This window comes from Punica granatum, chromosome 8 (assembly GCF_007655135.1).
Source record: "Punica granatum isolate Tunisia-2019 chromosome 8, ASM765513v2, whole genome shotgun sequence".
NCBI lineage: Eukaryota > Viridiplantae > Streptophyta > Magnoliopsida > Myrtales > Lythraceae > Punica > Punica granatum.
In genome coordinates, this window is record NC_045134.1 from 19,543,355 (window position 1) to 19,607,446 (window position 64,092).

Consider the following 64,092-nt stretch of genomic DNA (forward strand, 5'->3'; position numbering starts at 1 on the left):
AATCGACTGTATGAGTAGTAAATAACCGTTACCTACCTGAGTCCAACTTTTCAAAACCTCCACGAGGACCACGGCCAGCTTATATCACCAAAGAACACCAAACTCCTTTTCGATCTTCTTGTTCTAAACTCGAAAAGAAAATAAACTTCACTGAACATAGAATTGATCTGCCCTGGTCATTCTCACTTGAATGTTTGCTCTGAAATCAGAAAATCCCGCCCTACAATCGCTTCATTTCCCGCTTTCGATCTTAAGAAGCTTAACAGAGGTAGATAGACACGTCAGAAAGCCATGTCATATGGAGAAATAATATTATAAGTCACGTCAGACGATTCCGTCTGATTTTTCACGGAACGTGGACGGAAGGTCATCTCTGATGTAAATTTTAACTGCCAGGGTTATGTTTGATGTAAAAAATGGGTCGATGGTCATTTGAGCCAAATTTCATCTCTCGAGGTTATTTTTGCTAATTCTCTCTGGTCTCTAAGTAAACCACCTCCTCCTGCTCTCCCGGGATTGCCTTCCACTGACCCATCCGTGTTCATAGTGTGGAAAACCTTTGGTGGGGTGTTCCATTTGATATGGAATAGGAGTTTTGTCGGTTATAGAACCCCAAAATTCCGTAGTAAGTTCGTTGGTGTGGGAATGAACGCTTACAGAGAGCCCATTGCAAGAAGATCAAATTGTTTCGGTTTTTCCATAGGTTTCAAATGGTAATTGGGAAAATTACTTTCCAGGAAATGCCTAGGGTTGATAAATGGGACGATGAACAATTAAATCTAAGACATTCCATGAATGGAATGGAGAAGGTAGCTCGCTTGGATGAAGGCATATTGGCGCTTTCCGAAAAATCACGAGCTAGAGGACACTCTCTCATAATGTGTTGGATTGTCTGTTCCCGGCAATAACATATGGGGCAACCTGAATCGACCGGTATGCCTGTGGCAGCAAGTTTGGCACGAATTGCCAATTTTTCATGACAGCATAACCGGATGAAGTGTTGTATTTTCCGGATAGCTAAGCATTTATATATCCAAGACCAGTTTCCTGTAGGGGGAGGGAATTGGATCGACCGGTATGCCTATGGCGAATCCAGAAGCATTTCCATAAAATTCAATATTTCAAAAATTCTGTAAAGGCTCAAAATCTACTTTTCTTATTAAAAAAAAAATGCGAAGCCCAGGACCCCCTGGTGGGTCGGTAACAACAGCCCATGGAAATTGGAAAATACGCAACCCGGGTCCACCACAACCCATTCATGCACCCGGTTCACGCAGTTGCGGTTTTCCTCCTCCTCGTTCATGACGCGATGGCCCGATCAGCCAGATCATGCCACGTGGCGAATCCGGAAGCCACCGCGCCACATACCTCCGATATTACGCGAAGCATCGAGACCTTTCCCCTCCCTTCGACCCAAAGGAATAAACTTAGCGGAATCAAATCGAAAATCCCTAATCCGATTGAAACGGCAACGTTCCCCTCTCATTCTGATCATCCTCAAGGCCTTCCTTCTCCGATCCCCAAACCCCGCGGTATCGTCGGCCGGCCGACCGATTCCTCTCCTCCGATGTGGAACCAGCCTTTCGGGAAGAACGGCGATGTCGAGTCGGGGGCGAGGCCCTTGTACCCGATGATGCTGGAGAGCCCGGAGCTCCGGTGGGGCTTCATCCGCAAGGTATACTCCATCGTCGCCCTCCAGCTGCTCCTCACCATCGCCGTTGCCGCCGTCGTCGTGACCGTGCGCCCCATCGCCACCTTCTTCGTCACCACCACCGCTGGCTTGGCCCTCTACATCGTCCTCATCATCATCCCCTTCATTAGTACGTTTCTGTTGTTTTTTCTCGAAAGTGCTATTTTCCTTGTTCTCCTGTTGAAAGAAACCGAAAGCGGTTAAAAATCGAGAAATTCTGTTCTTTCTTTTCCGAAATTGGAGTGGAAAATTGTCACTGAGGGGATCATTTTTAATCTTCTTTTGATATTTCGTGCGAAAACCGATTGGTAAAGGGGCATCTGCCGATAATGTAGCAAGTTATGAAGGAAAATCTGGATATTGTAGCTTCAGGTTTTGAATTCTATGAGGAACTATGTTACCATAATAAATCGGAAATGAATGAAACCCTCCATTGGTAATTGTATAGCCGAGCTTGTTCCTGTAGAACAAAACCGAGAAATTCCATATAGGGAAAATCTTTATGGTTCGGTTAATTTGTCTGATTGGATCTTTGGGATGATGGTGTTAATTTGTCTCATTGCAGTATTGTGCCCGTTGTATTACTATCACCAACGGCATCCCGTTAATTACCTTCTCCTGGGGATTTTCACTGTTACTCTCGCTTTCGCCATCGGATTAACTTGTGCTTTTACAAGTGGTAAGTTCTGCATCTTTTAGAATTTTCGTTGAAACATTACAGATGTGTGTAATTTGATTGAATCATTTGACAATTGGGATTGGTAAAAGGAAATTGACCTCTTGATGGTCGATGTAATTTTTCATTGCTTTTCTACAAGAAAATAATGTGAAATCTCTATTACTCAGCAGATGCGGTAGTTTCATCAAGAAAATTGTTAAATTGATCTTTATGCTGGTGTTTGATTTTGCTTTCGTCACCTTAAGATATAGTTTCATGTGTTCTTTTATAGATTTATTAGTCTTGGGTAATGATGTCAAGTGATTGTGCTTAAAGCTCATGGGGAGTGTGTTTTGCTTGGTGACAGGAAAAGTTATCCTGGAAGCAGTTATCTTGACGGCCGCGGTAGTTGTTGGCCTCACTCTCTACACATTCTGGGCTGCGAAAAGAGGACAGGACTTCAATTTCCTTGGACCCTTCTTGTTCGGTGCTCTCATTGTGCTCATGGTGTTTGCATTGATCCAGGTACGTGTGGATGAAATGCTTGATGACCTTGAATCATCTGTTTTAATCAATTTGACTCTTGATCTTACTTTCATTCTGTCATGGCGAGTGCAGATCCTCTTCCCCCTAGGAAAGATCTCCGTGATGATCTATGGGTGCTTGGCAGCCATCATTTTCTGCGGATACATCGTATATGACACAGACAACCTCATCAAGCGCTTCACATACGACGAATATATATGGGCTGCTGTGTCATTGTACCTCGATATTGTCAACCTGTTCCTAGCTTTGCTGACTGTCTTCAGGGCTGCTGATAGCTAAGTGGATCTTTCTTTTTCATTTGCGTAATTAGGAAGTGTCGTATCTGTGAACTCCAAAGATACTTGTGATTGGTACATACTACGTAGTGAGTCTCCACAATTGGATGCATTTTGATTGGATAGAGGAGAGGGGTCAGAAGTTCTTTTGTATATTCCTCTAGTTTGGACTTCCATAAGCAATTGTACTATCATTTTGATGGTAATGAATGGATTTTGGGGGTCCAAAGCTTGAACTCTTATTACAGTTTATGATTTATAGTTGTTAAATGATGAGGAATGCGTACAAGTTACAATGAGTCTGCTGCTTGTGGATTGAGTTCGAAGGAGTCGCAGTTTCAGTGTAGATGGAGAGAACTCTGATGAATGAGTTACGTCTTTTGCTTGCTTTCGGAATAGTTTTTGGCTCTTGCAGTCCATTGTCTCAATTGAATCTGCAACGATCCTCATCATTTTAGTTGGTTTATGCTCTTTTCCAGGTTCTTTTCCGCCGACTCACAAGTGAGACGTTTGTTTTGCGTCATTTTCTTTATGTGGTGAGCTTTTTGCTTAGTGAAGTTGAAAACCTCTGCGTTCATTTTTACACCACGTAAGGCCACCTTTCCTTATCGCCAAAGGTGGGATTCTTTTTCTTCCGTTGTTTTCCTTTTTTGTGTAATGGTCAAGTGGTGTCCTGTCAACCAATTGGTACCTCGGCCGCTCCATGATTGTGGGCGTGGGCAGGGCGAGGGTCGCGCTTCGTGTAGAGTCTTTATGAGATACAGATTATATGTTTCTAAGGGGAGCTGGATGTTAAATAGTTTCAGGGGCTAATGATCAACCCTGCTTTCCTTTCATTCTATAATTTTGTCTTATTCTAATTTTATTTGCTGATGCGGCAGTCGGACCTGTACAATTATTTGTTACAATTAACGCCGCGTGCGAATAGTTTGTCATCTCAGCGTCAAATGTTTTCAAATAGTAATTTGGGAAATGCATATTTAATAGGAAGGTATTTCTTCGTTGTAGTTATTCATAACAAGTTAACAACACTTATTATTTAGGATATGAAGGAACTGTGTAAAAGGACCCAACATCTGCAGTCAATTTTTTTTTTTGGTAAATGGTGATCTGCAGTCAATTTCAAATCTATGTCAAATTTGTTGCAAGAACATATGTATAATTTGCAAATGTTTGCTATTTATAATAATAGTATAGGGTAAATGCATTAAAAGGCACAATGTTTGCGAGTTAAATATCAATCTTGTCCCTGAGATAGATGACTTGCAGCAAACGAGTCCCTTGCAAGAAATTTACATCAAATTAGTCATCTGTAATATTAAATTCGTCCTCTGTAATATCAAATTTGTGCTCTCTTACATCAAATTGGTTCTTTATCACATCAATTTGGTCTATTATGACATCAATTTAATCATCTGTCACATCAAATCAATCCCTCCGTCGCTCTGTCCGGTCAACCGTTAGCCTTGGATGGAAAACAGTGTTTGCAGCTATTTGATCCTACTAACACATTTTCATGCATTTTCTCTTAAAATTAAATTTGTGGGTTTTTAAATTAAAAAATTGCCTTATTTCCTTTTGTCCATTTGTGCATTTGTCTTCTCTCTCTTTACTTCCCTCTCTTAAATTTGTTTCTCGCTCATAACTCCCTCTCTCTCCCACTCTATCTGACTCCCTCCAAAATTGTTCTTCTTCTCTGAGCGAGGCGGGAAATTCTCTTGGAGAGCAACATTGGTTTCGCTTGAGGCAGGAGCCGTGGTTGTCCCAATCATGGACTCAGATTCCAGATTCATCTGTGAGCCAAGGTATTTCTCTTAGTATTTGTCACTTTCTCTCAGAAGCTACTGTTTTGATTGATATTTGAGTGAAGGTTGAGATTTTTTTTTGGGAGCAACATCAGTTTCGCTAGAGGAACGAGCAGTGATTGTCCTGATCATAGACTCAGATCCCAAATTCATTCACAAGCCGATATATTTCTCACAATATCTTTCACTTTCTCTCGGGAGCTATTGTTTTTAGTGATATTTAAGTGAAAGTTGAGATCCTTTATGTGATCGTGACAGTGTGTGTTACCCTCATTTGGTTACTGGTCTCTCTATGTGCACTTTGTCATTTAGGGTTGTAAACTGTAGTTTAGTTTTCTATGATCTACATGGGAGAGGGAATGTTTAGGACGTGATGTGATTATGCATCATGATGGGAGGTTTGTTAGGGACTCTATGTTGAGATATGATGGTGGTGTGGTCGAAGTGAAGAAGAACCGAGATATTGATAGGTTCACTGTAGAAGAGATTGAAGGAATGGTTGGTTATAAATTTAAAAGAAAACCTAGTGCTTGCTATGATCAAAATCTCATCTTGAGGCTCCGATTGAACCTCTTGATGATAATGATGATGCAAGAATGCTGTTTAATATATTTGCTGAAGTCGATGAGCCCGCGAGAGAGGTACACTTGTACTTTTAGCATTTGCCAATAAATGTGGTAAAAGAAGCTACTTTAGAGGAGGTTAGACAGCTTGAGAGTGCAACAAGAAGGTCATCATGAAGAGTATGTTATGGAGAACACTTCAAATGATGACACTACAGAGGATAACACTTACAAGATAGGCGTGAAGCAAAAAAGTAGAATGGAAAGGATGATTATGTTGAGTTCTTGGCATCCACTAACTCTGGACTTGATGAGTTCCATGAGGGAAGAAGAAGAGGTGAAGGTGAAGGTGGCGAAAGAGTACAAGCAACAACACTCTGGTTAAAGAGCGAAGAAAAAGTGCATGGTGAGAATTACTTATTCAATATCCAAAAGCAACCCCAAACCCATAAGAGAAGGATATAAGACCAAAGGAAGATTCAAGGATATGACTGCTGCTGAGAGAGAAAATGTTTGCTAGAAAAATTCTTGAGATGGATGGAACTAGTGCAGCGGGACCATCCACAACTGTTGCTGCTACTGCACATAGTACAACCCAGGAAGTCCTTGCCAGTGAAGATGATCAGATAAATGAGGGCTAAGAAATAGATGAGTTGAAGCCAGTCCATGAGAAAGATTCAGATGATGAGAGCAGATATCCAACTTTCAATACTGATGATACTGAGTAGGTTGATATGACTGTAGGGATGAAATTTCAGAGTTTGGAGATATTCAAGAATGCTGCGAGTGATTTGAATAACTCAATTGGGATGGAAGTTGAGTGTGTGAAAAATGATAGTGAGATGGTGAAGGTAGTGTGCTGAGAGGGACAAGGACAATAAGGGCAAGGGCAAGAAGAATGATAATGATTCTACTGCAGGATGTCCTTAAGCCGTACTGTGCTTAGAAAACAAGGTCCTCAATATCTTTTAGGGGAAAACTTTTATTCCTCAATACACATGTGCTAAAATGTTGACTAACATGCTAACAACAAGGGAATGGATAATTTTGAAGCCGGTCCCAACTGTCAGGACTCAACCAAACTTAAATGGGAAAGCAGCATATGATTTTATGATTCATCACTACGGAGTAAAGATGAATGATGTCATGATGTTTAGGGCTTTGAAATTGGCTCGCCAAATATTGGAAGGGGAAGAGAAAGAGTAATATGCAAAGTTGCGTGATTATGCTAATGAATTGTTGACGGGGAATCTAGGTTCAACTATAGCCTTGCAATGCACACCTTATACTCATGAGTTCAATAAGATGTATACCTGCTTGGATGCTTGCAAATAGGGGTTTATGGCAGGGTGTAGACCCTTGATTGGGTTGAATGATTGCTTCCTCGAGGGATAATAGGAGACAGTTGCTAACCGCTGTGAGTCAGGATGGTAACAACTCTTTCTATGTGATAGCATCCGCCATTGTAGAGGTTGAAAATAAAGACAATTGGAGATGGTTTTGGGAAAACCTAGTGAATGATGTGGGAGATCCAGTAGAGAAAAGATAACGCTTTCATCTTTGACATGCAAAAGGTAACATTTCGTACCATTATTGCATGTATGCATGAAAATTAACCTTGAATTAGCTGTTTACATCAAATATGCCCTTGATTGAATCATTCGGTACATTAAGTAGTACTTCAAATGTGTAAAAGTACGTCAAATACATTCTTTCCCACTCTAACTGGATAGCATCATTTCAAATGTAAGGTCTGAAGGGTGCAGTTGTACGGACCCGAATGTGGACTCTTGTCGGGGCCCGCATTGCGCGCTTTTGGATCGCGCGGCTTGGGAGTGTCCACCTTCCCGTGGGGACGCGTGACGGACACGCGTGAGAGAAGGAGTCGCCACTTATCATTTTACGACCCGAAGGTCGAGGGCGGATAAGTTACCCGGGTCTAGGGGTATGGAACACCTAGTTTGTCGTTAAGGTATTGATATGTGCGGAACCGGAAAATCCGTGTTCGGGGGTTCATGTTACGTGCGGGCCTATATCCCGCACGCCCTTTCGGTACTCTAATTTGCTAGGCTTGCATGTTTTATGATTTACCTCATGAATTAAGCTGCACTCGGCTCGCACGTTTTGACACCGGAGATTCGGTGAATTAAACGATGTCGGTTGAGAAGCCGAGAGAGAAGTAAACCCGTATGTCGGGGAGTTGGTTCACAATCTTGCGTTACAGTTCATCGAACCATGGAGGTTGAATCCCAGCGTGAACCAAAAACCGTGAGATCTTGGATTTACTTGTGTCTGGGCAAGCATTAGACCGATTCGATTAATTCGACTCTCGGACCGTTCGCTCACCGACTGAAATTCTTACAGAACAAATGTACAAAATAAAAGTCCTTACAATGCTCTCGAAAACAATAAATAAAAATTACAAATGGCCGAATTCCAGTCGACTCTCGTTCGGTTATTATTCCGCTCTAACTCACCGTGAGTTTAGGGAAAAGACCGAAGAACTGAAATTCAATGCACGCTCTCACTAAATAGGGCGTTGGACCATGTGAGTGTTGATTAGGGCGTTGGACCCTGTGATCGATGATTAGGGCGTTGAACCCTAATATTATTCGGCCTAGGGATCAGGCTCGACCAGCATGGCAAACAGGTGCGGAAAGATAACACGCAACAGGTAAATAACAGACAAGGTGCTTGTTATTATCGAGTGTACGTGTTTTAACAAGTTGTTAATCCGGGGTATTTTGGCATGCAAATCCTACCCTAGACAAGCAAGCACGTGCCAATGTTTTAGCATTCGGCTTTGTTTTGAGAACTTGACAAAAAGAGTCAAATCTCATGTGTGTGGATTGCTTTTACAATTGTTCTGTATTGTGACACTGAATTTCCACTGAATTAGCCAAACTAGTGTTTTGACTCTAGATTTGGAATCTAGAATTCCTCCTAACCATTATCTACTGTTTGGTTAGGTCGAGTGAAAGGTTAATCAGCATTTTGCATGTTTTCTGACAGAGATAACCGTTCTAGTTACCCGAGTCTATGTTAGGATGACAGAAACTCATCAGTTAGATAAGAAAAGGCTATGCAGATGAACCTGCACCTGAACAGGTAGCCCATTCTTATCCCGTACTGTAGTGTTTTTGTCATGCTAACCCTAAGGGTGTCGCTGAATTGTGAAAAGACGATTTTTCCCTTTATTTGAAAATTGTTTTCAAAAAAGGGGAAACATCGCACTGCGGGCCACCTCGACCTGTAGCCGGTGTCGACCAATTCCCTGGATCGTCCAGGGTTGTGCAAGAACCCCGAAAAAGCCAAAGAACCGGTCAATCTGCCCGGAAGTGATCTAGAAAGATCTTCTGTATCCTGACCTAAGTTACCTGGAATCAGGTAAAAACTCAAGTTGAGACACAGAAGCCCTTTTCAGACGTCCATGCTACATGGACCGCGCATTTCGGGTTTTGAAATTGATAAGTTTGAAAAGGGCACCAACGTCATTTGACAACTCATCGACGCGAGTTATCAATTAATGGTCAATTCGTGTAAACCTTATCAGTGTGAAGTGGGTTTAATCATGTGAGCATCCCGATTAACCCGTTTGTGGAATTAATGCTTAAGGGTTGTGCCGAATGCATTAATTGTAAAAACAATTCGTGACTCGGCGACCAAGACGGGTCAAGAAAGACCGAGGATGATTCGGCCAACGATGGCCGAAACACCCTTTGGTCCTAATAGGCCCGAAAGGGTCTCCGAATTGCGAATCCATGCATATTTTGGTTTGGAAAGACATTTCATGTGAAATTCTCGATGTAATTGAACTTGCAAATTACACGAAATCCGAGAACGGATTTAAAACGGGAAGAGGAAGCCTCATGGAACTCGAATAACTCCATGAGACTCTCGGCCTATTCTCCTTGGAGAAAGCCGAGAGGTCTCATGGCTTGTATTTGGTTTCACGAGTTTTCCCCGTCTTGTTTTGAATCGTTTCTCGCTTGCTCAAACATCAAACATGTTAAATAACACGATTAAACGAAAGTCGGTATTATCATGATTTTAAATAACACATTCAAACATGCAAACATGCACAAACATATTATTTAAGGAATCGATAAAGCAATACCGACTTCATGGATGTGAGAAAAACAATAAAACTCAGGAAACAATTTAAATCGGGGCAAAGGAATCCGGTATTGACCCAAAAAGGTCAAGAATGCTCTAGGTTACCTCATGGAGAGGTTAACCCGAATGATCTCGGCTTTTCCGGGTCGGGATAGTTTCCTCGACTTCGATTTAAATATTTCCCGACATACTAGCACGTTAAACGATGATAAACATGCATGGTGTAATAAGGAAATTGCATAATTAAAATCATGCTTAAAACCCCTTAAAACTCCATAAACACAACAATAATGTAAAAGTCCTAACTCCTCTAAGTCGGGAATGGTCATACCTAGTCCCGAGATGCGGGATGGTACCTTCAAGAGTCGGGTTGGACCGTTGATGGGTCAGGTTTGGGCTGTTTTCCGTTGAACAGACCCGAATGGCACCAAACAGACCCGAATGGAATGGTGGACAGACCCGACTGGCACAAGTCGAGTCGGACGTCGCCACGGAGGCTCCCGATGGAATTTTGAGGCAAGGTCGGCGGCCTTGGATAACCAAGGGACCCCTCTAGGTGACCGTGGTGGTCGTTTGTTCCCAGAGTTGTCGGGTCGACCCGTACAGTCCTACAAAAATCACCCAAAACAGAGCACGTCTGGAATTTCGGACCCGACTGGCACAAGTCGGGTCGGATGTCGCCACGGAGGCTCCCGACTGCTAACTCACCTCCGGAGGTGGCTGTGGTGGTCGTTTTCCGAAAAGAGTCATGGATCGACCCGATCTGCAAGAAAACCGTACAAACAGTCAGAAATTTCGACCCGACTGGGCAGTCGGGCTGTTTCTTCTTCCTGGGGTTAAACCGACGGGTTTTTCTTGGATTTCTTGACTCCTTGACACCCTAGGGTTGTGTGGGGAGGTGTTTGATGGGTTTTGGTAGCTCAAACCGACTTGGAAAGGCTTGAAACCCGGTTTGACATTTTTGACCCGAGAAGGACCAAATCTATCCCGATTTTGTTCAAGGCTGGTTCTATGGCTTAGAGGCTTCAAACTTAAAATCTAAGCTCCGAAATGGATAAAGGGGGTCAAAAACATGTGGGATATGAAGTTTGGTGAAGTTTGGATTTAAGTCGGGATGGATTCCGACTTAAGTCTTGAGTGTTTTGCTTGGTTTTTGGGTGGTTCTTGCTTGCTGCGATTTTTGCTGAACTCCTCGAGAGTTTGAGAGCTTTTGTTTGAGTGAGAAATGCTAGAGAGAGAGTGCTTGAAGGTGTATGATTAAGTTAATGACATTTGGACAATATATAGGAAAGCTTAAGTGCAAGATTAGTGAAAAAAAGTGCAATTAGGGCCATGGATTAGTGGAATCCGAATTTTTTAATCAAGATAAGGATGAAGACTTCTTCCATTGCATTGATGAGGAAGATCCAAATGCATTGATGGAGATGGAGTTGATGGCTTGAGTGTTGAATAGAAAGACTAAAGATATTTTGGTGCAAGTGTGCAAGAGAGGAAGAGGATAAGGCCGAATTGTTTGGGGCAAAGGGGTGATTGCTCTTGGGCAGCCCGTGGACCCCACGGCTCGTGAGGAGAAACCGGGAGAAAGCTCGGGTTTCGATTGGTCGCGCATTCGAAGTTCGTGGTTCGAATTGAACGTCGAATTGTCGATATACGCGAGAAAACGGAGTTAATGAGCCCGAGATTGACATTTTTCATGGAGAAATGTCCCAGATGTGTGTGAGACTCGGAAGCCGATTTTGCTCATTGCAGATGACCAGAGCGAAGTTGTCCGCTTCTGACAGCATATCTTGTGTCTGTGTCTCACGTTGGTCATTTTGACATAAATTGTCAAACAACGTGAACAATTATCCCTTAAGCCAGTAATGCTAACGTGAGGCCGAAGACGTACTAGGAGGCCGAAACTAGATTTCTCAGAATGATTTCTGAGTTGCTTGGGCACTCCGGAGATTACTGTAATCTCTGTTTGTCGAGATCAGACCTCCAAGGACTTGAAAAGTGTATCTGAGACCTCTAAAGCATTGCTCGGGAGGTCTAGATGAGTCGTGTGATTTATTCCAACGATTCCACGTTGAGCCCTGAGAAGGCTAGCATGGTGTAGGATAGACACCCGGCGTCAAGTTTCTGTAAAAAGGACCTCCGGATATGCATTTCCACTGAAAATGGCCATTTCCGCTCCTCGGAGGTTACTCGGGAAACTGATAAGCGTTTTGCTGTCTGTTTTGCCCAATTGTGAATGTCCGCTAGAGTTTTTAGGGCAATGCGGTATGAACTTCATTTGTCGTAATTCCATCAGACCAGTCTCCGGCTATGCTCTTCTGAAGAAGGGTATGCTTGTTTTGCCGCTCGGAAATCATTTGAAGTGTCTGTGTGACTTCCAAGAGACAATCTGAAGCATTGTTCATGCTCTGTGTGTTGGTGGAGCATGCCGAATATGACATTTGGAATTAACTTTTCTCCAGGAAACCGGCATTTTTGGACTTCCACCGAAAAGTTGTCTGTATACAGAAAGTTGTTCTGTATAGAGCAGATGATTTGCAAAATGCCTTTGGAGACACTTTTCATCTGCTTGCCATTGAAGTGGATTTTTGAAGTCCAATATTGGCTATCTTCCGACGATTGAGCGAAACTATCGGAAAATAGTACCGTCCGTGTGATATACTGAAAATGCCGATTTTGGACATTGTTGAGCTCTCTGGTCGCTCTGTTGCCTTTTGGTGACTCCTGGAGTCTTTCTGTCATATGCATGTGTCATTTGCCCGATTTCGCCGACTTGAGGATGAATAGTGATTTTCTGCTTTGTTAAGCCGTTTTTCTGTACTCTACTCAAGTCATAGCTTGGATCATTGCTGATAATGTAATTTGAATCGGTGAGCCAAAATGGGGTGCTGACAACAGTGCAGTTAGTCTGTTCTGGTGCATTATAGTTATTATGTTGCAGAAATATTAGGGCTAACTTCATCAACAAATGGAAGGCCCCAAACTTCCTGAGAACATTTTGGGAGTGTGCTAAATCAACCACAAAGCAACACTTATGATGAAGCCATTAAGGTGGTTGAGAGCTGGGGTAAAGATGATGCACAATGGTTGAAGGACATCTCTGCAGATAAGTGAATAAGGTCAGCATTTGATACCTTCATAAAGAATCAGGTAGTCACTTGCAACTTGTGTGAGCAGTTCAATAGGGGCAATTCTCAAATATAGAAGTAAGCCAATAATTACATTACTCGAAGGTATGAGGATGTATATTACAAATAAGGTGGTGAAGGCACAGACTATAATTGCTAAGAGCCTAGGTCCCTTCTGCAAACAAGTACAATCTAAGTTGGACATATTGAAGCATAAGTCAATATATTGAATTCCTCACTAGGCAGGGGATCCTAATAGGGCAAAGCTTGAGGTAACCTGCCTTCCCTATTCATAATGTGCCGTTGACTTAGACAAGAGTAACTGCTCATGTTGATCTTGGCACTTATCTGACATTCCTTGCGAGCATGCCATTGCCGGCATGGACCAAAATGGTTAGAAGCCTGAACAATTTGTCAACAATTGGCTCATCAAGGAGACTATTCTGTTGATATACTCTCACTACATCAACCTTATGCTGGTGAGGCATTTTGAGAGAGAACCGGCTACTACTTGATCCAACCTTCCATTAAAAAAAGAAAACAAGGCAAACAAAAAACCAAGAGAAACAAGGCACCAGAAGAAAGTTCTTATTCTCACAGGGTGAAGAGGAAGCTTGGTCCCCTAGGTGCTTAAGGTGTAAACAAGGTGGACATAAAAAGTCCAGTTGCAAGGCTAACATATCTTCTTCATTAGCTGCAGCCGAGAAACCAATGGCATCTGATGTGCCATATCATGGGCCAAATGATATACTAGTTAAAGATGTTGGTAATCAGGAAGCTTAGGAGGGATAATTTGGTCCAAATGTAATGAACATGTCAGACAACTCTGTCCAACCTCAGTCATCGCAGCTCTCTCAAACTAACTATAGAACCACATAGGTATAATTTTTGGTGATGACACAAATGAGAGGTTTTTACATAATCCTAATGCCACGGAGAGGTTTGCCTCAACTAATGCGCTTGTGGAATGCAACTCAACTTTCCAGGTGGAATTGCATTCAGACCAACTCAGTTAAGACTTGTCATGAGGCCCCCTCCCGAGCCCTAGGTGGTACTGCATTCAGACCAACTCAGTTAAGACTTGTCATGAGGGCCCCTACCACTGCCCCTATCACAATGGGAACCATCCAAGGTGCTAGGGATGCAACTGCTCAGAGGTTTGCAACCACCATGAACCCAAAAACACCAAGGCCTCCTACATGAACCTAGAAAATGATGCTAAAAGTGTGGCTGATAGGTGAGGGGATGGATTTTGGATGTCTTCTGGTTGATATTGAAGCCGAATTTTATATTCAGTTTGGATGAATGTTGGATGGATTTTGGATGGTTTTGACTGGATTTTGGATGGTGTTTGGGTAGATTTTGGATGGAAAGAAAGGAAGTTGATGGATGACTTTTGCTATTTTTCACAAGGAAGTTGAAGAAAGAAGGTTGATGGATGGCTTTTGCTGTTTTTCACTAGGGAGTCCATTCATTTTGTAAATTCCTTATTGCTATTTTTCACAAGGAAGTTGAAGAAAGAAGGTTGATGGATGGCTTTTGCTGTTTTTCACTAGGGAGTCCATTCATTTTGTAAATTCCTTAACTACGTGACTTTACAAGATGAATGATGTCATCTCCTCGTGTCACACACATTAGGTATGATCCATTTTGTAATTGTGGTGATTGGTTCCCACTTAAGTAATTGCAATGACTTTTACATGTTATTTAATTATGGGATAATTGCGCCATATAGCCTAACGTTTGAATGAATTTTTAGTTCTAGCCCAAACTTGATTTTTTACCTGAGATATCCCAACGTTGATGTGTTGGTTTCACATCTAGCCCAACGCTAACTTTCCGTCCAAAATTGACGGAATTGCACACGTGGCACGTTAATTTTATAACGTTGCTTACATGTGTTACAAAATTAATGTGCCAAGTGTGCAATTCTGTCAATTTTGGACGGAAAGTTACGTCGGGCTAGATGTGAAACCAACACGTCAACGTTGGGATATCTCAGGTAAAAAATCAAGTTTGGGCTAGAACTAAAAATTCATTCAAATGTTAGGCTATATGGCGCAATTAACCCTTTAATTATTACTCTAGCCATTTGTCCTTTTCCATTTGTTTACTCATTTTGGAATTGCTCAATATGATGTCAAATTGTACTAAAGATTGCAAAAATAACTCAAAAGGATTTCATTACTAACAAAATATGAGTTACATTACATGCAAATCACCTTCATCAACACTACTTTCTAAGAACAAGTCTAATAAAGGTCAATACTAACAATGGCACCAATATTGCACATAAAATTTCCAGGTTCTTAATTATTTCTTCATACTTGAGAACCTTCTTCTTTAGCTTCCAAATTAGTGACCCATTAGCATCTGTTGGTGTAGCCTCCGTGCACTATGGATCAATATCCACAGCCACATCACAGAGGTCATCCAACCATTGGAAGTATCCACAATTCATTGTTTTGTTCTTCAACAATTACAATCATAAAAATTCATGATTTAAAATACATAATTAGTATACCAAGTCATGTCATGTTAAACAAATGAACATCCAAATCTATAGAAAGTCATAGGTGCCTAAAAGAAAGGGAACCTAAGAAATTGCCTGCCATTGTTTATGTGGGTCCGAGAAATGAGTACCAAAGTCTTCCTCCCACAACCACAAAGCCATTGAGAATTGTTTGCCTGATCTTGCATGGACGCATAGCTGCTTTTGTTCGATTCCACAGTAGACCTCCTCTGGAATCGATCGCTTGAACCATGTTGCGTCTGTATGCTTCTAGATTAGCCAAAAGGAGGGAAAAATTGAAAGATCAAAAGATCAACAAGCGGGTTAACTTCGATATCCAATTTGGGACCTGTTAATGAGAAAAAGGAGGAAGAAGAGAGGGATGTTTCAATTTGGGGGTATAGGGATTATAAAATGCATTTGAATGTCCAACGGATAAAAGAAGGGGAGAAGGAAAAAAATAATTGATAAAAATCAATAAAAATTTATTGAAAAGAATTAATTTTACCAATAAAATCATCCGAGGGACCTTTTTGATAATTAGTAAATTTGGTTCCTTGACGGAGTCATGACAGCAAAGAAGCCACACCACATCTTGGAAGCAAAGGGATTGGGATGAGATGACGGTGGAGATGGGAAAGCAATTTCTCGATGAACAATTATGCTTCTAGAAGATAAAGGACAAGTGCACGAGACTGAAGGGAATGTACAAGCAATTCACTGAACTAGTCAACCATACTAGCGTCAGATGGGATGCAGACACCAACACTATTAAGGCGAGTCCCGATGTATGGGATATGTTTATCAAGGTACAGTCTTCGTTTGCTAACTTCACATAACATCAAATCAATCTTTTTCTTATCTTTTAAGCGTGAACTTGAATTCCTAATAATATTAGTTGAGAAATACGACAAGTCTTTCATGGTAAAATGCCAACTATATTACTACTTCATTTTAACATATATGTGCATGTCCTTTGTTTATACATTCGTTTTGTATGGTTGCTTCGAATGTAATGAAGTGTCCCGTTGAATGATCCTTATTTTAACGTGCAGAGGAACATGGCATTCAAGACATTCCGAAGTAGAGGCTGTAAGCACTAACGCCTGCTGATTGAGCTTTTCAGTTCTTCAACTGCTACCGGTGCTCTCCGCATCTCCCCGACTGATCTACCAAGGACTTCAGATGAGGAATGAAAGCTGCATGAGGAATTCATATCAGCATCTAAGAAAAAGCAGAAACAGCCTGTCAACCTCGAAGAAGGCCCCGAGAGAGTGATGACCCCATCCAAGTTCAAGAGCCTATTATATTTGAGTCCCGACGTCAAGTGCACAAAAGACCTTCATTGATATGCTCACATCTGCAGGAGTGCATGGACTTGTTCAAGGCCAATTTCAAACAGAAGCCACAGTGCACCCCACCATCGTCAAAGAGAAGTAAGTCCATTTCAAGCCCTGAGAAGTCTGAGAGGAATAACATCGGGGAAGCCATGGTGGAGTTAGATAAATTGAAATCGACAATCCCTCATCACCTGTATATAGCTGGCAGCTTAGCTCTCCTTGATGACAAAATGAGTAGGCTTTTCATGTATTACACGGAAGACGGTCGAAGGGAATGGCTACAGCATGTTGCAGACTCTTGAATCAGCTTGGGATCCGGCTTTATGTTTAGTTGAACTTTTTTGATAATCTCATTTCTTTTTCTTCGTTATGACATTACTCGTACTGCTATGTTTGTTATGTGTGTTTGGATATCTTGACTTGATTATGTTTTGTATGTGTTTGGGATGTTTATTTTGTATGGTTATGAATTATTGTGTTTTACTGTTAATGACATGTTCATGAACTTCCTTCCACTGTTATAGGCACATAGTTGAAAGACAATATGACAAGGAATAGCACTTCTTCGCGATATGACGATAGCTCTAGTGACGAAAAGATGGAAATTAGGCAAAGGTGGTTTCTCTTTTTGATAATACAAGTTGTGGCAACCAAAGAACATGTTAGACGGAACATCCCATGTAGAACTTCTCAACTCCAAGGAAGAGAGTACACGCTTGAAGTTTTAGGGAATAACGTTAAATGCTACGAGAATTTCAGAATGGAACCGTATGTACTTAGAAACCTCCGTGACACACTTCGACGGTAATGTGGCATCAATGATACTAGGAATGGTATCACCATCGAAGAAATGCTCGGAATGTTCTTATTGGTTATTTCACATAATACGCGATATGCAGTAGTGGCGAAAAGGTACCAACATTCCAAGGAGACGGTGTCGTGTTCATTCAAAAAAATTCTCTGAGAAATACAAGACTTAGCACCCGTTTATATAAGACAGAGGAACGTTGTTGTGCAACCTGAAATTGAAAATTGTCCACATTGGCATTTCTTTAAGGTATTTTTTTTGTATAATTCAATACTATAATAACTCATTTCATAATATTATATAAATTACATATAATTTTGCATTGCCCCGCAGGATTGCATTGGAGCTATGGATGGAACCCATGTGGCTGCATGTGTACCTAAAGAGAAAAGAGTAGCTTATCGCGATTGGAATATAGAGATATCACAAAACGTACTGACCGCTTGTTCCCACGATATGATATTTACATATGTTATGACAGGTTGGGAGGGTTCGACACATGATTCATGATTTTTTTTCCGAAACTGCCACATTGGAATTATTTCTAACGCCACGTGGTAGTAAGTGTTTGTTGATAATCTTTCTATTTCCCAAAAAATTTCAGCCATAACATATTTAACTGTAATTTTTCTTTTGTTATTTCCAAAACAATATTATGTTGTCGATGCAAGATTTCCCAATATCCTGGGATATTTGGCTCCATACAAGGGGGAATGGTATCACTGGAGTGATTTCGGTGAGGACAATCGGCCGACTACAAAAAAAGAGTTGTTCAATCAGTGTCACGCATTAATGCGTAATGTCATCGAATGTTGTTTTGGTATTTTGAAGAGGAGATTCGTCATACTGAAATTTATGCCAAACTTCAAACTGCATATGCAAGGATAAATTGACCTTGCTTGTTTTGTATTGCATAATTTTACTCGCCGCAATCATTACCACGACAGGTTATTTGAAGAGTACGGTGATACTTGGGCGAATTATGATGAATTTCGAAATCCACCAGAACAACCAGGAATTAGAATTGAAGTAAACATGAGTAGTCATGAAATGAATGTTGTACGCGATCATATCGCTAATCGGTTATGGCCCGCAGAGAGAAGAGGGCGATGACATGCACCGAGGTCTTTGTATTTGAAATTAGTGGCAATACTTTCTCTATTTGGAAATTGATTTTGTCATTTTTTATTAAATCCATTTAATTAATGTAGACATTTATTTCTATACATGTCTTCTACACGGGTGATTTATTTCATAAAATGTGATGAACAAATACTTAATCGTCAACGCGTTCGTCAAACGAATCTTATTGTGTGGTGCTCTGTGTAAAAATAGTAAAAGTGGGAAGGCATTAAAAAAATCATAAATTTCATTATTAGGAAGCACATGGGATCAATAAATACAAATTCGACAATAATAAGAAAGCATCAAAAAGGGGGAAAAATGAAAACAATTCGGCCTAGCAGGAGGCTTGTCAAGCTGTGCCATGCTTTCAAACTTATGAGCCCCACCAAAAACTAAAAATTTACATTGACTTTATCTTTGACTAGCATAAATAAAGTAGAGTAAAGAATTGTTTTATTACCAAACATGACCTAACATATGATACAATAAATACTGTAAATAAAGAGAGCTGTCAGGTTTATTATCTCATTTCATAGCTAGACTTTTGACCTTAATGATAACCTCAAACAGAGATCGGGCTGTCATTGATAAATCATTGGTCTTTTTTCCTATAATTGATATGTTGTAATAGATTTGAACTTAACTCTAACGTCGGATTTTTGTACATGATCAATCTTAGCAATTGTAATATTTGGTTTTTGTCAGATTATCTACACTATTAATAAAGGAAAAATTCAATGTTCCCTTACAGTTACAAACTGCATGAAATGTCCATTATACCCTTTGATTTTAGTGTAATAAACAATTACAGTAAATCATTAAGGACAAAATTGTCCTTAAAAATGATTTTATCTCTCTCATTTGCTCTCCTCTCTCTCACCCTCTGCTCCCGTCTACTCTGTTTTCATTTTTTTTTTCTTTAACTTTAATTTTTATTTTCCTCTTCCAATTCAATCAAATTATGAAGGATTTAGGGAAAAAAATTAAATGGTTCGAGTGTTCGAGGTTGGTAAGTTTAAATACGTGATGATTAAATGAAAAATAATAAATTGTGTATATTGTACACGTGCAAGTGTAAGTCTATATAATATAATTCAGTGCATAGCGTAAGTACGCGAACTGGTATTATTATTGATTAAATAAATTGTCAAGGTATTAAAAAATAGTGGCAGCTAAGGGTGACTTCCAATGGAGATAATGTGGGATATGGAAAACGATCTTTGGTCAAGCTTTTAAAATCTGAGAAGTAATTGGACTAAATTAAAAAAGTGGTTACAGCCCCGCAAGTCGCCTCCCAATAATAAGTGAAGTCCTTACACACAAGAAGAGGAAGATGAGAGGGAGATCGGTTTCGCGATCCCATAGTCGTGTAATCTCCGCGCAATCAAGAGAATCAAGTCATAATTCCAGGACAAAGTCCGGTGGATCTAGCCATGGAGACAACTTAATTAGAGTTAGAGTGTTAGACCATATGGGGGTAACCGAATATCAATGATATTTCCGTGCTGTGCAAGTGATATGAGCAATATTAAGTCTTTAGATCCCGTGAGGGGCATCCAGCTATATGCTCTCTATCGATGAGGATGAGGACGCATCACGGGCCTCACAAACAATAAGATATTGTTAACGTACCTGCTAAAACTTAATCATCGTGCTTTCAGTGCGTTCCGAAATTCTGCATTCTGGGAGCAGTTCGTCAACCGATAATGTAGTTAGTCAACTGTCGTAGTTTATGTGCTTTGTTAATTTGAGTTTGTCTTAGTCTCATCAATGTATTTTGGACGCAATCGTGTTTCATGTCGTTTTTCCAATAAATGCAACTCGCACTTATCTAATGATTCCTTAAAGACGCCGAAGTTGTCTGCTTTTGGATATTCTGACTTTTGGTCAGAGAGGCTGCTCCAGATTTTTAAATTGGTCCCACTGGAGAGATAAATAATCGAAGCTTCCTCGACCTTAGCCTTCATATGTTCGAGAAATGTCATATATATACCCCCTTCTAGCTCGACTTCCATATAGAACAGAACGAAACGTATTGGCATTCACTCTACGGACGCTGCACCTGCGATTTGATAACCTGCAGATAAGTACTCTGTTCTCTAGGTGATCTTACGATGTGGAGCCGGACTTCTGGGAGCGATGTGGAATCTGGCGAGAAGCCGCTGCTTTCGAACATGATACTGGAGGGCTCCGAGATTCGGTGGGCGTTCATTCGCAAAGTCTACTCGATCGTCTTGTTCCAGTTGCTCGCAACTGCTGCAGTCAGTGCTGTTGTGGTGTTCGTGCGACCTGTCTCGGCCTTCTTTGTTGGTACGACTGCTGGCTTGGCAGTCTATGTTGCCCTCATTGCCTCAGTTTTCCTCGGTAAGGGAATCTTTTCATGGACCTTCATTTGCATTCTCTGGTGTTGAATTCATTTTCCATGAAACTGTTTTCTTACTGGCTTCTCGATCCGATTCTGAGTTGTTGAGATATTATCAGGTTTCTTTAAATTTCTTCATTCATGTTCTATATGGTTGAAATACTTGAATTCGTTCTTTCCTTCTCGCGTTGACTGAAACTGAGTTCTTCCCAAACGTTAAGAGAGGAAACTATAAGATCATAGAAAGCATTAGTAAAATCAATGCCCAAAATATCGATATGTAGATATAGGAAAGTGATCTTAAAACAGTGCTCGATGGTTTGAGTACAAAGTTCGAAGCTCGGAAAATTTTCCGGTGATTTTATCACTTTTTGTCCTTCTCGATTGGGCTGACATGTGCATTCACGAGTGATTTGTGTTACCGCAGTGTTGTTCCCGATGTATTATTTCCGCAAACGGCACCCCATCAACTACCTTCTGCTCGGGATATTCACGATCTGTTTGTCCTTCTCGATTGGGCTGACATGTGCATTCACCAGTGGTAAGCACATAATTTTCGATTCTTCCAGTTTAAACTAATCCGAAAACATAAATACCGAGCCGTACATGTATCATGATTATGAGATGGCTCTGCAGAATATTACCTAATAATCTTGGACATGGACTTTATCGTTGGTGGCAGGGAGAATTATTTTGGAAGCTGTAATCTTGACGGCCCTGGTTGTCCTCAGCCTCACTCTTTACACATTCTGGGCTGCGAAGAGAGGCCACGATTTCAGCTTCCTCGGACCCTTCTTGTCCAGCGCACTCACCGTGCTTATCATCTTCGGTATTATCCAGGTAAACACCGCAAAAAAGTCAAGATTCTCTGTTTCTGGCGATTCACTAAATGGACTGTTTTGTTGTACCGTGATGTATCACTAAACTATTGTTTCTTGTGTCTGCAGATTTTCTTCCCCTTCGATAAGATCAGCGTAATGATTTACGGGTTCTTGTCAGCAATCGTGTTCTGTGGTTACATCGTGTTCGACACAGACAACCTTATCAAGCGCTACTCATATGATGAGTACATCTGGGCCTCTGTGTCTCTGTATCTCGACATCGTCAACCTCTTCCTCTCTTTCATCTCCATTTTCGGCGCTTCAGAGAGATGAGCAATGCTAGTTGCCCCTCGTTATCTGTACACTCCGATTCAAATCACTGGTCTCTATGTTCTGTTGTCGTTTTGTCTCCAATGGATTCTCATTTCTTTGTTGCAACAAACATTGGATTACATGAAATCTCAAATAAGACCACACACATTGAAGAGATTAAGACTGATAAACCTACGAGAAATTGAAGTCGCACTGTCAATGCCACCATCATATGTAAATTTCGGTGTGAATAACTTACATCTTAAGGATTCTACCAGTCGATGACAAATTGAAGCAAACATCTGACTTAAATTGATCATCCCATGGACATATATGTGAAAGAAATGCATAGAGGATCAGCAGTAATAGCCCAATAGTATGCAACGAATTTCAGAAAACACAATTTGCAGGCATAAGATAAACGAAACTTTCAGAAGATAGATGCTTTTTACTCCAATATATCATTGCTTAACGTTTCAGTAAATATTAGGACTGGTACCATCACATCCATCAAAAAGAACATGATAGTCGAAGTCGAGGAAAGGCCGGTTTGTCGTCCCATTCTCTAATAAAGTGGACGGTCGATTCATCTGCAATCTTCTCACTACTTCCTAATCTTTTCGCGAGCCTTTGCACCATTCTTTTCTTCAATATAAATTCTTAACTATGAAACATCCGATTCGGGAATTGAGGAACATCTGGAGGATGCAAGAAAGAAAACAAAGTCATCCTCCTGTGTGGTTCTAATATCCAAGCCATAGCATTATCATTTTTCCAGAAGATATACTTTGTGGAAGTCTCATTCAACTCACGGTAATTCGCTCCCGATTTTGCTGCAATACCTAACTCTTTCAGGCTAAAGGGTCAAAGAAAAAAGTTGAAAACTCTTTCTTTTATATTCCTACAGAGTTCCACCATTGGCGACATACCATTTCTGCTGCATATAGATTGCTCAATTGGTTACTGGAATATCAGCTAATCAGAACACTATAATTTGCTAGACATCCTACAATACCGAAATCTCTCTTCTAAGTAAACAACTTCCTTCTTAAATCGTACTCTTCAAAACTTCTAATTAGTCTGCTTGAGCCCATCCGAATCCCTTGGTATCATATTCTTCTATTTGTTTACTTCAAATCAGGACACTTCCTCCTTTCGTCAGCAAGAGACAGCAAACTCGAGACACCCTGAGTCCAGATCTCATATTCCCTCCTGTTCTTGCACTCAAACTCCACAATGCCACGGGTCAATGTCTTAAGGCCAAAGTAGCGGCGCTGCTCCCCTCCCTCAAAAAGGTGCCTTCCGGGCCAAGCGGGCATATCCTTGCACACTTCCAACACAACATCTGCCAATCATTGAAATAGCCATCGATTAGGAAAGTATAAGAAAGGCTGCGATTGTCCCCTTTGTTACTTTCTTTTCTTTGGCAAACTCCTGCAGGCTGCAATCTCAGATGCGACTCAACGAGGAATGCAGCTTGGAAATGATCACATAAAACTGAAAACATTTTATTATAACTGAATATCAGGCCAGGAAGAGTATTGTGTGTGGTGGCTTACTCTTTTTCTTCTTGGTTATGGTACTGGCGACGTGCTTGCTCTTCATCTTTAGGATCACCTGTGATGATTCGAAAACATAATGTGATCAGCCACAGGCCATAACATTTAAGATAAACACCAGATTAATTCAAAAACAATGTCATCTATGGAATACAAATGCACAAAAAAAATAAGAAATGTTACCTGGCCTGTTCGATTTATATAGACAGAGACAATCTTCCAGTGAAGATCACCTGTGTTGCGGAAAACCGATTCAACAAATCATCATCTGAAACCAGTAAATATTTAGACAATGGACTTGTATAGAAAGTCGCAGACTACCTTTCCGTGTGCGCTTGAGAAGCTCATTCCCTTTAGCAAGGAACTCTTTTATGCAGACCCCAAGAAAATCTTTTTCCGGCACGATAATTTCGCCATTGTAATCCGAGTTAGGATGCTCGGTGTTTCCTTTGACACAAGCACCCATCCCTTTCTCAACCGGCAGCACTGCTGCGATGTTCCAGACCTCCTTCATTGCCCTCGCCTTCAGAGTCGCAGCCCCTCTCAGAGCTGCACGAATTTTAACAGACGGTTACATGATCGTGTCAAAGTTTAACAATATGAACGGCCTAAAGCTTCATAAAATTCTTCTAGTAGGGACATTTCTTATCCGTTGTTGCGACATTTGAGTTAAATAATATTTCACCTGTGGCTGCTGCAGCCGTTAGAGTGGTGATATCATCATGAGACCGAACGTTCACAGCAGAGCTTACAACGGAAGCCAAGTGGTCCCTCTCGGCCCCCATAGCTTCCGCGGCTTCCACGCACTGAGCAGCAATGAGAGTCGCAGCAGAGGCCACTGCCATGTCTGTCTTAGCCGAGGGTTCGTCAGCCTTTGCTGAAGAAGCTGACGCGGCACCAGCAGCAAATGCTGCCACGGCTGCAGCCACGGAAGCCACCGAGATAGCTGCATGGAGCTGTGCATTGTGGGCCCGGGCCTCCTCTTTCTTCTTCTCCTTCCGGTCCTTGAGCCACCTCCCCACTGTCTTCGCCCCGACAGGGGTGGTTGCCCCAGTCCCGGAGCTGGACCGCCCGCCCGTGAAGAGTGGTTGAAGAGTATTGTGAGAGCGGAAAAACTGCACAATATGGAAGATTAGTATCTTTTCCTAATGATTTTGAAAACTGTTTTCCGTATTCTGAAGAATAACAAGGTGTATTCTCAAATACTACCCAAAAAACTGTTTCCAAGAACTAATGCTTCAGAAACTAGCAAATAAGCATAGCCACAACATTCACACTGTCGATCACGTCTAGTTTTTCCAATCACATGTTACCGGCCGCCACTTTCTAATTGATGGTGGCTGACACCAAGCATCGGTTTCTCAAAACTATTCCAAAAAGCGAGTGCCTCTCTAGTATGGAGGGTCAGCAAAACTAGTCCCGATATATCGATGGCTCAACTTAGGAATCGGGACGGCTTATATATCAAGAATCGGTCTACAATACAATCAGTTTTCTTTTTTATTAGCTTCATAGAAGTTGTTGAGCAAGCTTCATTGGGAATACAGATTTAAATTTTATAGAAAGAACTTGAATGTGAATTTTCAGTGGCAATAACAAACTGCCAGCAAAGAAAAGAAGAAACAATGAAACAATGTAGAGACAGGGCAGAGAAAGCAGAGAAAGGAAAGCAGAGAATGTTCTGTGGAGATGAAGAAGAATGGGAACCTTAACAATGTCATCGAAGTCTTCAGAAGGGGAGACCGAGACCGGGGGGGTGTCTGTTCCATTCAAGGGTCCACTGCTGTGCGAGAGCCTCCCCGACGTTAGCGGTGACACTTCCTGCAGATTTCGACAGCTTTTGTTCATTTCATGAAAATGAGCAATACACAACAGTGACACAAATTAAATTCGCGGGAAAACTTACAATCATGCGTTAAAAACAAGTATATGATAATCCCTTCATATGCTATCAGAGACAGGTTCCTAAAATATGGACTATAAGAACTCACCGATTGAGACATGATGCGCTCAAGAACGAGCTGGGAAGTGGCGGAAGAATTGAAGGAAAAGTGGTTCGTTGCTGTGGAAAAGCAGGCAGAATTGGCCGCTGCTGTGATCTCATCTTCATTGAAGAAGCTCTCCCTCATGATGGGCGTCGGGCAAGAGGAAGAGGAGCCATTGTTGTTGTTCATAGCCGACTTTGACGAGGAACGGTGATGATGGGGAGGACGAGAGGAGGAAGAGGAAGAGGAGGAGGAAGAAGAAGAAGAGAGGGCCTTGCAGACCTCGAGAGCTGACACGCTCCATGTCCTAGAGAGGTACTCCATCGGCTCCTTCGGGCTCTCTGGGGGCATCATTTGAGCCTCCTGTGATTTCTTCTTCATTTGGATTGACATCTCTTCCATGGAGAGTGTTTGGAATGCTTTTGCAGATGGCAGTTCTTTTTTGTATGTCTTCCTCTTTTTTGCTGGCTGTTATTGTGATTTGGGCAGCCTTTTATATGCCTTTGGAGGGAAAACGCTTTGTCTGTCTTTTTCTCTTTATTATTCGGATCGATTTGCATTAAAGTAATTAACTAATTCTCGAAGCATATACTGTCTTTGTTTTCTTAAAACTCAAACAACTATTGAACCGCGGATCACCTTATTTTATGGTAAAGACACCCATATAGTCCTGAATGCCATTAGGCAAACCATTCTAGGATGAGATGCTCTCCGCTCTCCACAAGTGAGTTGTTCTAGAGTCGTGATCACGATCCATTTGAATGATATACGCGAACGACGATACATTGGTCTGCGCACGTGGAGATAGTCCAAAGAACTTATTACCTAGTCTAAAGAGCTCCTTGTCAGATATGCACGATACTAATAATTGTTCAAACCATATGTTAAAATGTCTTATCGTTTTTTTATGTATATCAGTTTTCAAATATGTATTGACATAATATGCACCAGAATGACATGGCACTTTTACATATCTTTCAAACAATCTTTTGGTTAGCGGATATCAAATTATAACTGCATTAATATCAAATTTAGCTATTAGTAATCCTAATGATGAATAAGATGTTGTGTCTCTAGCAAGAATTAATTTTGTTGTCTCCTAGACATTGATAAAGGGGAAGGTACAAAATTTTGGGGATGGGGGAATGTGGTCAAAATGCGAAGGTGGGTAAGGGTCAAGAGGGGCATGTGGGTGTTGTGCTTTTCAATCCTCAATGCGTTAGCGAAGGGAAGGGGGAGGCCAAAGCTGCTTTATTTTAACTTAAGCGGCTGCTTTTTCAGCAGCTTGTTGGTTTCAGTAGACAAACAAAGTACTAAATCTCCCTCTTTCTCTGTCACTGATTTGATCTGATCGATGGTTAAAGGTCTTACGTTTGTTTGGCTGTACATTTGATTCCAGTTGGGTCCCGTCATAAATCAAGAAATTCGTTCTTCTTAAGAAACCCGAGACCGTCTCGTGAGACTATGGGTATTCTCTGTTATTGGCTCTAACTATTCTGTTCGGACATCAGTTTAGTACTGACCACAAAGTATTTTCAGTAGATTTCGAACCCTTGCATTGCGATAAAATTCACCCACTGAAAGTTTAATTTGCCATTAAATCACATTTACATGAGTCTTAATCATTGATAGATTTATGTCTCCATTTTTCTCTTTCCTTTTCCTTTTCCTTTTCTTTTTTAAAAATTTGGGGATTGTTTTGGTTTATGTAACCTTAGACCAATGATCAGAGGACAGACATGACATGTCATTCAACAAGGTGACTGCCTAAGACATCACTCATGATAAACCTAGTCATCCTCCATGACGTCCAGTAATGGCTTGGGCATCCTACGGGGTCATAGGTCTCGAAGTCGGATTATGCTTTATCATTGCACATTGTGCTTCTTGTAAATCCACAAAAACCGGGTCATAGCCTATATGGGTCCAGGACTCAAGCTCACCAGTCACCAGTGGCATGCACTACCCTGGGAGCTACGACAGGTAAGCATATATGTATCAGCCTCACCTCGGCCTAGAAATCGGTAGGCTAGCCCCCCTCGATCAAAATCCTGAGCCCATCCCTGAAAATATCGATAATTTTACCTAGCTAGAATGGCCATATATTATTTTCAACAGCAATATTTAGCAATTGATCTGATCTGATATTTTCTCCTAATTACATCCTTTCATAATAAACATGGTCTCATAGTGATTCCAAACTTCTTTCAAAATAATAAACACTCGTCTCATCGTGATTCCGAACACATATCGACTCATCGTCTCATTGTACTGAACCATGTTTCTCTCTAAATACTTGTGCGTAAGAAATATCTCTAAACTATCCAACATATATACGTGAAAATCCACGATCGATTCGACTCGACGGATGCGTAGTGTCGGTAAAGATAGCAGTACGCATGCATGGGATGTGGGCAATGCACGGAGACGACAGAGGAGCAGTAAGGCAGCAGAAGAGCAGTAGTAAGCAGCGGGATGTCTAATGTCTATGGGAAGGAGTTGCCGTTATCAGAGGCCGACAAGCTGAACGAATGTAACTCATCAATCAAAACTCCAAGACAAAAAACTAATCGGCCCCCCCAAAAAGAGCTCCTCAGTTTTGGTCCCCAATCCAAACTGTACATTGCTGCCCACTAAATAAATACGCTTGCTTTCAATTGGAGACAAAAATTTAAAAACCTCAAACAGAGCATTACTCCCTGACTGCTAATCAAATAGCATATATACATATGGCCGGGGTTTCTTTTTTCTTTTTTCTTTTTTCTTTTTTTTTTTTTATGGTGACTGATTGCCACCGGTGACCAATGCGGTATTTCATGTTGAAAAGCGTGGTATTTTTATTCAAATGCATAGTATTTAAACATTTATCGTTGTACTGACCCTTCTAAATGAGGTACTACGCATTTGAATAGAAGTATCACATCTTTCAAGATATTATCACGGTGATAATCAATCACCGTATAAAATTCCCAAACGCATATTACATATATATATATATATATATATGTCATATTTAAACTTCTAGAGACTATAGTAAACTGTTTCCAATAATTACCCCAAATGGCACATAATTTTCTATATTTGAGTAGGTATCTGCATGGCTACTTTGTATTCAGGGGTTCTCTATATTCGCATGGCAGGCGTTAGCACTTCTTTTACCCTCCATTAGAGGGAAAGTGCGAGGAGGAGAGGGGAGGGGAATAGGATTTTGCATAGAAGTTTTTGAAAATTCCATACAACTTTCAATTTCCCTCCATTTCTTTCGTATCCAAACAAAACATTAGCACCAAAACTGAGGGGGTTCTATCCAACAAACAATTATGGGATCATATAGCTCACGCTAACATGGTAAGAAAGAAAGAATATCGACACTACTGTATTAAAGTTCAAGAATATCCACACGATTGTATTAAAGTTGAACCCTCATTTGAGAAAGGGTGTGTAGTACATTGGATATACACGAGGTTTTGGGTCTAATTATCGCTAAATTTTCGGCATCTTTCCTCACGAACATGACGGGGTAAATTATTGAAGAATTTCTCAACCATATGGCAAATACACCACCAAACCATTTGGATAGATCAGAAGTTTCCCCATAGTAATAATAAGTAAAAATATACCATGAGAGAGCCCCTGCAGAAGACATTTCCTGACTATCCCTTTCTTCCGCAAACAAACAAGGCTGCGCGTGCTTATATAATATACACACATACACACACACACATATACATAGAAAGAGAGAGAGAGAGAGAATTGATACGTCATGTTTTTCACCTTTTGAGCTCATTTCTTCTTTCTTTTTTTTTCTTTTTTTTTTTATCAGACAGACAGAATAATATGCCCTGAGGCAGCTAAAATCTAAGGCACTCCCGTACAGAGATCGTCCCTTCACGGTTCCATCCATTGCAATGCAAGCAATGAAACACTTCCTCTACCTCTCCCTCCTACAGTGTGTGGGTGTGTCAGCTTTCCCTTTTCCCTTTTTCCCTTTTCCGTTTTCCAAATTATTGCTTTTCTTGGTTTTCCTTTTCCCTTTTCCAGGAAAAAAAAAATAACAAAAGAAGAAGAAGAGGAGGAAAATAAAAGGGAAAAGAAGGGGGGTTCACTGTTCCTTTCCTGTTCGTCTCTTTATTCCCTTTGCCCGCGTTTCCACACTATTCATCACGAAACCCTTTTTCTTCCTTCTTCCTCTGGAGCTCGTTAGTCATTACTTCTTACTTTTTCCACTTTCAATTATTGTTTCTTTTCATTCTTTTACTCTATCTTTGGATCGAGGGAAACGGGAAAAGGGGAAGGGATATAACCGAGAAATGAAAAAATCGATTCCAAATCAATTCAATTCTCCTAAAATATAATTTAGTTACGTGCAATTTTTCTTGAAATTTTTTTATATGGTTTAGTTTCCGGTTTTAAGTTAAAAATTGGAAAAAAAAAATCAAATCGAACCATATATGTATATATGTGAGATTTTTTTTCTTTCAAAGCTCTTTGCATCCCCCTACCGTGAAACAAGTTTTTTTTTATGCGTATTGGGATGCATACTTGATTTGTTTTATTACTTTATGGATTATGAGCTTTATATATTGTTTGGTAAAATAGAAACTTGATTTACTTTATTAACTACTTTCTAGACTAAGGACTTTCAAGGTATATGAAGATTAAATTCGAGATTTATTTGCTCCTAGTTTATTGCCGTTTGAGATGCATCATGCATATCAGTGATTTTTTCTGGTAAATAAAATTCATCTGGATAAACCAACAAGGGTCGGTTCGATGTTTGTGCCCCTCAACCAAAGTCTTGGATTCGAGTATTGAGAATGAAGAAAATCATTGATCATGAGAGTTTTACTCCTTAGTCGGTCGACCCGCGCTAACTGGATTAGTCATGGTTCGTTGGGCTTCTGAATACATGGATACACATCGAAAAAAAATTCATCTAGATATGACGCAATAGGAGAATTAAATTAATTGCTCTTAACACATTAGGGGCGATACAATCTAAAAAGAACATTTAGTTATCAAGACCGAGCACCCCTACCTTTCCTCCGTTTCCTTCGATCTGAACGGACAGTTTGAGTAGTCTGAAGAGTTTTAAAATGCACTTAAGGTTCATTTTTGGAGTAAGAAATATTCTGTGGATTTGGAGAAAATTATGATTTGTCAACCCCCAAATTTTAGACTTAACGTCATTTTCATCCCTGTCTTGCGATTATCTTGTTTTTCCCATTTAGGAAATCATTTTCCAGTATTTCCTGAAAACGTTTTCCGCCAGTTCCTCACTTTCAATTTACAAAATACTAAAAAAGCATGCAGTTCTTCAATTTTTCAGTGGTCCCATATATCGTGGGGATTGAAAATTTGAACTGTCAACTTCCGAACGAAGATGCTAATCATGCAATTTAATCAATTTAGATACAAATACGACACATATTAAACTCAAACTTGGCAGAAATCAACACATCTTACAATTCTCACCATCTCGGATACCAAGAGAGTTCACCCGTGGCATAGCACATTTATAGCTACCCTGATAAAAGATAATTTACAGGTCGCAACAATAGCTAGCTGCTTGAGACTTATCTCCAGAATGCATACACATTGTCAACCGCGAAATACAAAGACCCGAACATCAGAGAAAGACACCTGCTCACTCAGCCTCACAAAGCAGAATGATCTACCTGTGATTCTGCTTCTTGAACTCGTGCTTGAGCCAGTTGACCCTCTTCTCGCTGCTCTTCAGGTTCTTGAATATCATCTGGTTCAGCCTGTCCTTCAGGTGATCCAATGCGAAGAAGTGGAGCTCATCATTCTGCTCGATCTCAGGCATCGTGCCTAACATCTCCATGATCTCGCTATATGTAACATGGCTCGGATCCAATGGCTCCGGAGGAATCTGCGATGGGATAATGCTCTTACTCTCGACAGCCGAATAGAGCCTATCTAGCTGCTTGCTGCGCTTAGAAGTCCCTTGTAATTTCTTCTTCTTCTTCTTCTTTCCTTTCAATCTACTGCTAAGTCTGTTCAGCTCCACCTGTTTCTTGGCCTTCTTCGAACCCAACTCGCCAATACTTTCTCCAACATCCTTGTTATCATTTAAGTTGTCATCGCCGCTATCTGAAGGCACAACGTCATTGTAGTTGGACATGTCTTCATCATTGTAGTTGGACATGTCATCATCGTTGAAGTTAGGAGGCGTGTCTTGGGATGGGACCCATGGAATATATCCAGTGGAAACGACGTTCATGAACATTCTATCTAGCAGCACCTCCAAGTCCGGCGGGATCCCTTCCGTTCTGAAGCTCCTAAATTCTGGATTCAGCTGGAGAAAATGGAAGCACACTTTTTAAATGTTTGCCACACAAATGAAATGGAATGTAAATTAGTCAATTTGGTTGACGACATGGGGGCTGCCTGAGGCTTACAGGAGTTAACAGAGCCGAATAAGGCGTGTCGTGTCCTTGGCCCGATTCCACTTTTAATGCAGTACAACATCTAACATGGGCTTTATAATGAGATTTAAACTTATCCAATTGTATTCAGTTATTGGTTGCTCATGTTTCCCGAGATTAGTTCCATCAGGAACCTCGTCAACAAAAAGAAAATAAAAACAATAAAACATTTTAAAGGATCAAAATAAAGCCGGAAACACATTTCAGACTCGATTCCTGAAGTCTTCATTTAGCACAGTGGGACCACTAGATTGGCTTTATCAAAACCACCAATTTACCTGTTTCCAAGGACTCTTGGTGCACTAATAGCCCACAATAGCTCCATAATAAGCTGCTCATTAACACTAAAGAATTGGGATGGGTAGAATCATCATAAGCCAATACCTGAATTTTTCGCACCCACCATTCATCAGTTGCATTGACAGTCTTCTTCTGCGAGTCCCATCCCAGCTCTGTTTCACCATCGATAAGCTGCTTCCATTTTTCCCACTCACCCTTGAGACTATTCCACTTGCTTTGCAACTGATCTTTGTCATATTTCCTACCAGTTTGCACCTCAAACTTACTGGCTATAATTTCCCACATTTTTTCAGTGAATTGGGTCCCTGGGCATTGACCTCTATCGATTCGTTCAATGCATAACTTGCAGAAGACCTCCACAAGTTGTGACGACCAGAAAGCTTCACAAGAGATTGGCACCTTCACGTAGTTTAATAAATCAGCAAATGCATGCATAGTAAGTCAAAGCAAGCTCTGAGGTAAGAAATATAATTAGGTTCTTCATCCGTACAGCACAACTCACTTCCAGAAAAATTCCTCAATTTAGAACAGATACAAGCAAAGTCACCATTAGCTGTGACGAGAGAATCTCTTAACAGAAAAAATTTTAACCAAGGATCACAGAGAGAACAGACTCTCCAAAGAATACCACCAAAATGAACAATAATATGGAAAGTCTCCGACTTTGAGAGAATGAACCACAACGTTCTATAACAGAAAAGAACGCAACAAGTAATTTTTAAAATTTTAACTACACATTGAAGATGAGCAATAGATTATAACAGAGAGATCTTCAGGAAAAATTAAAACAAAGATAATGATGATAATTAAGTGCAAGTATGAAAAAGAAGAAGAGAGAAATAAAGAGAAGACCCAAAAATAGAAAAGTGTGGGGGGGGTGGAGAAGAGGAGGGAGGGACTAACAGTAATATTGATGTCATTACTGGTCTGGCCAGTAGACCCCTTTAGAAGAGTTGTCTTCCAGTAAAATATGAAAACTGGGTATGAGATAAGGGAACCTAAGATAGTTTCTCCATTTTGCAGAAGTTTCAAGAATCAAAAAGGGAAAAGCTATGAAAGTTTATGAATATTCATAAAGAGTCCCGAGTTTTCTAAAGATACTGTTCTCCCCAACACATTCCCTCAGCATAGTGAAGAACTTGGAAATGCTCCACAATGCATTCAATGAAGAGTTTCTTACACCTGGTGCATCATAAATTCCCTTATCTCCTAAAAGAACTCTCTCCACTAGTAAAGCATGCAAGTATATAACTCAGAAACTCCATCTAACTTCCCAGGTAACTCACAAATAGCTTCAAAATTCTTCACTAGAAATTCTCAAAGGAAAAGCAAGCTAAGATTAAGGTAGTTTCTCAGGATCACACTAATTTAGCAATAAAGTACCATCACAGGGAAATATTGCATAACATAACAAAGATGTAGTTCTTAATGCCAATGGTTGGAATTGTGATACATATAATATACATAACAAGAGTCAAAAGAGAATGCAGGTACCTGAAGAGCCCTACTGTCAGATGTTGAAGCCAAGAAGTGATTCTGGTGGTTCATAGATGCAGTTTGGACACCAGAGTTAGCTGGATTACCACTGTTCTCTCTACTTTGCAATACCTCAAGCTTCTTATTCAGTTCCCCATACTGCCGCTCAATACTCTCCAATGCTGATTTATATTTCATGGCCATGGTATAACATTTTGAACGGCTAGGCATGGAGCCCCGAACATCAGAATCCGACACTCCCAAGCCATAGATGCGAAGAAATCCAGGCTTATCTTTTCCCATGACTTTTGTGTACACATCATTACCATCCACACTCGTTGAACCCTGCGCATCTTGGGCAAGAATTTCTTTCATTTTCTCCTGCCACAGAAAAGAATATTAAAATTAGTCAGAAAGTATAATTTCACTGGTATTCCAGATAGCATATAAAGCAAGGCGCACCCTTCCTTTCTGTCAGAGAAAAGGGAAATAACTTACGATTTTTTCACCAGCCACCTCATTTACAGGAGTTCCATCTGACTTTGCGTAACAAGTCATGAACATGTCGGCACGTGATGGATCACGACCTAACTTTTCTTGCTACAAAGATATTTAGAAAATGTAAAGATGCAGAAACTATCCATGCATACTCATTCAGAAGTTTGATGTTAAAATTTCTTTACCGTAATCTCCCTAATGACAGCAAAGCTTCTTGTCCCCATGCGGTGTACCATTTTCTGTCGTTTTCGAATCTCTTTATTTCTTTTGCTAGCATCCTGACATTTGAGAAGGATTTTTAACTAGGATATATGGCAAACCAATTAATAAACATGTGATTGTAAAGCATGTACCTTCCCTACTTCAGATGACCAATATGTTAGAAGCTCTTTCCATTGATCTGCTTCCACTCTATCTGGAACATTTTGCAGTTGCTCCTCAACGGATAGCATTGGATCAAAATACATTTTCTTAACTGTGCTCTTCCAGTTCCTCCACTTCTTAGAAATAGACCTCAGGATAAAGTCTTCATCCCCAGCAGGAATTTCAAACTTCAACTACATATTCGAGACAGAATTAAAAATAAAATAAGCACCAGTCATATAAATCTTAAGTTCCAGAGAAATATCAGTGAAACGATATCTCTTATGGTCTAAACAATTAGTACCAGTGACGAAGGCATAAATATGTATCAAGACAAGATAATGCCACATTCATTCACTGACCTTCACTAACTTGACCATTTCTTCTTTATGGTGCCCAGGCATCTTCCTCCATGTCAAATAATGGAGTGGCGCATGTGTACCATCGCGTGCTATTGTGCCCAAGAAATTTGCTAATTTGCTGGAGTTTTCCGGGTCATTGGGCTGTCCGAAGCTATTGAAGGAAACGACTTTACGCTCATCATCTTGCAGGCCCCAAAGATCACGCATTAGAGTGGGCCCCCTCCCTCTCTTTCTCTTAGTACCACCTACCACGGCAAAACGAACTCACTAATCCAAAAGCTCCATCATAGCAATTCATCAACTTAATGGAAAAACTAAAAAGCACTATCTAAAGAGAAAAGAAACAAAACATACCATTAGATTCAAGCTGCAAGGCTGAGATAGCTTCAACCGATAGTGGACTTGATGGACTTGAGGGAGAACTGGGCTCACTGCTGCTGCTACTATTACGTTGTCCCGGCTGCGGAGTTTCTGGGGGCACTGGTACAACCGACAGCCTCCGGGTCCTCATCCTATGGGCTACAAAATTTCAAAAACAAAATCTTATAAACAAATTACTGATCGAGGGCTGAACAATTACTGATTGAGGGCACTCTTTCTTCTTGTTTACATTTTTCGGTAACTAACAATAGCTTCCACTTATCCAAAAAATTGGGACATTGGACCAAAAAAAGGTAGTGAATTTCTACTGAAAATGAGCAAATTTCACGATATACAACGTTATCAAGCAAACCCATCACTGAACCTCAGCTCAATTCAGACCCCCTTCATTCCATCCACGCAAGTGAAGATCTTGGGTGTGAGCTAATCGAATGAACATTTGCGGCAAAAGGGAGAAACAACTGAGACCTATAGCGGCGCAGAAACGCTACTGTCGGCTACTGCAGCAACTCCGACTAAGTACTTCACTTCGCTCACTTGGAGCAGCAGAGTAAATTGACGCAGATCTCGACTGACACAGAGCTCAAATCCAGCATCACACCAAGAGAATCTGAGTACCTGCCGGCACTCAAACAACAGAGGCATCGACGGCGTGGGGGAGATCCGGAGAGTCAGTGGGGCGGAGAACGCCGGGCTAGAGCTCCATCGGCATGGCCGCCGGAGGGAACGATGAAGCTGTCATCGGTTTCTGTGTTTTCAGGGAAAGGGCCGTCGAGAAGATCGTTAGCGCCAAAGAGAGAGAAATTACGGGCGAAACATTTTTCCTTTTGGGGGCAGAAAATGAATTTTACAATTTCTTTTTTATTTCAAAAAAATTTCGTTTCAATTTTTACAAACTACTAAATTAAAGATAAAATTATAAATTTAGCAATATAAATACCCATTTTTCTCACCCTCCACTTTTCTCTCTCTCTTCCTCATCCTAAACCCAATGTGCAACACCTTACTTTTTTTAATAGGAAAAAAATAATTTATTAATATTTCTCATAATGTATTATAATTTTTTAACTTTTTATTACCAAAAAGTCACTAAAATTTAATTATGTGCAAGATATAATAAGATAAAGAAATTTACAGTAACCTATTCACGACATTTAGTGAAATTAGTGTGCAGTACGTAGGGGTGTACACAGATACTGAGTATACCTAAAATCGGTGTAGGGCCCAAATAGTTCGTATTGAAAATAAGTAGGGTCCGAGTATTAAAATAAGGAACCGGTGAAAACTGATTTCAGTTTCAATTCTTGCATATAAGAATTTGAATTAAAATCGATACTCGGACCCATATAATAATTTTCCCATTATATAGGTATAGTTATATTCAAATATTCCTATATTTAAAAAATATAGTCATTGATTTAAAAAAATAAATCTATGTTAACATTCTGTTTTGTGTAATTATTGATTATGAAGAAAACATTTTCGATTTTATTTAAGGAGATAAAAAAAATTTATAGGTTCTAATATGATACCAATTGTGGTATAATACAGGTTTCGAGATAGGTTTCGGTTCCATAACTCAACATGGTAGATCCGGTTCTAAAATCTTGAAACATATTTTTTACATGGTAGGGTCGGAGTATCCTGAAAAAAAAAAAAAGAATACCTGGATTTGCACACCCCTGATAATACGGGTATTTGTCTAGTATATATTATATTTTAGAAAAGGGATTAGGTTAGGTGGGTAGTGCGGCCAGTGGCGCCAAAGTTGGCCCAAACGGGAATAAATGTGGCAGCAAGTGTTATTTAAGGGAAGAACTGTCCCTAAAATTTTGAATTGAGTGTGTCCCAATAAGTTGTGTATCTAAAAGATTACAGAAGAAAAATAATCACAATCTAACTTTTATCTATATACTCTACGATAAATAATAAATTATTCATAGTTTTGAATTGAATAGTAAATTATTCATAATTTTGTTTTTCTTTTTTTTCCCACATTTTTTTCTTCAAATGTTTCTCTCATTAATTAACATCTCACGTTCAAACCCCTTTGTCCTTTCTCACATGCCTCTTTTCCATTATACGTCATAGCACCTCACTTTTTTATCCCTCACTTATTTTCATTCATTTAATTAATTTTCGAAATGAAAAAATACGGTGTTTACAATTTACATTTCAATTAAGAAATTTTCATTTTTTCCTATACCCTTAGATATTAAATTTAAGTCACATTGACAAAATCATGTCTGAAGTCATAAAACTACGCAAACAGTTAAAACCCCAATCCCAAAAATATCACTTTGGCTCAAATAATTCTAAACATTTAGTTCATTGCGTATTTCTCTTATTATAATTTTAAGAATTTCTTCTAAAGTTTGATGACATCGATTTCATGGTGCAATTGCAGGGAATGAGCTCATGGTTCGTTTACTCCCTCTATAATTGTTGGAGGAAAAGAACTCAGTCCCCAACGTAATTATCGCACATGCTCAAGCACAAATTGAAGGCTTTCCCGAGTGTACTGCAGACCTATGCATTCGCCGCAATAAGGCCACATCAATGCTCATCGAGATGAGCATCAACAGCTTTAGGCAGGCTATTACTTGCCGGGTCGGCCACACTTGTCACAAGGTAGCACGGTCCTGATAGGCAGAAGAAACATTCCGATCATCGTGTTGGGTACTAGTAAGAGAGCACGTCAGGGTTTAGGCTGCGAGTCCTAGTAGAGACATGCATTTCAAAGTTTAATAAAACATGAACAATCTTTTGTTCAAAATAATATGCACGAAATTCCATGAAAATTCCATGAGATTTTGACTATAAACTATCGAAATTATATGAAAATTTCCATGCTACCTTTTAATTATAAATTGTTAGTGTCTAAAGGAATTGGTGCCGCTCGAGCCTATCTTTGATATAAGGTGGAGTTTTATATAGGCATGTGTTTAACTCTGTGTTGATTCATCTAATTTTTAGCTAGTCGCCTGATCACCGGTAATCGGGTCATGGATTCTTAGGCTGCGTTTGAAATGTAAGAGTGATTCTAGAATCATGATTTTGATTTTGATTGTGGAAAAAGACAAATGAGATAGTATTATAAATTTGACTTGGGAAACGTGTATTTTTGTTGTGTAGTGTGTTGAGTTAAAATCAAAATCATGATTCTAAAATCAGTTTAACAATTCAAACGGGCCTTATATAGAGGGTTTGCCCTCGGGTTTCTTCCGATTGCTCTTCTCGGATTTGTGATTTTCTGAGTATGGTAATCTATGCTATAGTCTAACATTTGAATGGCTTGTGACAATTTCAAGTATTACCTTAGTTATTCTCTTTTCTCGCCTCTTTGGTTCGATTGGATATATTCTCGTCCTAAGATTACACTCGCGATTAATCTGTTGTTTTCTAACCATAGTTCCATCAATCTGCTCCAATCGTTCCTTAATCCACCTTAGATGTCCGTCAATTGCCAGATGCTTATGTGTGTGGCGTCTTTTCTTTTTTTCCATTAATGATTCCTTAATCCCAAAAGGTTTTGTTACAAAAACATGGATCCGAAATGAAGAATATAAACAAATAGGGAAGAACTAAAAGAATAAATGATTTTCTCTGTTTTGGGCAATACATATATCAACCGTATCTCAACCATATTCCAAGATCTAGCAGCTACTTAGTATCATCGACCATTAAAGATGCACGTCGCGCATACTCTCTGCACGCTACTGCTTTAGAAAAACACTAGGATGGAACCTGCGAGATGTCGCAGGCAAATAAAACATTTTCGTCAATCTTAGCATATTAGTTTGCATAAATAAATGAAAATAATGATAAAACTATTTATCTGCAAAAACTATTAACTCTTGATTGCTAATAAATAATCTTGATTTTTGAAAGGATTATATCAATCATATGGGTCATAAGGCATAAAAAACAAATATTTCTCCATCCAAATGTTAATTTGAATTTTCAATATTTCTAATATTTGATAACCATGATCACAATATTTAGGCTTAAGGGGCCCGTTAATGTTAAGTGAAGTTTGAAATTCATTAAAATCAATGCCTAAGTGAAGATTAAGTAAATAGGATGAGATAACCTTGCATTTTATGAAAAAGAGAGTTTGGACATTTTTAACATCAGAATAAAAAGAGGCTGCTAGTGATCAATTGAAATAAATTTTTTATATCAAAAAATATTGAAATTTTGTTTAAAAAATGACATCTAGGCTGAAATGGCCCCGCTAATTTTAAGTGGGTTTGGAATTCATTAAAAGTATCTTGTGCCTCCAATGAAATTAATGTCCAAATGAGGATTACTCCAAGGCAATAGGGTGACTAACCTTGTATTTCACCGAGAGGTTTTAATTGCAATAATTTTTTATTAAAACAAAACATAAAAGAGAAAAGAAAGAATTAAAGGATTTAGTGGATAATTAGAACTTGATACAACATAATGAATAAATATTCTAATACTCCAGTAGCACTCACTTTATTGTTATTTTTCCATAAATTTTATACAAACAAAAATTGCGAGTAATATTATTTTAAGGAAAAAAGTGTACAAGTATCAATACGATACTTTGCTCCATTTGAAGGATATGAATTATCTTAATTAATTGTATAGATAGCTAAGACATGCTAATTTTAAAATATTTTTGGAGGATATAAAAAGAAATTAAAAGAAGAGAAAAAATGAAATAAAATCAAACTTTGTAAATAAAATTAATAAATAGGAAAGAAAAGGTTTAAAATGAAAAGAAAAAAGAGCGACATTTGGCCTCCTCTCGTTTTGATGGATCAAGCTTAATTTATGGAAAAATATTTTAACAAATAGCACTTACGTCATCTTTGTTTCTCTACAAATTTTTTAGAAATAAAAATTACACCTATCTTGTAGGATGTGATATTTTAGTTAAATGTATCGATACCAATGCTCTAGTAGCACCCATGTCATTTTTATTTCTCCACAAATATTTCAGAAACAAAAAAAACTATGAACTTTTGTACAGGATTTGAAATATTTTACTTAATTGTATAGATAGCAAAGACATAATAGATATGATAATGTTGAAATTCTTTTGGAGGACGTATGAAAAAATAAAGGATGTCCGAATAAATAAACAATAGGGACACTAAATGCAAAAAAAAAAAAAAAGTTTGTCGGTAGAGTTGAAAAATGGTGAAAAAAAGGGTTAAAAAATGGAAAACTGAAGAAGGACACGGGGCTTTAAAGGACATGTTTTAGTTTTTTGTAAGATAAGATTGTAAACATCATCTGATCTGACTATGTCTCTATGTCAGTAGACGGCGGTCACTGTTTTCGGGAGTTTAATCGAGCCTAAACAAATCGAGTTCTAGTTGTTCGATTGGATTTTTACCGGAGGTTGACCTTGACTTGAGATTCTGAAGCTCGACCGAGCTCAAGCTCAAGTTCCAGCTCGACAGAGCTCGAACTCAAAGTTTCCAAATCGAGTGGAGTCCAACTTGCTTAAATTCCAGCTCGACTCAGCTTGAATGCACCCCTACAAAAGCATATAAAAAGCCTTCAACTTTCCTAGGAAGTCTGGAAGGTCTAAAGAGAACTTTATGAGACTTTCAGGGCATTTTCATAAAAAGAAAGTGGCTACTGGTTATGGAGCCATTTGACCCTCCTATTTTTAAATTGATTTTTATTTAGCTACTTTTTTATGGAATAATCCACTTTTGGTCCTCAATATTTAATTTCTTTTATTTTCATTGCAATTATTCTTTTACATCAATCATTTCCTCAATTTTACATGTTTTGTTCCTTTTACTCCTATCTTTTAGGATGATACAAAATAAGATTGAGGGGGAAAATATAATCTCTTTTTTCTGTTTAATTCTTTTAATCATTTAAAAAATAATCGGATAAAGAGAATAAAATGTATAACATTGAGGACCATAAATGTAATTGAACCAAAAACTGGAATTGTGATGAAATTGAAACAAGAAACTATATTTGAGGACTACAAATGAAATTTTAACCTTTTCCTCTTTTTAGATCTCTGTTGTAATTTGTGATAAGTCCTCTTATATCCCATAAAAAATTTCCCTTACTCATTAAGGCGACTTGTTAGCCTAGTAGAAAGTTAAAGTAATGGAATTAAGGGGTACAATAAGTTTTATTGATAAGAATATCGAATGTGAAATTTTTTATTTTCAAATCAAGAGCGAGGATCACTAGGACTTGGCTAATGCCCTAATGTCGCTATACCGTGGAGCATACTTGACTATGGATCAAGCTCGATATCGTTCAACAACAAGCATTACTTCGGGTTTGGGGGTATTTGTACGAGGTCTGAAAATAAATAGGAGAAAAAGGGGATCTCCAAGTCTCCGATATTGCAGCTCCACTGCATCACTTTATGCCGATAGCATGAATTTAGAATTTGCATTAATTCATTTTCTTGCATTTAAGTATAAAATATAAAAATAAATATTAAATCCTAAAAATGTTAAATTCACGCATCTTTCTCCGTTCAAGAAATTTACATGCGCAAATCCATGCTCTTGCCTTCAGTGATTTAAGCCTCGATGACTTTTATGATCAATTATTCACTTATCCGTCATACAATTTTTTTTTATATGTATCTTGATATTTAAAAATTTAATATGTCTGAATCGTATTAAATTTATTTAAGCTAACTGGCACATTAACATTCAAAAAGTCAAATCAATCAAATCAAATCAAATTTATAAAAGTAAAACTATTGTTTGAGTCTTCTTAGCTATAAATATGACAGGTGTCCTCTATTTTTTTCTCTTTCATTCTAACCATTTTTCTTTTCTTTTTAAATTTTCATTCTTTTTCGTTTAATTCATTCTTTTGATTTCTTTTTACGTTCTCCAAAAAATATTTCAAAATTAACATGTTTTAATTATCTATATGTCATTTAACTAAAATAATCACATCCCATAAATTGTCGAGTACAGTATCATTTTAATAGTAACGAGCATTTTTTTCTCAAAATAATACTACACATAATTTTTATCTTTATAAATTTATGAAAAATAACGATAAAATGAGTCAATTAAAGTGTTAGGATAGTTTTTTGTTAGAATGCCTTTGGTTCTAATCAATCCATCAATTCTTTGGTCTATCTTTTCTTTTTCAATTTTATTATTGTTATTAAATCATTCTCTCTCTATATATATAAATTATAAATATGATATAATTATAAGATCTCAACTAATCAATCTTAGAAAATTAATGTATATTATATAATAATATGAGTTAATTATTTTTTGGTACATATAAAATGAGTTAATTTCATAAAATTCATTTAAAAATTCAAGTGCACCATAATAATCCTATTGAAATTTTTTTTCCGTCAAAATTTTTATTAATTTATTTCTACATTTATATCATTCTTCTTCGTTCCATATAATGTTAAAATAGATTCCGGCCTTTTTCCTATATTCATGTATGCTTTTCGAGAGGAATTTGCTAAACAAGAATTTTATTTATAGATAAATAATGCAATTTCATGTGTAATATAAATATATATATGGCATATTTGTATATAAAAAAATTTACTATATGCTCTTATGTTTTTATACTTATCATAGCGTTTGATTAAGCTTCTCTTTTCCTTTTCTTCCACATCTATATGTTCATTAACTTTAGAAACTTGCGAAATTAGACAACTCTATTTATTTGAAAATAAGTCACACTATATTAATTTATTAATATTTTTCTTTCCAATATTACTAATATCCATCTCACATTTTGATCATGAGAAAAAAAATTATTGACTGAAAACATTTTTGAAGACCCGCGGCATCCCCCGAGTTTGTTCCTAGTTCACATTAGAATTTTCTTACTGCCTTCCAAGTAGAGAATCTGCAATTTGACAATCCAAATATTATTTTATGAATAAATTTATTTAGGTAGATAATATGGACATATTAAATGTATGATAACAGAAGACGACAAAATACGTAAAAGGAAATATTGTAAGGGGAAAATTATGGCACTGCTGATGTCAATCGGATGACGCCACACAAATAGCGTTCGGCTTGGTCTGCACACTGCAAATGTTTTCATATCTCGCGGATCTCTTACCCTGCTGCATTATTCGATTATCCTATCTTATCACGTTATTTGAAAAAATTGCTAATAGAATTACAATAGTTAACTCACTGTTTATTTGCAACGAACTTTTTTTTTCTTTTGCTAATCCAGGGTGTTTAGATTTCGCCCAATTAATCCCGGAGTTCTGTGAACTCCCGGCGACGCACGGAGCGGGTAATCACGTCAAAGGCACTCCAGTGACTCTAAGGGATTTCGAACCCATTTGCATCGAACCTTGAGATATAGATATATACAGCAAAAGAATCCTATTTTCTTAAAATTTTCTATCGTTAATGGGTGGAAATTGAAGTAATTTCTCATGGGAATACAATCTGGAATGGGCCACAGCTAGAAGTAACAAATAGAGATCAGGTTGCATGTGGTAAACAGGTACCCCTCCTTTTACTAAGTGTTATTCAGGTTCAGATTGATTTTCACGCACTTCAACTAATCCACATCTCCTTGACCCCAAGAAGATCTAAAATAGGGTGACCTTTGTGGATAAATTATTCCACATTTAGTGACTTTTACGACAAAAGTTCTATTTTAATCTTTACTTAATGTATCTAATAATTCATAGCAACAAAAACACGAATTTTGATGACATCGCATTTGTAGGAGACTAATTTCATATATATGTAAATACATGTAGGCTTTGCTTAAACACTACATTACATGAAAAAAAGTAGAAAAGAGATGCCCAATGTAGGATTGAAAATTCCCCCTTAAACATCGACTACCATCGACAACTTTCAAGCAAAAGCATAGATTCTTCGTATGTAACATTATCGAGCCATGCTACCATATCGCATCGAAAACCGGCAGGCTATTAGGACCAGCTCCCATGTGAGGCCGCAGTTTGGTAGAGGTTGGGAGGACGACTTTCTACTTAAGAAATCAGAGGAGTGGGCCCCAAACCGTTGCTGTCAAGAAGCTTCACCAACACACCTCAATGCATTAAACTAACAATAATCATCGGTTAACAACTAAACAAAGCAGCAAAGACATATATGTTCGGTAGTTAGTAGCTTTCACACCACACCTCATCATCATCATCACCATCCGAGTCAACAGCTTTGCTTATTCCTCCAAAAATGTCTTCCCCTCCACTCTTCCTGCCATCTAAACATTAAGGCTTTAAAAGGGTTGATAGTTGATAGATACCTCTCCAAAGACCTGCAGAGCTCGAGAACCCGCATTTTTCCTCCCTCTGCAGATCCCGGTTCTTCTTCTTTGCGCTCCGGTTCAGTCGAGAAGTCATGTTGGACTCCGCGGTTGAGGTCATCTCTCAGGCGGCTTCGAGTTCTCTCTTTGTCTTCTGCTTCTGCAACCTCATCATAGCCGTCATCCTCGTGGGCTCGAAGTCGAAGTCGAGCATCGAGGGAAGTTGTGCTCCCGCCTCCTCAATGCCCACCTGCAAAAGCAACACAAATGAGACTCGAGTTAAAGCTGAGAGCCCGTCCAATCACAGAGAGGAGAGAGCCGTGGCAGAACCTGAAGATGCGTGCACTCAATGTAACATAGAGATAGAAGACAAAGGCTACAACCAAGAAGAAGATGAGGATCATGATGATGAGTTGAAGATGAGAATTGAGGATTTTATTGCAAAGGTCAACAGAGAATGGCAAGCAGAGAACTTGAGGGCAAAGGCTACAAGTTAAAAAGAGGACCAGCAGTTAGAATTCGAGATGAGGAAATCAAAATTGGGGGGACATTTTGGCTAGCGAGTAGGGTGTACAACAATCAGCTTATCTATTCATGCTTTTGGGTCACTAAATCCTTTGTATGTAAAAGCCTAGGCAACTCAAACTCAAGCTCCCAGACTTTAACAAACCAGTTGAAGAGTCAACTCAAGCTCCTAGGCAAGATTAAGTATATTATTGATCCAAATAATGTAACTGATAATGTATTCGACATCATGTCCAAGTTTTGATCCATTAAGATGTTCCCAAATATCTATGACCCATTTCTCTTCGTCAAGCAATCACATGCTTAACGTATACTAGAGAGACTTGGATTGTCAGAGGTTCACGTGAGCTTGACTTCACAAAAGGGTCAAAGTAAAAGATAACAAAAGAGGAGGGGAAAGAGAGATGAATGAACAAAGCATCGAGTGAAATAGAGTCATGAAGTTGAGGACATGAAACTCTTACCAAAAATTCCCAGATCATGCAGAACAGACATGAAAGCTATTGATTTGCCTGCAAGCCGCTGCCGCCATAGTATTGCTTGGTAGTTTCCCGTGAAAATTCAGCAAAAGACATTCCATCTTTCAACCGTGACATGAGTGAGGGGATAATTCTCGAAATTCTGTCTATCAGATCTCTCCCATCTTGTTGGGTGAGACGACATCCATCATTAGATGACTCAGTGTCCTCACAATCAAAAACTAACTGATCCATTGGGTAACCTGAAAGAGTGAAAATTTTCGTCCAAGCAGGCTGCAAGAACAGAACAAATGATTCTCGACTCAAATTTTCATGCATCGGAGGTCTATGAACACAGTGAAGGGTTGACCGCAACTTTCCCTTGGATAAGATATCAGCAGATTCCCCCACCTGGATTATGAAGCTTTCAGAAGATGTCTTCACCATGAAAACTTTACCCTTCTTGGCATCGAGAATTTGCAAATGTGTGTGCCCCCCTGGGTAAGGACATTCTTGAACACAAGTAGCAGCCCCTCGATCATCTTCCCTCGCTTCTTGTGGTAAAACAGATGAAAGAAACATAGGAGCTGTCAGAACTGTGAAGATACCATAATCATAATGCCATTGCTGCCACAGGTTGGAGCTTACACAACATGCTTTGGCCTCACAATGTGTCGAGTCACCCCTCTTCATAGAGTCCCGTTTTAAATTTTTCTTGCTAGCGACTCTACCCTTATTGATTCCTGACTTTTTCCCACTTTGCTTTAGAACAAGATTCTCTATCCTGGAATGGTAATGAATAAGTCGCCCTTTTGCACTTGAAGATTCCATCAGACTCTGCTCCAGCTCATGGCCCCCGATGGCCGAATCACAAATTCGGGCAAGACAGATTCCCAGGTCCATCATTACAAAACCCAGCTCCTTTAAAGAATTTCCAAGGTGATCGTATTCATCATCCTGAAATTTCATCGACTTATTCATGTTAAGATCGCCATTTTCTAAACTAGCCACTCGATTCAATTCATTGTTTGCTTTGCTCCGAGAATTCGCCACACCTTCTGCGTATCTCAGTTGCATAGCAAAGGAGGAGACTCTTCGGTCTGGATCTTTTAGTGGAACATCACTCCCCAAGCATTGCTCCTAAAATCAATTGAACTCAAAAGGAAAATATGAGAACTAAACCACAACATGCAGAGAAAGGAGAACCAAAACATCAGACCAAAACATCTAAACAAAACATCAACCAAATATGATACAAAATAAATGTACAATATTCCTTCCCGGGGAAGAAAATCTTCCCGTAATACCACCTTTCTTCCTAAGATAAATTACCAAACTTCTACCAAGCCAAGCTCTCTCCCTACCGCCGTGCTTGCGAATTGACAATCTAAACGCAGAATTTGTAGCTACTTACCTTGAGGATGCGCTTCCGGCGTTCAGGATCGAGAAGGGCAAGCTCCCGGGCGGCGAACTGGAGCCTCCGCCGGAGGAAGGAGACACCGGGGACCCCGCTGACAGCAAGCAGTCCAGGGCCGTCTGGTCCTAGAGACTCCATTACGCTTCGCCTCATAGAGTCCCACCTGAGGATCTCTTCCTCCGATGCTGACGAAGAAGGATCATCTGTAGGGCCGGTTGAGGACAGAATCACCAGATCAGAATAGCTGAGCTCGAAGGGTTCCATGACGAGCGCTTCCGAATCGGATTCTTCCCTCATTTCCGATCAAATCTCCGGTCACAGAGTTCTTCACGGCGTTCAGCTTGATTAGGGTTTAATCAGGGTTTAACGTTCCAAAGAGACGGGAGAAAGATTTGGGGCTCGAGCGAATTTTCATTCGGCCCCTAACGTTGTATTCCGGTCCACTTCACTCCCTAAACTTCCCCATTTGATTCAATAGACAAGCAAGTAAATTCACGAATTATGAATAAACCTTACATTCCATTAAAGCCCTAAGCCAATAAATTTAGCTCCTGATGGTTGTGTTCAACATCTAAGAGTTGAGAAGAAACATGATTAAAATACAAAAGGGTAAGAGAAGAATTGAAGAAAATTTCTTCGATCTCGGGCCCTAGTCGTCTCTGATCTTCTCCTTTCTCTCATCCGCAAAAGCCACGCACCTTCTCTCTATTATATCGTTCAGCTCTGTCCATTCCGCCCTTCAAAGTTTTTTTAGCTGAAAATAGGGGGTGTGCAGGTCCGGATACCTTTTTTTTCACGATATCCGAACCCTATATTTTAAGGGACGGGTTCCAATATGGATTTTAGACCAATTTATATTATATGTTATCGTGTTAATAAATTTGTTTCACATATTGTACTAATTTATAGAAGAAAATACACTAAAATCATCTAAATTTGTTTATATAAATAGCTCGTTTATTGTGATTTTATCATGTCAATCATGTAATTAAAGTTAATAGTATATCATATAGGTATAATATGTACTTAAAGGTAATAGTGTCATATCATGTAGGTAAGTATACATATACATTTAGACATGCTTAGTTAAATGAGTTAAACGTGTCGTATTCATGTCAACCCATAATTAAACGTATTGTGGTCGAGTTTGAAAATCTCGACACGTTTATTAAACATGTTGTATTCGAGTTTAGAACTTTTTGGCACAAACTTGTTTAGACACGACTTGTTTAAACACAACACGACACATATTGTCACCCCTAGGTCATCACATCAAGATTGCAACTCTATTGGTCTGATTTTACCTTATGCCCGTTAAAATCAATTTTTTTTATGGCTTGCCCTTTTGTTGTTGATTTTGGATTGGTTGGCTCCCCATTGACGGTCGCCGGTTTAAACCGATCAAGGAATCACTTGTTGCTTAGCTGCTCTAGTTTTCTTGGTTTGATTGTATTGGGATTGGGCTATTAGGATTAGTTTCATTAAAATCTGTCTTGGGGTTGTAATCTGTGGTGGGATCTTACGCTCGGATATTGGCCTAAGACACCCTGTCCATTCCACTTTTTTTCGTAAAAGTGAAATTTCATCATGGATTATGAACTAGGCTAAGGATTCCACTCCCGGTGTTTACCTTGTAAAATGTTACAGACAAGTCGTGATCAGGATTAACGGTTTCAAGATGGCAATTTTTAATTGTACTTTTATTTTGATGCGATTCTTCACATTATTTTCCTTTGTAGATTGTCCAGTCGATAAATTGTTACACCCCGCTCTTATAATATTTGGTTGAACATTTTTTCTTGTATCCATTTTTGCACTGGATATATAAAGGATTCTCATGACCGTTTCAATAAATAAATAAAAAATGTCACTACTCTCGTAAGATCATTTACATATTTCATTGATCACCGCGATAAAAAGGTGGACTTGCATACAGTATATAGAGGTCTTGTAAAGTGGTTGTAGGCTTCACACATTTAGACAGTCCTATCTACTGTTATCAATACCGGACCAGCCCCGCCGGTTGACCAGTCGGATCGGGACGTGTACTTGTCTAATCAGGTTCTCACTTATGGACTGAAATGCACATCTGACATTTGAACCATTAGACTGTAAGACCGGTTGATGTTCCATGCAATCTCATCTGAACCAGCCCGTAGTATGGGTTATCTCTCTCTCTTTTGGAACTATTAAAATCAAACACAAGAAACATTATACCACTAAGATGTCACTGTTTTGTTGTTCTTTCATCTCGAACTAGTGTGCAACACCCGCATGGTGTTGCGGTCGGGAAAAAAATCAATTTTTTTTTATTTTATAGTAAAACTATTAATGATGATCAGCAGTAGTTTGGTTTTTCTTCATTTTTTTTTTCTGCAATCCCAGGAAGTAACGATGGAAAGTCGAGAAAATGCACATGGTTGCAGAGAGAAGAGGCAACAAATAATACACCCAAAAAAAAAAGAGAAGGCAACAAATAGCTTAAAAAATAAAATGCCTAAGAAATGTAGGCGTGACACGTGGTCTCCTCAATTTGCAGATCAGTGACCGTTTTAATTGTTTACTTAGACAACCGGGCTGAGCATATACGCGGGAAAGAGTTGTCAGGCCGAATAATTTTCTTTTCTTAATATTTATTAAAAATGTAAATGTAAAATATAATGAGTTAATATTGTGAATGAAGAAATACTTGTAAGTAGTACGTTTATATGCTTGTTTACAATATGATGTGATTACTGTCACAATCCAATTTTTACCATCAGTACATCTATTTCATTGCAAAAGAGAAACAATAGTAAAAAAATGGAATCTAAAAGGAAAAAAGCAATATAACTCAATAACAAATTAGTCTTTATCCTTAAATTTATCTCCTCAACGACCCTTTTGCGTGGAAGAAGCAGGTCACCTGCAGAGAGCTATACTTGTTTTAGAAATTCATTATAACATGCTCTTTACATATTTCATGAGTGCAGGTATTTTGATTTCAAAAAGCGAGGTGGCATCATGACACTGTACCACTTATGAAATTACTATTAGCGGTCATATGAAGAGTCACACAAGGAGAATACTTCGTCCCACTTGATGTTGCATGGTGAGTCATCTCGGTTTTTAATATTTTATATAGATGTTTATGTAATAATTAATTAAAAGATGTTAAAAAAGATACGTGTTTGTATATGTATAAGTGTAGATGGCTTTATCTTTTCATTGAACGTTTTGTTTGGTGAGTTCATTATTAGCTTACGGTAGAAATTGGATCATTTTCTCTTTTGAGATTCTAGACAAAAGTCTACAAATCTAAGTTGCATATATCAATTCCTTTACATTGTATATGTTATAAGCCATCTCGGGACTTGCTTAAGAAGGAGGAATCTCATGTAAATATCAAGGAATAAGGTTTGATCCTATTCATGCAACTAAGAAAAGTAATATATCCTACTTAAACATAAGAGAAGTGATATATGTGCTCATATATCCTTTATTGCTTCATTTTTCTTTAATAATTATAATAATAATAATAATAATAAACTCTTAAACCGACATCTCACGCTTCCATCTCATCAAAATTGATATCTTCGTCTCTTATACTGACGCTCCATTAAAATTCTAAACTCTCTCAGGCTGTCACATCAATATCTTATACTTTATATGTTTTTAAGAATTTTTTAAAATATGATTTCAATATATATTTCATATTAAAATAAAGATTTCACTATTAATATATGCAACTTTTTACACAATGCCTTACATATTCTATTAGTGAACAGTTGTCTCATAAGATTGTGAGTGTTTAATTGGGCAACTATATGATTTAATTGTAAATATAATCTATCTATAATTGACATTTTATATGTTTTTATTTTTATATGAAATAGTATATTTTGGTTATTTTTAGAAATAGTACAGAGGTATGTTTGATATCCATCATATTACCACATACAGTGGGAAGCCTTCCCAAATTCTGAAAATATCCATTATATATATGTATATATCCGAACAGAAATTTCATTTGGCGCGTCATACTCATTTCGATATACTTCTCCTCTCGTCTCGTCTCGTCTCTTCACTACGTCTCAACACGTTCTAGGATTTCGCAGTCTTGATGGATTCGTCACTCGTGATCGAAAGTTATGCCACGTTGAGAAAGAAAACAAGTTAGGTTGTGCGAATGCCTTCGGCTTTGTGTGATGTCTCTGTCGATTTAGGCAATTTACTATTGCTTCTTGCTGCATGCATGTTCGGTGCCAGAGAAGCTCGAAAAAGAAACACTTACCTCAATATTGATCTTCTGATCGCAGTACGAGAATTCACATTTGCTGTTTCTTCCTCAGTCAAAACTTTGTGCTTGTCGAACATCATTGTGTTGCTCCTTTGATTTAGATCATTGCAAAACGTGATGCTTTGAACAGCGCTCTACATGTTCTTAAATTGACGGTTAAATTTATATTGGTAAAACTCAAGAGAGCATATTCTGTTAAATTACAATTTTTTTTTTTACTGAAGCAGTAGATCATATGAAAATGCTAACGTACTAATTTATCGGCAGCATTGTCATCAATGTCACAGTAGAAGTTTTGTAAGTTACTACTAAAACTGTTATTGTATGGTTGGCTATATAAATCAATTTGACAATATTCCAGAATACAAAATCGAATAATTCAACGGAGCTTGTCCGTACTTTGGAGGAAGACTTGCAGAGAACTAGGAATGAACTTGCTATGCTCAAGGCGAAGCAGAAGGAAGACGAGAAGGATAGGAATTCTTCATGGACAAGCTTTCTGCAAGATCAGCTGCTCTTGGTACGTAGTCTATATGAGTTCGAATCTCAAGAGAAAACTATAAGAATGCATAAGGTATTCCTACTTGGTCTCTTTTCTATATATATATATTATGTCAATTCCGATATGTTGATTGCTGTCCTATAATTGTAAGGATTGACCGGATAACATCTTGGCACGATTGATTCCCGTGGATTAGAGAGTAAGAAACTTATGCAGCATCCTTGTTTTAAACTACAGGTGATAAGGAACTCGAGGAACTAAAGATTCAGGAGCAGAGAGGGAAAGCTCCTACAGAGATGGACAGAGCAAGTTTTATCAGTTTTATTCAGAGTTTTACCAGTCTAAGAAGAAGTTGATTGAGGAGAGAATGGACTTCGTAGAGAAACTTGCTCGGAGAAAGTATGACTTGAGCTCAGATAAAGATGTGCACGAGGAGTTAATAAATAAAATGGACATTGGAGAATTCGTCTAGGAGAGTGAGTTCAGGCATTGGAGAATACAGTCTTCTTATTCAAAGCTACGACATCGTTACGAGATAAGCTGGTTTGAAATCTTTACTTACCGAATATGGATATCACTACCCCGAATGTTCATTTCCATACTAAATCTGTCATGATATGCCCTACAGAAAGATAGCACTGGAAAGCCCCTGGCAGATCAACTACAGAAGAAAACCGAATATATAGGAGCCCTTCATGAGGAGAATGAGAAACATAAGCAGGTCGAGCTTTTTCCCTTTCCAATATTTTAACTACATTTTTCGTTTAAGTCGTGTTCAAGCTAAAAAGTAGTTTTCTTTAGGCTGGTAATGACATCAGGAGGATCTATAAAATGGAGAAGCAGGAGATTATCGATCAGAAGAAAGAGAGGTTTTTACTTTCTTGTTCACTCGCGTTACCGTCAACTGCCTCTGGTACCAAAAAAAAAAATATCAATCATTTAATCAAGTTTCCGGGACAAAGTTCCTGCAGAAATGGAAAGGAAGCATGAAGAAACTGGCAGAATGCGGGGGAGTCAAAACAGAAGTTGACATGCATGCCTGCTCTGATATAAACCAGAAACTGAAGTGATTCAAGCTTGAAAATTTGGCATTTCCCTTCTGTTTCTGCATATAGAATTCGTGTCTCGAATAAGCGGGATCTGTTTTGACGAGTCGTGGAAACTATTCAGGGTGCTTGCTCAACAAGGACAAGTTTTTGGGTAATTTTTATAATAGCAAGGACGAACAAACTGACTGCAGCCATCATCACGTATGAATCGTCGAGTACTCCTGATTAAATTTTATATGTTTAATTTTATTTGATATTGGAAAGTTTGTCTTTTTACTCATGGACTAAGTGTATTTGGCTTTTAAAATTTTTAAGAGAGGGAGGGGGGGTTAACAAGGGATTTAGGTTAAAGGTTTTTGATGAAGTCACGCCAGCTGACTGCATTTCAGTTTTCACACCATAGGAACAATTCCATGAATAATATTTGACAAACAATACGGGAATTCCATAAACCACAACCTTTCAAAGCCTCCCAAAATTCTCGAAAGATCGAACTTCAGCATGTATTTACAGCACAATCCCTTCGACACAATCCAAGAACCTCAACAAACCCCAAACAGAACACATTCAACCAATTCCCCATCTCAATGTAACTGCAAAGCTTGTTTGTCATTACACAGCAGTGTCTTTAAAGCTCTTACTCAACCAAATCGCGGTCTCCCGGGGTGAAACCTTCTCAGGGCCGAACGGCTTTAGAAGCACACCTAGCTCCTCGAACCTCTCCTGCTGCAACAATCGAGCACTGAACTCGAGCAACCCTTCCAATGCCTCGGCTCGCTGCTGGTACGATGAGGTATCGAACTTCCGCTGCCGAAACTCATTAGAAGAAGAGGATGTTCTCAAGATCCCACCAGTTGTGAGGATGTTGCTATTATTTTTAGTATTGCCATTGTTATTCTGTGAGCTTTCACTTCGTGGAGCTTCTTTCGGATGGTGGACTGTGCATTTGTCCTTCGTGATTGAGCAGTCAGGATTGGCAGGCGAGAGTTGTGGACCCTTGATGTCTGGCAAGATCGAGTCTTCTGGTGATGTCAGGGGGAACTCGGCAATCTTGTCGATACGAGGTTTGTTGACTGAGACGTTGGGAGATTCGGTGCTTCGAAAGAGGTCGACATTAGCTGTGTATGGAGGGCCCATAGTTGATGGTCTAGTTGATAGCGGGAGGGATACTCGGCGCGATGACCGGGATGATTTCCTGGCCGGAGTTCGAGACACTTTTGCTGTAGTCGAGCGCCTCCTGGGAGTAGAAGCTTCCATTACTGGTGTCAGTCTCGGGGTTCTTGCAAAACCCAGTGGAACATCTGAGACTTTCGACCTATCACTGCCAAAATCTTCCGAGGCATGCCCGATTGATAACTCTTCAAATGTTCGATTCAAGCTCCCGAAATCATATGCTCGCCGAGAAAGGGACGACGAGGAGTCGTGTTCGGTCACCGAAATGCTAGGATTCAACGTCCGGTCATTGCTGAAAGACCATCTCTTCTCCCTATCAGTCGACATGGGAATAGATTCAGGGGTGTCCATAAATCGGATCTTCTTCATGTAGTTCCGGGGGGACCACTGCATAGGGTAAGTGTGCCTCCGGGGACTGTTCAGCTTGAGATGGATCTTGAGAACATAAGGCTGAAGATGTGGGTGATTGAGCAACTCCGCAGCCTGACAGAAACAGAATTATGCTTCAATATGGATAATTTACTAATGTGTACGCAGGGAGAAAAAAAAAACACTAAAACCATAACCGAATTCGATTAAATTAGTCCTTCTAGGGTCAGATACTTCAGGGGTAGACCATTACCAGTTCAAACCTGCCATGATCAGACTGAATTGGATATAATAGTCTATTCGGGGCAATTTTTGCCCAAGATACTGAGATCAAACTAGTCTTTTGACCATTCTCATAGAACTAAAACTGGAAGCGAAGCAAATAAATCTTGCATAATATGCCCAACCCAGTATTTACCAACAGGACTAGCTAGTTTCTAATTTGAAATGAACTTTCGAGTAAGCATTTGTACTTTTTTTAGTTTTTTTTTTAACATAAAAAAGGAAAACACACCGATGTCCAAGAGCGAACTTCTTTGCAAGCCAATCAATGCCTCCAAGTGGTGATCCAGTTTGGTCAATTGAAATTTTGTATTTATTTTCATTTTCAAATGAGTTATGCTTACAGTCTTGGCTGTTTATGACTCTAAAAGGGCAAAATATAATCGTGACAAGTAAGGAATTATGAACATACACTTGGTCTCAGCTCAGGATTTTTCCGCAGCATGCTTTTGATAAGCCCCCGACTGAAATATATTACAAACATAGACATAAGATCAGGAAACTAGGTGATATTCAGATACTGGTAATGGCACAGGAAATAGTAAGTGATCCAGGAAGTAGAGATGGAAGGTCGAGAAAGTGGAAAAAGAGCTCACAGGGCCCCCGAATACATGGTGGGAAGGGGAGCCACAATCGACTTGTTTATTTTGTTAATGAGAGCCTGCATATCCTGCGAGGGTAAAAGAACATGCAGGGAATCACTAATTCTTGATTGAACACATACTTTTCGCACAACCAATTCACAGATTTGGACAAATCATTTATTTAGTTGTGATGACAAATCGTCCATACAGTATCTCATTAGATGGTTTTGGAAACATTACTTCCTTGATTGGTTCGTTCCACAAATAAGAGAAATTTGAGTTTATGCAATTGTCTTTATGAATAATTCCTCTACCTGGGAAATTGTTACACAGCCTTACCAGATTGACAGTCAATTGCATCTTTTGGTTCACCAAAAAAAAAATCATCTTTTGCATTTGAAAGGGAAAAAAAATAACAGCAAGATTACCTCAAATAAATTCAATAAAGCAATGACATAAAGAAGATTGTGTGCGATGAAAACAAGGAATGCTCCTCAAATGATGAGAAAGCAAAACGTACATACTTTGTTCTTACATTATGAGCCATATTCACTAGAAAACCTTCGGATGTTTAGTTTAATTCTATTTCAGAGACTTTCTTTGCTTAAATTTGTCAATGGAAAATGAACTTTTTGTTGGAAGAAAGAAAATCAGCAAAATATCATATGGCTAAAATGGGATGTTCGACTTACAAAAGCTTTAAATGCAGGCCTGTGTGCAGTCATTTCATACATACAGCATCCTGCAAATAGTATTAGAAAAGGTGGTTCTCTGAAACCAAAATTTCGATGAAGAAAATGCAAAAAGCATTGCACGCAGATGGTTACTATCATAAATTACCTAAAGACCAAATATCTGACTTGGAACCATAAGGTATATCGGCAAGAAGCTCGGGGCACATATAACTTGGAGTTCCAACAACCTGGATCCATCAGCCCAAAAAGAGCTAGAATTGATCAAACTTAATCAAGCCACAGGCAGGCCCAGAAGAGTCCCACCAGTCCGATCATATACTTACAGAGGAAGCGAGATCATCAGAAGTTAACATCTTTGCAAGACCAAAATCACCTGCACCAATTATAAAAGAATATATTGCCATGAAATTCAAATGGATTTAGATATAAGGGCCTAATTAAGGAAGTGGGGTTGATAATTCACCTAGGCGAATGTCTTGGTCTTTGGTCAAGAATATGTTTGAGCACTGAAGAAATCAGAGAAAATCGTAAGTCTGGCGCAGCAAAAGGAACAAGAAACATGAAAACATATTTCTGAAGAAAGTTATGATAAGATATGCCACGAGCCTTGACATCACGGTGAAGAATATGGTTGGAGTGCAAGTAATCAAGAGCCATAAGGAGTTCAACCAGCCACTTGCATATTTTCTGCATCAATCAATGAATCAGCATGAGAAAACTTACTAATATCCAACTGTACCAGCCCATTCAACCGTGAATTGTTTCTTGGACAAAGGATATGCACATTTACCGCTGTGAATTGCCAGTTCTCTCAGGTAACAAAACCTGAACTGCACAGTTTTTAATATTTTATATCTAGAACATATATCTCACTGTTTTTAAAATAAAACATAAGTAATCGCTAATACGCACTTAACCTTCATTGAACCCATGAAAACATGCCTTGCCAGTTCAATGTTGGTCTGGTTCTAATGACTACCATATAAATAAATATATATATATATATATGTCTAATACTGCTGTATGTACCAGAATACCAAACTCTGTGCCAACAAAGAAGAATACACATGAGTTCAATAGAGGAATGCAAACCTCTTCAGAAAAGTGCGCCCCATTCACTCTTTTTATAGCTTCTGCCCTGCAGAGAATTTGCATCATCAAAGTAAGATTGTGTAGAGATAAGCAGGGATTATTATGTGCAAAGAAAAAGAGCTCTCTCAAATTATAATTCACAGAGAGAAAGCACTACATGTCTCCACCCTCGCAATATCCGATAATAATGCATACATAGCAACCCTGCAATTGAGGATAGGAGAACAACGATTATGAAACTGATAAGCACATTGAGATTTTATTGAGAAAAGCATATTGACAAATAAAATGGACAAAAGTATAGCATATTTGGAATTAGAACGAACTTGCCTTCTCTACCCAGGAATCTTTGTACTCCACAATAAATGGATTGCGTACTTTAGATATAAGCTCCATCTACGTATAAAGGAAACCAGAAAGCTCATGAAAACCGGTGGCAGAGTTTCCGATAGATAAATGAATAAAACTTGAAATAAAAGGACAATGCTAATGGAGAAGTAAAAAAAGCATATATAGAAAGGCTAACCTCTTGGAAGGCTGATCTACGAGCCCTCTCGGTTTGCCGCGCAAGACGAATCTTTTTAAGGACATACCTGAGAGAAAAGTAGAACATAAAGAAGATGCTGAAATAGAAAAGGCAAACAGTAAGAATATTCTGTCTGCATACGTTTCAACCAATCGTGATAATATTTAGAGTGAACTTACTTCTTCCTTTCATGTTTATGCCTCACGAGCAGAGCAGAACCGAAAGAGCCTTTTCCAATCTGCTCCAGAACTTCATACTGTTCCATCCTCAGTACTAACTTCTGGTCCTCCCTCAACCCTTATTTCATGACACCTTTAACAGAATAACTAATGAAATTCAAAAATCAATCTATAGTAGAGCACCTTCCTTCTTTGAATGGTAAAATAAGTTAAAAGCCAGAATTTCAAGCACAACGATGCACACTGAAGAATGCATTACTTTACCTTAAAACCAAAGAAACCACTGACAAAGTCAATCAACAGAAAATCACAAGACATCATTTGATATGTCTTATTCCAAAATGACATGCCATGTGGAACAGAACATTAAAATCCTCCACTGATATAGCTGCTAGAATCTTTTTTTCTTAAAGTCATATAAATAAGAACCTTGCACAGTTGTAGATCGGCTTCATTTGATGTTTGTTATTGAGGAACAAGGCTCCATCACCTATAGCATATTTAACTTTCATGGGAGGCGAAAAATAATAGTTTGGATTTTGGAATATGACATGGTCTGTATCCCTAGTTTTCCAAAAGAGGGTCCTCTGTTGGCTGTGAGTTGTCATCACAATTTAACAAGCCTAAAGCACTTCACAACTAAAATATCCACATGCCTAAGAACCATTTAATTGCAGGGAACACAAAAAGCCGTGCACATGTAGCCAGCTGAAACTTTAACTATTGCCGGCACAAAACCAGGGACACTATGACTGAAGTTGTATCCAATTTGATAAAGAACATACTTGGATATGTTTATTTAGGCAGAAAGACATTTGATGCAACTAAAGCTTTGTCCAATGGAGAGAGAGATAGATTCAGTTTCAGCCCAAAGAACATTTGCACTGAAAATGGTATATGTCCAAAAACAAACTTTTACGGGCATAGAAGGTTCCTATAGCATTTGGTACAAAAGCAAAAGGAAAGGCAGACTAACCAATTTCCCGAGCTAAACCTAAGCTTCTGATGCCATGAGTGCTTGCTAGAGTTGTGATATCAGGTTAACCAAAACACATGGAACCAATCTCTAGCTTATAGGCCTGCAAATCAGAGTGGAACCCAGAAGGAAAGTAGCTGCATCAAGAAAAACCAATATTGTAAGTGAATAAAAAAGTGTAGGATATATAGAATTTATTTACCTACCAAAGTTGTTCCTTAAAAAAAAAAGACCTTTCCCAAATGGGAAATCATGAAGAGATGAGCTACAGGATCAAGAAACGGTCTCTACTGAGCTGAAAGAACTTACACAGACACGTAATACACAGAGCCCACAAAGGGAACGCTCTAAAAATTTGAACTTTATGACTGCAATGATCGAAAAGATACGAACTGGGGCGTCCCTTACCCGGGCTAGGAGGATGAAGAAGGAGATGAAGAGGAGAGTTGGGGCTCCATAGAAATGAATGAAGATACTGAGAAGGAACTGAGGGGATAAATTGGAGTGTTCTACTAACGTTTGTACTGTCGGAGGAGTAGAGATGAGATGAGATGGTCCAGCGTCCAAATTGAAAGAGAGACAGAGAAAGCGGCAACAGAATTGAAAGGAAAACGAAAGTGGAACTTCACGAAGTTCAAATGTTCAAATTAATTATCTTTTTCACAGAGAGAGAGAGAGAGAGGGAGGGAGGGAGAGGTCAAATGTCAACATCAGCTTTGCCTTCTTTCTATCTATGGGTCTTTTCTATATTATTTATCTAATTTTGATTTTGATTTGATTTGATTTGATTTGATTAATTCTTTCATTAATTAATCAATTAACTTTTTGTTGAATTATAGGCAGCCCAATCTTGATTTGTTCCTGTTCATGGAGATTCCTGAAAGCGACCTGATTAGGAGAGGAGCTCTTCCTACTAGTAATGTAAGGTAGAACAGTTGCCCAATCTGTTCCCAACCTAACAAAAGGTTTGTCGAATTTTGCTTTTGCGATTTGCGGAAACCATCATGTGATTGCCATAATTGATTATGCATTCATAATCAAAGCACGGCAATCTCGTCCCATCTAAGCGGCATTGTGGTTTTATCCTCAAGATAGAAATCTATTGGGTAAAATACACTCTCATCTCTTACGGTGCGTTTGGTTCCTGAGTTAAATTAACTTTGATTTTAATTGTGAAAAAAGACAAATAAGATGAGATTATAAATTTGACTTGAAAACGTGTGTTCTTATTATGTAGTAGTTGAGTTAAAGTTAAAGTTAAATTTTTTGACTTGGAAAATGTGTATTTTTATTGTGTAGTGTGTTGAGTTAAAGTTAAAAGTTAAAATTTTTGTTATTTTAACTCTGAAACCAAACAGAGTATTTGGCCCGTTTGTTTTCAGGGTTAAAATCACAAAAATTTTAATTTTAACTTTAACTCAACCCACTACACAACAAAAATACACATTTTCCAAGTCAAAAAATTTAATTTTAACTATAACTCAACACACTACACAACATTTGTCCTTTTTCCACAATCAAAATCAAAATTATTTTAATACTGAAATCAAACGCACTATTAAAGTTTTACTCAATAACACTAACCTCCTTCTCAAAAAAAAATTGACCCTCTACCATATTGACCATATTGACTCGATAAGAAAATTCATTTTTTGTCTCAACTTTTGAATGCTTTTCAATTTCATCATAATTCTTGTTGTTTGATCTTATTCTTGATATTACGTGGTTTGTCTACCTTGATTTATTGTTTAAATTACAATTGATCTATCGATTTACAATACTTTTAAGAGTAATATCTTTTTCAAAATTTTTAAAAAGTAACTCCTAAACAATATTTGATACTTTCTATGATATCTTAAACTGCTACTTTTGATATCTTGATCACGAGAGATGCCTATAACCATGCAATATTTTTGTGAATAGAATACTTTTGTAATAAAGAAAAACTATAATAGACGTAAAGAGTTTGTCCAAAGTCGATTCCCGTTCTCAACTCATAACCAATATGAGCTCGAAGTTTCCTTCGTAACTCTCGGAACTTCTTCGTAGTGGCTCTTTTCCAATCACTCATTTCATAGGGAACCTCAAAGTGGCTCTATTTCATTATATTCCGTCCATATCACAATTCCATCCATTTAATATGCATTTGGTGTCATTGACATAAGAGATGTCGTTTCTAGTACATATCTTTCTATATATGGAAAATTCAAAAATCATCATATAATAATCCAGAAATTGAAATAGAAAAGAAAAGGGGAGGTTTGTAATGATTTTGAAATCTTTTATACTGGGTGTATCCTTATGCACGAAGATAATCAATTCGGTCATTATGGTCGGATTTTATTATGGATTTTTTACCACATTCTCCATAGGGCTCTCTCATCTCTTCCTTCTCCGAGCTCGGATTATGGAAGAAGGAGAGGAAGGAACCGAGAAGAAGGTATAAGCAACAACGGATTTTATTGCGAGACAGTTCATGATGTTCATATCGATCTATTATGCGCCTTTGCATCTATCATTGGGTAGACCTCATACAATAATTGTCCTAGCTCTACCTTATCTTTTGTTTCATTTCTTCTGGAACAATCACAAACACTTTTTTTATTATGGATTTACTACTAGAAATTCAATGCGTAATCTTAACATTCAATGGATATTCCTGAATAATCTCATTATTCAATTATTCAACCATTTCATTTTACCAAGTTCAATGTTAGTCAGATTAATCAACATTTATATGTTTCGATGAAACAACAAGACGTTATTCGTAACAAGTAGTTTTGTTGGTTGGTTAATTGGTCACATTGTGTTCATGAAATGGGCTGATTGGTATTAGTCTAGATACAACAAAATAAAAGTATTCACAGAGACCCTCGATGGTCTAGACAGGAGGCTATTAAATCAGTGAATGCTTGTACCCCTTCATATTCCCATTCCAAGTGGTAATTGCCGGCTATGTTTTCCTACTATTATGCTAAGGTGGTAGCCTATACTATCCCCTCCTTTGCTCCTTGTTGTCATTCATTTTTTATTTATTAACTTTTAAAACTTATACTATTATTCTGAAAAAATTCCATATTAACAAATTATATAGAGAACTCGTGGTTCTAAGAAGCGACCATTCTCCTCATGAAAGTTGTATGCAGTACTTTGGCAATAATAATCTAAGGTAAAATTGTTGCTGCAACAGAGGCGTAGGCGGGTGTACGAAATCTTACGCGGCTGTTGAGGAAAGCAATCAAGTGGCAAGACGGAGGAAGGCATAATCGGGTCAGGCTTTCGATAGAGCAGTTAGTAAGCAGTAGATGGGAGAAAGATGGGGGAGGTATAGCCGTGCAGGAAACAGAGCAACAGTAATGTGGCGCTCCATGTGTGGCTGTAAATTATAAAATGAACGAAAATGCGTCAATTGTGTTGTGCGGAGAGTCACGAGCATATGTAGGCACCATTTGGCCAAAAAGCCGCAAGCAGATTGGTGATTAAGCAAATGGGGGCACGCACAGAGGACAGGGCATACATGCAAGCGGTGGAGTGAGATGACCCAGAGCAGCCCACGCCAAAAACCAGTGACACGAGCTTTTTCTACGAACAGTTTACGTGCGCAACGTTATAGGCAACGCCAGAAAGGATGGAAGAAAGCGGGCGCTCCGTGATGGATGTTTTATAATTTACATGTAACTGAAGTCCATCGGAAAGGCACGAATGGACGGGGGTAACTGAAATTCTTTGGAAAAGGCACGAATGGAAGGGGTGCGTCGTTCAGTAGGAGCGTTGAAGCAATTTGGTGGCAGGGAGGGCAATTCAATGCAACGGGCAGGAGAGTCGTTGCGGGAAATTTGCAGGGGCGGGAATCAGATGACATAATTTCCAGTGGGGACAGGGGCAAAAGTGGAAATATAAAAATATGGTATTAACCGCACCTTTTTATGTAGGGTAGGTAAAGGGTAAATAACATAAAAATTCAATTATCTTCGTCAAGTTTCTTGATATATCAATTTTTTATTTTTAGCATGAAAAAATCACAATATTTTTCTCTATTTTCCTGATTTATCAATTCATTAATTAGGCTGTCAAAATTGCTGACGTGGCCGTTAATAGCGTTGATGTGGCAAACTTTTTCATATGAAAAATCACACACATAAAATAACGCAATTTAGCTAAAAGTCACGCACACAAAACACATCGGAAGCAGCAGCAATAGTTGGGCACGGTAAGCAACAGTTGGGCATGGAAAACAAGGTAGGCAGAGCTACAGCAGCTGGGTGCCAGAAGCAGCAGCAAGTGAGCACGGAAAAGAGTAACAGCTAAGCACAGGAAAGAGCAACAATTGGGCATCGAAAGCAAGCTAAGCAACAGCAGTTGGGGACAAAAAGCAACAGCAACTGGACACCATAAGCAATAGTGCCTGGTTCGAATGGATGAGCTCTGGACTGGAGAGGACGGAATCGGGAGGTGAAAGGGGAATTAAGAGGCGGAATCAACTGGAGACAAAGGAATCGACTGTTGGAATCGACTGGAGACACAAAATCGGGACCTAGAGCGACAATAGATGAAGCCGCATTGATAGCGGAGGCAAAGCAACAAACAATGGAATCGTGAAGAATTGGAAGATAGGGTTCCTTTTTTGACTTTTTTTAACTTTATCAAATATAATAATATAACAACATATACAAATAATAATAAGATAAAAATAGGTTCAACATATCGGTTATTGTTCCGGTTTTGAATACCCAGCGATATGAGACCGAAATCAGTTTTCACCGATTCTTGAAATTACTACCTAGACCCTATCCTAATTTCAATTTGACTTATCCAAAACCTACCTTCCTATCGGTTCTGGTTCTACCCGGTACATGCACACCTCTAGTCACCGTCCCTCCGATTTACTCGAAAATATGTTTTAGTATACAGAGAAAGAGGAAGACAAAGAATGAGAGTCGTGGGTCCGACGATCAACGAGTTGCCGAAACAAGCTTCCGACGATTGCGGGGAACTGCTAGAGAAATAGGGAAGGAGTGAGGACAAGGCAAAGAGTTTTTTCTTAATTTCATTTTATTTAAAATCTTTTAAAAAAAGAAATTTTAATTTAAAAATCAACACCACGTCAGATGTAGTTTTAAATGTTGCCAGCCACATCACCAGAAGCTAACGGCGCTAGAGAGGCAAATCACAGAGTGCACCTGATTGTAACAAATTTGAACGCCATGTACCAAATCTGAACCAAAAATTCATTTTGTATCAAAGTGCTACATTCAGCAAATATTTTGCACCAATAGTGTAATTAATTCCATGCCAAAATA

The 64,092-nt window shown here is 38.8% G+C and overlaps 6 protein-coding genes and 1 long non-coding RNA gene across 18 annotated transcripts; 3 read left to right on the forward strand and 4 right to left on the reverse strand.

The window, feature by feature from the left end:
- The first annotated feature begins 1,210 nt into the window (after positions 1–1,210).
- On the forward strand, positions 1,211–3,442 carry LOC116189629 (protein LIFEGUARD 2-like). The gene is made up of 4 exons (XM_031519381.1): positions 1,211–1,820; positions 2,256–2,369; positions 2,716–2,873; positions 2,967–3,442. The coding sequence occupies exons 1-4, from the start codon at positions 1,214–1,216 to the stop codon at positions 3,171–3,173; spliced, it is 1,086 nt and encodes a 361-aa protein (XP_031375241.1). The 5' UTR covers positions 1,211–1,213; the 3' UTR covers positions 3,174–3,442.
- A 17,129-nt stretch (positions 3,443–20,571) lies between these two features.
- On the forward strand, positions 20,572–22,235 carry LOC116215912 (protein LIFEGUARD 4-like). Its single transcript, XM_031551722.1, has 4 exons — positions 20,572–20,927; positions 21,353–21,466; positions 21,608–21,765; positions 21,873–22,235. Exons 1-4 carry the CDS (start codon positions 20,678–20,680, stop codon positions 22,077–22,079), a joined length of 729 nt encoding a protein of 242 aa, XP_031407582.1. The 5' UTR covers positions 20,572–20,677; the 3' UTR covers positions 22,080–22,235.
- A 559-nt stretch (positions 22,236–22,794) lies between these two features.
- On the reverse strand, positions 22,795–26,082 carry LOC116215911 (VAN3-binding protein-like). Its single transcript, XM_031551720.1, has 7 exons — positions 25,609–26,082; positions 25,325–25,438; positions 24,303–24,732; positions 23,939–24,166; positions 23,801–23,850; positions 23,618–23,675; positions 22,795–23,403 (listed from the first exon to the last, which is right to left on the reverse strand). Exons 1-7 carry the CDS (start codon positions 26,002–26,004, stop codon positions 23,186–23,188), a joined length of 1,494 nt encoding a protein of 497 aa, XP_031407580.1. The 5' UTR covers positions 26,005–26,082; the 3' UTR covers positions 22,795–23,185.
- A 4,907-nt stretch (positions 26,083–30,989) lies between these two features.
- On the reverse strand, positions 30,990–36,275 carry LOC116188293. Of its 4 annotated transcripts, none has more exons than XM_031517556.1 (9): positions 36,050–36,275; positions 35,405–35,569; positions 35,051–35,295; positions 34,679–34,882; positions 34,511–34,603; positions 34,326–34,427; positions 33,846–34,208; positions 32,436–32,750; positions 30,990–31,921 (listed from the first exon to the last, which is right to left on the reverse strand). In XM_031517556.1, exons 2-9 carry the CDS (start codon positions 35,559–35,561, stop codon positions 31,277–31,279), a joined length of 2,124 nt encoding a protein of 707 aa, XP_031373416.1. In that variant the 5' UTR covers positions 35,562–35,569; positions 36,050–36,275; the 3' UTR covers positions 30,990–31,276. The 4 variants fall into 4 exon arrangements, with proteins under 4 accessions (XP_031373416.1, XP_031373415.1, XP_031373417.1 ...); XM_031517555.1 differs by having other exon boundaries at positions 35,900–36,275; XM_031517557.1 differs by having other exon boundaries at positions 35,796–36,275.
- A 7,848-nt stretch (positions 36,276–44,123) lies between these two features.
- On the reverse strand, positions 44,124–47,749 carry LOC116189268. Of its 4 annotated transcripts, none has more exons than XR_004152367.1 (4): positions 47,084–47,500; positions 45,676–46,809; positions 44,687–44,936; positions 44,124–44,456 (listed from the first exon to the last, which is right to left on the reverse strand). XR_004152367.1 is itself a non-coding variant. In XM_031518861.1 (4 exons), the coding sequence occupies exons 1-3, from the start codon at positions 47,381–47,383 to the stop codon at positions 45,712–45,714; spliced, it is 1,281 nt and encodes a 426-aa protein (XP_031374721.1). In that variant the 5' UTR covers positions 47,384–47,749; the 3' UTR covers positions 44,124–44,936; positions 45,676–45,711. The 4 variants fall into 4 exon arrangements, 2 of the variants coding, with proteins under 2 accessions (XP_031374721.1, XP_031374720.1); XR_004152366.1 differs by having other exon boundaries at positions 44,565–44,936; XM_031518861.1 differs by having other exon boundaries at positions 44,124–44,936; positions 45,676–45,963; positions 46,081–46,809; positions 47,084–47,749.
- Positions 47,750–51,754: 4,005 nt separating this feature from the next.
- LOC116188630 lies at positions 51,755–53,195 on the forward strand. Its single transcript, XR_004152275.1, has 4 exons — positions 51,755–51,885; positions 52,105–52,410; positions 52,496–52,588; positions 52,669–53,195. It is a non-coding gene; the product is annotated as an uncharacterized LOC116188630 (long non-coding RNA).
- A 130-nt stretch (positions 53,196–53,325) lies between these two features.
- Positions 53,326–59,444, reverse strand: LOC116188628 (serine/threonine-protein kinase Nek1-like). Of its 6 annotated transcripts, none has more exons than XM_031518104.1 (15): positions 59,310–59,444; positions 58,793–58,929; positions 57,817–57,949; positions 57,638–57,704; positions 57,442–57,507; positions 57,269–57,315; positions 57,112–57,157; positions 56,626–56,706; positions 56,483–56,525; positions 56,343–56,392; positions 56,165–56,246; positions 56,017–56,066; positions 55,337–55,410; positions 55,153–55,204; positions 53,326–54,572 (listed from the first exon to the last, which is right to left on the reverse strand). In XM_031518104.1, exons 3-15 carry the CDS (start codon positions 57,900–57,902, stop codon positions 53,529–53,531), a joined length of 1,788 nt encoding a protein of 595 aa, XP_031373964.1. In that variant the 5' UTR covers positions 57,903–57,949; positions 58,793–58,929; positions 59,310–59,444; the 3' UTR covers positions 53,326–53,528. The 6 variants fall into 6 exon arrangements, with proteins under 6 accessions (XP_031373964.1, XP_031373965.1, XP_031373966.1 ...); XM_031518105.1 differs by having other exon boundaries at positions 58,793–58,895; positions 59,201–59,433; XM_031518106.1 differs by having other exon boundaries at positions 57,817–57,963; positions 58,793–58,895; positions 59,201–59,433.
- Positions 59,445–64,092: the final 4,648 nt, after the last annotated feature.

Coding starts and splice junctions, on each gene's coding strand:
- LOC116189629 (XM_031519381.1), top strand. CDS start 1,214: ATGGAAATTGGAAAATACGCAACCCGGGTCCACCACAACCCATTCATG. Junction 1,821..2,255: donor CATCATCATCCCCTTCATTA/GTACGTTTCTGT, acceptor GTCTCATTGCAG/TATTGTGCCCGTTGTATTAC. Junction 2,370..2,715: donor AACTTGTGCTTTTACAAGTG/GTAAGTTCTGCA, acceptor GCTTGGTGACAG/GAAAAGTTATCCTGGAAGCA.
- LOC116215912 (XM_031551722.1), top strand. CDS start 20,678: ATGTGGAGCCGGACTTCTGGGAGCGATGTGGAATCTGGCGAGAAGCCG. Junction 20,928..21,352: donor CATTGCCTCAGTTTTCCTCG/GTAAGGGAATCT, acceptor GTGTTACCGCAG/TGTTGTTCCCGATGTATTAT. Junction 21,766..21,872: donor TCATCTTCGGTATTATCCAG/GTAAACACCGCA, acceptor TTGTGTCTGCAG/ATTTTCTTCCCCTTCGATAA.
- LOC116215911 (XM_031551720.1), bottom strand. CDS start 26,004: ATGGAAGAGATGTCAATCCAAATGAAGAAGAAATCACAGGAGGCTCAA. Junction 24,733..25,324: donor ACTTCGATGACATTGTTAAG/GTTCCCATTCTT, acceptor CATATTGTGCAG/TTTTTCCGCTCTCACAATAC. Junction 23,851..23,938: donor TCTCAAGCGCACACGGAAAG/GTAGTCTGCGAC, acceptor TCCGCAACACAG/GTGATCTTCACTGGAAGATT.
- LOC116188293 (XM_031517556.1), bottom strand. CDS start 35,561: ATGAGGACCCGGAGGCTGTCGGTTGTACCAGTGCCCCCAGAAACTCCG. Junction 32,751..33,845: donor CTGACAGTAGGGCTCTTCAG/GTACCTGCATTC, acceptor AACTACGTGAAG/GTGCCAATCTCTTGTGAAGC. Junction 31,922..32,435: donor GGTGGGTGCGAAAAATTCAG/GTATTGGCTTAT, acceptor CATTTTCTCCAG/CTGAATCCAGAATTTAGGAG.
- LOC116189268 (XM_031518860.1), bottom strand. CDS start 47,383: ATGAGGGAAGAATCCGATTCGGAAGCGCTCGTCATGGAACCCTTCGAG. Junction 46,810..47,083: donor GCCGGAAGCGCATCCTCAAG/GTAAGTAGCTAC, acceptor AATTGATTTTAG/GAGCAATGCTTGGGGAGTGA.
- LOC116188628 (XM_031518104.1), bottom strand. CDS start 57,902: ATGGAACAGTATGAAGTTCTGGAGCAGATTGGAAAAGGCTCTTTCGGT. Junction 56,067..56,164: donor GTCAGATATTTGGTCTTTAG/GTAATTTATGAT, acceptor TACTATTTGCAG/GATGCTGTATGTATGAAATG. Junction 55,411..56,016: donor GGCCTGCATTTAAAGCTTTT/GTAAGTCGAACA, acceptor TTACCCTCGCAG/GATATGCAGGCTCTCATTAA.